The 65,769-nt window shown below is 43.5% G+C and overlaps 1 protein-coding gene across 4 annotated transcripts; it reads right to left on the reverse strand.

The window, feature by feature from the left end:
* Positions 1–1,148: 1,148 nt before the first annotated feature.
* On the reverse strand, positions 1,149–34,420 carry LGI1 (leucine rich glioma inactivated 1). 4 transcript variants are annotated; one of them, XM_040991886.1, is made up of 8 exons: positions 33,939–34,420; positions 33,435–33,506; positions 18,219–18,290; positions 18,055–18,126; positions 8,912–8,983; positions 6,216–6,385; positions 5,086–5,250; positions 1,149–2,341 (listed from the first exon to the last, which is right to left on the reverse strand). In XM_040991886.1, exons 1-8 carry the CDS (start codon positions 34,151–34,153, stop codon positions 1,506–1,508), a joined length of 1,674 nt encoding a protein of 557 aa, XP_040847820.1. In that variant the 5' UTR covers positions 34,154–34,420; the 3' UTR covers positions 1,149–1,505. The 4 variants fall into 4 exon arrangements, with proteins under 4 accessions (XP_040847820.1, XP_040847824.1, XP_040847821.1 ...); XM_040991890.1 differs by having other exon boundaries at positions 1,149–1,560; positions 33,939–34,381; XM_040991887.1 differs by lacking the exon at positions 33,435–33,506 and having other exon boundaries at positions 33,939–34,153.
* Between the last annotated feature and the right edge of the window lie 31,349 nt (positions 34,421–65,769).

A 65,769-nucleotide genomic window follows, 5' to 3' on the forward strand; every position in this document is an offset into this window, starting at 1 on the left:
GTCTGGGGTGTTCCAGTGGTACTTGGGGTCTTCTAAGGACCCAGAGGGAAGGGCCATGCTCTACTTTTTCTTGGTATCACCTTTCCCCCTCAAAACAAGACCCTGATCTTAAGTTGTACTCAATAAATAATTGTTGCTTAGATCAAAGGACCTCATAAAGTTTATTGTATAACAACAGAAGGACATGTGCTTCTTCAAGAACAGATTTTGAGAGCAGACGATCCCACCGCATTGTACTAGGTGCTCATGACCCATGTGGTCCAAGAACAGGGATGTAGAAACACAAATATGAGCCTTCTGGGCACCATGCAACAGGTCAGGAATGTGGAGACTGGTTGTCAGCAGCGAAGCATCGTTGATCCATTTAGGAAGAGGCCTTTGTAGCAGGTCCGCTTGAGGCCAGAGCTATGAGGTTAGAAACCTCCATCAGCTGTTGGATGATTCTAGAGTTGGTTATTTGGAAAGCACTTGACTAAGTTTTTTAAAAATCCTAAATCTTGGTTTTAAAGGCTCCTATAAGTTGCTTGAGTGATGTTTTTAGCTGTGATTTTCAAACAGGAAAGGAAGGATCTTAATACTCTTAATTTCTAATTAGTTTTCTGTGTAAGAAGGCATAGATCTCCCTACCCTTGCTTTACTTTGTTACTGTTTTACCTCAAAGCATTCCTGGAAGCCCTGGCCGGTTGGGAGTTTCAAAATCAGCTGAAACAGCACAGATAAACCTATTCGTAAATTATGGGTAATCGGTGTCAGTGTTTTATCTTCATTCCTTGTTGACACCATAAATGCTTGCCCCAGAAGTGAGCAGTTGGCCTAGCGGTGGAGTGCCTGGTTTGATTCCTGGCTCCAGCTCCTGGCTGCAGTTTTCTGCTAGTGTAGACCCGAGGAGGCAGCAGATGATGGCTCAACTAACTGGGCTCCTGCTACCCAGGTAGGAGATGGGAATTGAGTTTCCAGTTCGTGGCCCTAGTCAGGCTGACCCGACTGTACACATTTGGGAACTGAATCAGTAGATGGGAGCTGCCTGTCTCTCAAACAAGAAATATTAAAAATCCTTCATTCAAATATAAATCCTCTTGCATAAAATGATTTCTTCAACATACCATCATCAAGACTAAAAGAGCTCTTGATAATAATCAGCTTTGGAATATGAAAGAAAAATGTAAACATTTTATTTGGCAGTTGTTTCTGAACACATGAATAAATAAATGGAAAAGTACATATTCATATTTCTTTTTGGAGTAACAGATACCATTAAATGCTTTTTTACACATCTTCACTGCAAAGAACAGTTACACGATTAAGCTTCATCTTGTAAAAGGTAGCTTCCCACACCACTGGACCGGACAGTTAAGGATGGAGATACTGGTAGTGCTTGGTTCTAGCAGTCTCAATGTTTGAAAGGCATTCATTTGCAAGTGTGATAAGAAGAGTCATCATGCATTGAGTTCATCCAGGTCACGGACTGTAGAAAGTTTCTGATGGCAGCCACAAAATTTGGTGTCTCATGCGCTTAAGTCAACTATGACATGTTTGTAAATCTGTGTATTCCCCTTAAAACTGGAAGCGAAAAGAAAGTTACGCTTATTAATGGACACATGTGTGAATGATCTCGGTGCCTGAACATTTAATTCCTGAAACTTCACAAATCTGGCTTTCTCCGCATCCCAGGTATACACTTGAGTGAAGGAGTAATCACTTCCAAGAATTGCATATTGATAATGATTGATCTGAAGGGGCTGGAACACCATGGATCCTCGGGACGGCATTCGCTGAATATCCAGGAACGAGGAGCCTCCCCATTTCATGACTTTGGAATCACCGATAAATCGCGTCAAGCAGATGTACACGTCTCCTTTCACAGAGAAGTGCTTTACTGCATACACATCCTCCATGTTGGGAATGTCTGTCTGGTTAGTGAATAACTGTGTTGCTTTGTTCCACTGATAGATCACAGGACGCTGGGAACTACTGGATAGGATTAAATGAGGCGTCCTCAGTGTCTGAGGTGTTCTGGCTATTTCTAGATATTCCACATCAGTGTCCCTGTACCAGGCATGTAAGGACTGGTGTGAGTAGAATCCGTTTCCATTCCATTTGTAAATGGTAGTAAACCCAGCTTTGGAACTGTCAGCAACCACAAAGTACCAGTTGTTCTCGATCTTGAACGTTTCAATGTCATTGGGTTTTCGGATTTTGAGAATTTCAATATCCTGGATTTTTATGAATTTATTTGCAAAACTGTCTCGTTTATAGATATGAGAGCCACCAAACAGCTGGGCCACGATAACATAGAGCTGTGTGTCAATGACTATAGGCTTGCACACTACAGTGGACGTGCCTGGGAAAAGACAAGGGAGAGTTAGTTGTGTGGCCCTCCTCTTTGGGAACATGCTGGGGTCAGGCAATCCTCACAAAAGTCATCCTGGAAGCAACTTTCCTCGGATAATCAGACAGAGTTGATCTCCAGGGCAATGGAGCAGTGTCCTGCATAGCTGCATCTTTGCCCCTCACTACCAAAAGCTGAACTGTCAGTCCCATTCAGCCTGCTCTAGATGTTCCAGACTCCTGGCTGCAACCTGCCTTTTCTCTCTTTACTTCCTGCAGAAAGCAAGCATTGCTTTCTCTGACACATCCTAAGTCAGTCACAGTGATTCTAACAAAGACTCCCATTTATTGAATATTGACTCTGTGCTTCATCATATCATCTTGCTAATCTTCCAATCATTTTAACAGATAAGCATTATTATTTTCCTTTTTCTTGATGGGTAAACCAAAGCTCAAATGAGCCAAGTTCTGCTAGCAGAAGGCAGAGTTGGGCTTCCAACCCAGGCCTACCATCATGTCTAGGCAAGAGACAGGCTGGGGAGAGCTTCACCATCTCGGCATTTTGTTTTGTTTTTTTGGGAATAAGATCTTGGAAGGTTCTAGAACTATCCGATAAGACCAGAGCTGTGATCTGGACATCCTATAGCTTTACCTGTAATTTGTTTGCCCCAGGTGGAAGCTGCTTTCTGATCTAGACTTTCCTAAGGAAGGAAGGACAACAGGCCATTTGTTTCTTTTCTCAGCTTAGGTGACTAGTGGCAGGAGGGAAGAAGAAGAATTGCTGAGAGATGTGAGAGATGGGTACAACGATGGGTGATGCACCATAAACTTCTTTTGGGAAAGCTCAAAAAATGGTGTGAGGCCTGTCTGTGGCCAGCTTGGCATCCTTCTGATAAGATTTTGGTGTTTATCAGTGAACTCTGATCTCCTAGGGGAAATTGGTTCTAGGAAATACAAAGCAAGCAGGAAAAATTTTGCCTCTGAGCCTATTCCCACAGAAGTTCGAGGGACTCTGAGGCAAAATGTTACATCTTAACTTTTGCTACTGACTCCATCCATGACAAATTCTTTTATGTGTGACGCTTTTTGGAGCTAATTTGATTGTCTGAACTTGAGAGGCTCACTCAACTTCACTAAGGGTCAGTCTTCTCTTCTGAGCAATGAGATCAGGGATGGCTACCAGACTTCAACATATGTAACCAATACATATTGACTGACTGGTGGTGACTATTTGGAGGTCTGTGTTGTGCAGGATTCGTGGCTGAGTCTGTACTCTGTAGGAAACAGCATCGTAAGTGAGTTATGTCTGTCTCAGGAAGGAGGGTGATGAGTGACTACCTCTAGGACATGTTTGTTACCCACCGTGCTGTGAATGCTGTGTCTCTGACACATTCAAGCTGAGACTTGTCCCATGGCAGTAGCGTTAAGATGTGAGATCTGTTACAAGTGACTCATGTCCTTAGAAAACAGTGGCAAAGAGTTTGGCCTTTTTTTGCCTGTCATATAAGGACAGGGAGAAGTCACTGTCTATCTATTTCTTAAGTTTTTAGTCATTTTCAAAAGTGTATTTCCTTGAAAGAGAGAGAATGAATGTTTCCTTCTGCTGGTTCACTCTCTAAATGCTCACAAAAGCCAGGGCTGGGCGAGGCCAAAATTAGGAGCTAAAACTCCATCTGGGTCGCCCGTGTGCACGGCAGGGACTCAGGTACTTGAGCCAATACCTAAAGCCTCGGGTGATTTCTGCACGTTAGCAGAAATCAGTATCAGCAATAAGGGCAGAACTGAGACTAGGCACTCAAGCATGGGACAAGGTTGTCCCAAATGGTGGCTTAACCTAATTGTGCCTCCTTGCCTTCCCAGGGTGCCATCTTGGAAGCGGAGGATGAACCCTCACTAGACACCAATCCTGCCAGTGACTTAATGTTCCCAGTCTCCAGAACTGTAAGGAAAAAAATTTGTATAAATTACCCAGTCTAAGATATTCTTGTTGTAATACAGGAATGGACTAAGGCATGAGCTCTGAAGCGCCCTCTGAAAGTTTGCAAATGGATGGTTCATGTCTCTTTCAGACACTTATCTAAAGACTCAGCTAGAGGCCACTGTTGTGCTCTAACAGGCTAAGCTACTGCTAACGGCATCAGTAACCCATCTGGGCTCCAGTCTGAGTCCAGGCTGCTCCCCTTCCAGGCCAGCTCCCTGCTAATGGACCTGGGAGAGCAGTAAAAGATGGCCCAAGTGTTTGGATCCCTGCACCCACATAGAAAACCCAGATGAATTTTCTGGCTGACTTTGTCTGGCCAATGCATGTATTTGGTGGGTAAATGAGCAAATGAAAGCCCTTATTCTCTGCTGCTCTGCCTCTCAAATAAAATTTAAAAAAAAAAAGAAAAGAAAGAAGGGGAGCCCAGTGGGTGGGTGAGGCTGGTCCGGCTTGATAATGACAGAATCTTATTAGTATTCACAATCATGTTTTTTGATTTTACTTTGAAGAAAAATCATCCAACTTCTATTATTTATTTAGAATGCTAAATTCTCTGGTAAACTCTTGGACCACATGGTCCCAGTATCTTATTAACCAGCCTGTGAGTTAGGTATGATTCTGTTTTATCAGTGAGGAGGTAAGTAGCAGGTGACTTCCTAATTGTGAAGTAGGAATTTGAACATCTCTGAACCTGCTCATAGCAACCCCTCACACCACTCATTGTTTCCTGCTGTCCTTGGCCAAAGCTGTTCAGAATATTATCTGATCTTTCATACCTGTAATATTGTCGTAATTCCGGAAGGTCTTTTCTACGTGGTCCCACTCCAGAAAGATGCATTTCCCCGTAAAAGGCTGAGCAATGACAACATATTCGTCATTCATATAAGAAAAAGTGTCTATGGACAGTGACTGATAAGGCAGGTCCTGGGACTTGGCAAATTCTGCAAAAACAGGAAATGATGATGATCAGCTGGATCTCAAATATCCATAGAAACATAATTATTTTATAGAAATAGCAAAAGTGCTAATTGTACTTTGTCTTTAAACACAGAATGTTTGTTGTTTTGTTTTGTTTTGTTTTGCTTTAAAGATTGTATTTATTTTTATTGGAAAGGCAGATATACAGAGGAGGAGAGAGAGAGAGGAAGATCTTCCGTCCAATGGTTCACTCCCCAAGCGGCCTCAAAGGCCGGAGCTGAGCCGATCCAAAGCCAGGAGCCTCTTCTGGGTCTCCCACATCGGTTCAGGGTCCCAAAGCTTTGGACCATCCTAGACTGCTTTCTCAGGCCACAAGCAGGGAGCTGGATGGGAAGCAGGGCTGCCGGGATTAGAACTGGCGCCCATATGGGATCCTGGTGCACTCAAGGCGAGGACTTTAACTACTATGTTATCATGCTGGGCCCAAACACACAATGTTTTACTGGCTCATAATTTTAGATATGAAAATAATCAGGTGACTTTGAGATACCTAATAAAATCAGTTTCTACAAATGCAAATAAAAAGTATAGCTCTGGGCCTGGCGCGATAGCCTACTGGTTAAAATCCTCACCTTGAACGCATCGGGATCCTATATGGGTGCTGGTTCTAGTCCTGGCAGCTCCACTTCCCATCCAGCTCCCTGCTTGTGGCCTGGGAAAGCAGTCGAGGATGGCCCAAAGCTTTGTGAACCTGCACCTGCGTGGGAGACCTTGAAGAAGCTCCTGGCTCCTGGCTTTGGATAGGCTCAGCTCCTGCCATTGAGGCCACTTGGGGAGTGAACTATTTCTCATGGAAGATCTTCTTCTCTGTCTATCCTCCTCTCTGTATATCGGCCTTTCCAATAAAAATAAATAAATCTTTTTTTTTTTTTAAAAAGGATAGCTCTTATTTTGATTTTATGACATAAAATGATTCTAAGCTGCTTACCTGTAATGATGCAGTCAAAATCCTTGGAGGAGAGACTGTTGATTTTGCGTTTCTTGTATTCTGGGGGCCCTTCGCAGTAGATGTCTTCAACAGTGGCGTTGGTGTGGCTGAGCCATTCCACCAGCCACTTCAGCTTACAGTCACAGTTGAAGGAGTTCCCTCTCAGGTCCCTGAAATACAAATGTCAGCTGCATTTGCACTACAAGGGCATGACTTCTACCTACACAAAAATCAGCATGGACTGGCCTCATGCACATCACGCCTCAGAATTGACCTTGAACCTGGCTAGTTATCCACCTTGGGCTCAGAGAATAACCTCCGCGTACTCTTAGAGATCACGGCAGTGAGCCAAGCCTCCTCACTTACTGCCTCCTGGACTTGAGGGCAGTTCAAGCTAGGGCCGTGCTGTCCATAACAGTGTGTGTTAACCTTTATGTAATTCAGAGGTCTCTACAGCCATTTTAAACAAAGGAAAAGGAAACAGATGTCCTTACCTTGAATAAAATATGCAACTTGTTTATTTGATCTAATACATTCAAATGTCATCATTTTGACATATAATCAATATAGACAGACGTTATTAAGACAATTTAAACTAGTTTTCGTGTTGAGTCTTTGAAGGTCAATATGTATTTTGTAATTACAAAATAATTCAGATTCTAAATTTACATCAGAAATATGTAACCTGTAGTTGGATGTTCTAAAATTTAGAATTAAAAAAAGAGTTTGTGCATCCAAGCTGTTCCAAACACACTTGAAAATTTCTCAATTGAATGGAGAAAGTTTTTAAATTTGAATTTAACTTCTAGAAAATTAAGGAAAATTTAAACTTCAGTTCCTCAGATGCACTAGGAATGCATTTCAAATGTTCAGTGAACTGCAGTGTCTCGTGGCATACAGCTAAGGTGAGAGAGGATGAAAAGTTGTGGTTATAATGTGGCATCTAATTAAGTTGAGTGATCTGTTTGCTTTTCTTCTTCCTCACAGACATAATTAATCCCAATCCTACTCTGTGGTCTACAGATTCAATCTTAATAGGAAATGACTTTTACACAAAGGAGTTAAGGCAGATATACAATAGCTCACGCCTGTAATAGATTACAGAACATAGTTGAAAGTTGCATGGATGACCCTGACTCACCAAACCTGACTCTGTTTATGTGCCTTGCTGAAGTTCAAGGATTCCAGCTCCTTTTCTGGTCACACAGATTTCCTAAGATAGGTGCTGCCTTCTATGTACATAGCACATAAATAACTTTTAAAAGCCCAAGCATTAAAAAAAAAATAAGGGGATATTTGCAACAAAACTAAGGAATACACACACACACAAAGTAGGCATGACCCTGGCACTTCTGTGATAATCCTTGATTTGGGCACACCAGCATAGACCAAAGAGGCTGAAGCTGCTATGAGAGAGTTCTTAGGCCGCTGGACCGACTAAGCCAGTGTCAGGTACTTCCCTCTCACCACCCCTTTTCTTACATATTGTTATGGAGGTGCGGAGTGACCCAGGCATGGGCTGAAGGGCTCCCGAGGAGCTCCCCAAGGGGCCATGAAGCATCATCTAACTTCTAAGACATTTCCAGAACTGACCTCATCTCCCAAGGGTCCTCTGACCCACAGTAATGAGTGCCCACTCTTCTGGGCTATTGTAAACCAGAACACATGACTGTGGTCTCCCCCGGGTCTCTCTTGGAAGTGTCTTGATTCTGGCACTCACAAGGAAATAAACCATCACTCAGGAATTGGGGCGACAGGCATGGAGGAGGGGCTGGGGGAATACTGCAAGGAACAAAGAAAGTGTTTCATTTGCTTCTTGATCTGAAGTTAAATACTGAGCTAAGAAGAAAATGCTGGACAGATTTTTTTTTTCTTATTGTAGAAACGTTGTTTTGAATACGTAGTACCTGAATAATAAATTTTTAAAAACCCTTCTCATTTACTCCTGTGTTCCACCTTGTGACATTTAAATACCCTGCTCATGGTCTGGAAGGCAATTAAACCAAATTGCTTTTGAGAGGGTTCAGCATATAGTGCTTGCTTTGCTTACAGCAAAATATACAAATTCCTTGCAAAGATCTTTCATTCTGAGGCTTAAAAGTCAAAGTTTGAAAGCTCTTTTGTTTGAAAAAGGGTCAAAAATAATTAAGTTCATTCCCTTCCTGGGGTTTAAGCCAAATTCCTAGGGATTAAGCCCAGAAATTGTTGTTCAGTCTTAATGAGAGAAAAGGCAAACTTTCCTCCCTCCCCCACTTCCTGCTCCATTTCTCCCCCGACTGACCAACCCATGGGTATAACCTTTCATTTCACTCGGTCACTTTCCCAGACTACTTTATGTTTTTCCTCCATAGCCCCAATTTCCTGGACTTCATGAGAAGAAAGGGATCTTGAAGTTTCTGTCCAGACCCCAACCCCCTTACAGTCCCTTACCGCCTCTCGTGTGCAAACACACACTTTGTCGAAGAAGTGCCTGAGTACAACGTGTTCAGAATCTCTGATGGTAAACACCATGGAAGACTCAGCTGTCACTCCACAAAAATTTAAAATGTAGGCCAATTTAACATGAGAACTTAAAAATTCTGTTTTCATTTTAAAGCCAATTTGAAAAAAAAAAAAGTCTAACCATCAAAACCAAGTTTGCTTATTAATTATCGTAAGTTAATGAATCAATCAGCACTTTTTTTAGGTCCCCTTACACATTTGTTAAAGAATCCAGGCCTTTGAAAATGTCTTTTGGGAGTGTCTGGAGATTGTTGTTTGCGAGGCTCCTAGAAGAAAAAAAGAATGATATAAACCATCGTGATCAAGTCAGTAAATGCATTTAATGGCAAAGCTTTTATGAGTGCCTTTTGTCACTTCCAGTCTACTAAATTACTTGCACATTTTAAAGATACTACTCATATTCCTGCCATTGTATTTTCAACACTCATTCAGTATTTATGCATCATTTTATGTTGGTTAAAAACAGCAAGGACAAAAACAATAAGACGTTGCCTGGGCACTAATCTTTCTATTTAGGACTGAACATGAGATTCTCATGTAGGGAAGTCTCATAAATGTTGCCCAAGCTGGTGACCATGTCTACCTCCAACGACATCTTCAGGGAGCCTTCCACACCTTCGTTTCGCTGCAGAAGACACTCCTTTGCCAACACCCATACTTCCATCCATTCTCTGTGGTCATCTCCCTCTCCCTTTTTCCTCTGAGTCTTGCCCTACCAGCACAGAAATTGTTGCCCTTTCTGTTTGTTCTTATCATTTGTCAATTTTAGCCAGTAGGAAGTAGTCCTGAAAGACAAGCAAATGTGTACTGGAACGGTGCTGACACCACACATACATGGTTGTGTCATTTCCTTAGAGGAAGCTCTTTTTTTTTTTTTTACTTTTCACTACAAAAATGAAAAGACAAAACTAAGACAAAAGAGCCTTTGCTGTTGGTCTCCTAAGCTCGCAAAAATTCTCAATTTTCCTTTAAAATGTTCTCAGAAGTCTTCTGTGTTTTCCACTTCCTCTAATTAAATGTGAGATTTCTCAAATACAAACATTTAAGACTTTTAGGATTTGTTTTTAAGTTAACTGTGATAGTCTTCTTGGGTGGAGGGGGATTTTGGAAATTACTACTAGATGTGAAAATTGATGGGAAAATTCCTTTCAATAAACCTTGGAATATAGGACTGGAAACTGAACCAGAAAGTTCCAGTCTCAGTGGCAACACATTTGTGTAACGAAAGACATGGCTCTGGAGTCCTTAAGCCACTAGACCATGCCACTGGGCCCCAGGTTTAATCTAACTCTAGCATTTCTGGCTGCATGTGTCTGGTATGTATCTTCTCCAAGACTCTCCTGGATTAAGTGCAGATAACAGTGCCCTATCTCATAAGATTACTGAAAAGAGAAAATCACCCGTGATGATTCCTGATACTGGAACTATTTTCGGTAAGAAGTCGGAGGGGTGGGAGGCCAGATGGATTTCCAGGCTCTTGGCTTCTACCCTAGACCAATCCTTGCTACTGAGTCATTTGAGTAGTGAGTCAAAGGATAGAAGATCTAGCTGTCATTCTTTCAATGCCTCTGCATTTCAAAGTAAATATATTTATATTTATGTATTCATACATATTTTAATAGTAGATAGGAAGAGGTAAAGAGAGGAGAACAAGAGGTTCTGCATATACATTGTCCAAGAGACAGCATTCAGAGAAGGACCATACAATTGAATTTTTTGGCTGTCCATATGTAGTAGCATTGCTAAAACACAACTAAAGAAGACTTTCAGAGAATCTTTCCCCAATTTGTTTTAAAAAATTATTTTATTTGAAAAGCAGATTTTTTTTTTACACTGAGATCTCCCGTCTGTTGATTCACTTCCCAAATGGCTGCAATAGCAGATGCTGTGCCAGTCCAAAGCCAAGAACCTGGAATTTTCTCTGGGTCTCTCACATGGATGCAGGGATCCAAGGACTTGGGCCATCTTTCAAAAGTCCATTAGCACGGAGCTGGATTGGAAGTAGAGCAGTCAGCACTTAAACGGTCACCCATATGGGAAGCCTGCACCGCAGGCAGAGGCTTAACCTCTTCATCAAAAAGCCAGCTCCTCCCTTATTAATCTTATTGGCCAGTGTTGGAATGCAAAGATTTTCGGATGTTTAGAGTTGGCCTAGAGTCATTTCCAAGTTATGTGTCTCAATATATTTTCTGGCATAATGTGTGCTACAATTATTGGGCTAACTTCTCCTAAGTGGAACTGCAGGTGGCTGGAGTCACCGAATAGTGGGTTAAGAAATGGTGAAACATTGAATTATTGATTATAGCTCTCCAAAGGATTACACAGGAAGAAGTTAGGGTGCAAGAGGGATCCTTCTAAAGAATGGGTAAATCTGGAGGTTCCACTCAAAACAGTGGCGCTCCAGGCCTTCCAGGCCCAAGCTGAAGGTTGAGCATGGAAGCAACCAGCAGGATACTCAGAGTTGTGGTGCTTTTTGGATATCTATAGAGAGAGCGATGTTATTTTTGCATGACAAGATGGAGGATTTCTAACTTACCAGAACTGGAAGATGCAGCCAAGGAAAACAGGCTGGCCTGGCTATAGCATGAGGCAGAAGCTTGCTGAGGACTGCCTGTGATGGGTGGGGAGAGTGGGAAGAGGGATTTGCCCCTGGGAACTACAAGGTGAAGAAGCTGTAGATGCATTAAGAAAGTTTTCTATCTCTCTAGAAAGAGCTATTGATTTAAGTTAGAGTTTGGTGTCCGATTACTGAAATCTTTCACTTTTGATATGTAAATATCTCAACTGTGAGGGCTATATATATATATATATATATATATATATATATATGAATAGAGAGAGAGAGAAAGAGAAATAGACACACAGAGAGAAAGAAAGAGCTCTCATCTGCTGGTTCATTCCCAAGTGACCATGATGGCTAATCCTGGGCCGGGCCAAACCTGAGAGTCAGGAACTCTTATCTAGACTCCCATGTGGATGAAAATTCAACTAGTTCGGTTATCACCAGTGTTTCCCAGAGTCCACGTTAGCAGGAAACTGGGATCAGGAGTTAGAGCCCTGTGACATTTCATGCACTATCTTAAACTGGTGTTTTAGCAGGATGGTGAGTGCCTCTAATCATTAAACATGTATTACAATGTCACAATTGGAAGACAAGGACCCTATTGCTTACTACGTATGTGTTTTTGTCCCATGAGGACACCCTCTACCACTTGCATGCATTCATCAGGCCCCAAAGCTCCAGGGTGGGAGTGGGGATAATCTTCAGGGTCCGACTTGGGTACAGAAAGTTCCAGTCATGCCAGTGTCTCTCAGGAGAACTGCAATTGGGACTATCCTGCTTTCTGCATGATTTCCCTACCCTTGAAGGCATATTTGGGACTACAGACAGCCTGGGTGGTGGGTTCTCCATGCCAGCTGAAACACAGCTGTGTGGAGGACACAGGCTGCCAAAATAGTTCTGGGCATCTGTTGGAGGCCACTGGGGTCAGGGTTACCAGGAAGACAAAGGGACTAGTGCTGTGGCTGTCTCTGAAGACCTGCTCAGCGCTTGCTCATTGCACAGGCAGGACAAAGAGAACAAATGCCTATGAGATGGCCTATTTGGTTGTTTGGGCAGCTAAAGGTATGATGCCAGCACTTGATGAGTTAAGATCAGGGTTATGGTAGGGTTAATGTTAGGACCAGGAAGCAAAAGCAAGTAGATTAAATTTTCTTAATTTCTTCCTTCCTGCTACCTCTCTTGCAACTTCAGAGAATAATGACTTAATGCTGTTATTCCCTTCTCCCAGTAGAAGCTCTGGCTGAAATGTGTGCTGTGTCTTTTGTCAAACTGATCATAGCACTTACTTCCTGTGTTACTTCCTGCAGTATTGAAATTTAGGAGCTGGCTTCATCTCAAGACCACTTATTAAATTTGAAATTCATTGCTCTCAGGAGGGTACCCTTAATCAGTTGAATTAATCTTCATCAGCCTCTGTTTTGACATCTGCAAACATAGTAAAGAATTTGAATTTGGGGGGCCAGCACTGGCTAATCTTCCACCTCCAAGTGCTGGTATTCCATATAGGCACTGGTTCATGTGCTGGCTGCTCCACTTTCCATCCAGCTCCCTACTTGTGGTCTGGGAAAGAGTAGAGGATGGCTTAATGCTTTGGGACCCTGTACCCATGTGGGAGACTTAGAAGAAGTTCTGGGCTCCTGGCTTCGGATTGGCTCAGCTCTGGCCATTATGGCCATTTGGAAGTGAACCAGTTGTTTTTGTGTGTCCTCTCTGTAAATCTGCCTTCCCAATAAAAATAAGTAAATCTTTAAAAAAAGAATATGACTTTTGTTTGTTTTGAGAACTGATACCACTGTTTTTGTACATACATCTTTACCATGGATTCTAGAGAAATCTACTTGCAGCTCGGCTAGCTGTGGTACTCTGGCAAGAGTGAGGGGAGATCAGAACTAGATTTTAGTACTATGTATGAGGACTCATCTTTCCTAGGAGTAAGACGAAGTACAAAGAAGGAGGGAAGGAGGCAGAGAGAACCAGCAGAGTTGTCAGGACAAAGGCATTCTGTACCAGGTTCCAACCTTGACCCCTGTTGACCAGTTTTCCCTGCCAGATTTGCTTTAGGGCTCTGATCACAGCTGCCGAGTGTGATGAATGACATGGCCTAGGGAGGGGATGTTGGTTGGAGTCATGGATTATTTCCTTCTCTCTACAGCAAATGATCGCTTGGTTGACATGATCTCAAAGTTCTATCTTGCGGTTAAATCACATCTTCGTAACTTTCACCACGAGAAGCTTTTATCATCAGATGATGAGATGAAGAATTTTAAGGCAATGTTAAGAGTCAGTACATTTGCTTGTATGTTTTTCTCGTGGTTAAAGAACACAGCAGAATAGCTGATGAGGAGGAGTGGAACTGACTGAAAGAGCAAGGACACAAGCATAGTAGAATTTGAGAAAATGTTTCTTCACCAATAGCTGGAAGGATAGATTTATGCAATGCCTGGCACAAAATAAATCCTCAATAGATGCTTTGTATGAATGAATGAGTGAGTGAATGAATGAGGCGATCTGGAATGGATGAAAGAAAGTGCACCAATCTAGACAAAGAGCAGGGAATACTTCTCTCAGATCGCTGTGCAAGGCTGAGTTAGGGAGAAAGCACGGATCTTTGTGAATTCCCATTGCCAACCAAATACTGTTCACTAGGTCATGATTCAGAGCCTGCTTCAGTAACACCGTTTAAACACCCAGGATGTTGCCCAGTGCCACATCTAGCTGCCTTGGAACCAGCTGAGGAGCATCCATCCTACTCAACGGTAGATAGCCACTCCGTCCCAACAGAAACACTGACCACTCCTCCACCTTGGCAATCTCATGGTTTACCTGAGAGCGCCTCTGATTATTGGCTATGGACTCCCCTGGAAAGTCTTCTGTCTAAAGCAGACCAGCTCAGCTTAGCACGCTTGTTTCAGTGCCATGGGACTCTGCTGCTAAGAAAGCAACACCCACAGCCATCTGGGGTGTGCCCAGCCCCCCTACATGCAGCTTCTCAGCTTGGGGTTATAGCTCACTGAAACTGTGGTGCTCCAAGTACAGTTATTTTAATTTCATATGAAATGTTGAAAGGGGATAAAGTACAGTGCAGCATTTGGACTCTTGATCCAGCTTGAGGAAAGGTTAGGCAGTGAGGCTGAGTTTATTCCTGGGTTTATTTCTAGTAAGCATGGGGCTTACTACCTGCCATGCTTGACTTTAAGCCCTTGACAGCTCTTAACACATTCAATCTGAAAACAGGAGACAGATACTCTTTTTATCTATCACACCTGTTTTCAGAGATTCCCAATTTGCATATCAGCCGTATGAGGCTGAGTGAGACTAAATGACCCACCAAAGTTTCATAACATTTAGGGGACAAAGTCAGACCATGAACCCAGGAAGTCACACTACATCACACTAACTCGTTACATACATGTGAGGCTAATATAACATGATGCTGGATTGGTTGGGGGCATATGGGCATCCTGAATTTGGGGGCTATCACATAAGTGTTTTGTGTCCCTAAAATGCTAAGCAAGCAGGAAAGACTCCACAGGACAAATAGATTGATGGCACTCTTCCCCAAATATGTTTATATACACATGCACACAGTGCTGGCTCCCCTGGACTTTAGCCACAGTGATATCAAGGAAATTGTTATTCAAAAGTTCATGGGTGTTAACAGAGATAGAAAGATATTGTCTAGAGATTTTATCATTATTGGTCATAAACTGATACTATTTTAGATGTACTTATCAGAAAATTCAAATCTTGCTGGAATATGCAGACTAGACAAACTTTGAAGCTAAGCAAGCACAACTTTAGGACAGGAATTATCATACAGTAACTGAGAGAGGGACCCAGGACCTGACAGGCTCTGTATGGATCTCTGTTCCTCCCCTCCCCTCCATCCCCATCCCTCCTCTCTCCTCTCTTTACGGCTGTTTTGTCTGATGAATAGGTATAGAAAGTAATTTTCAAACTGTCTGTAGAACATCTTCAGAAGATCAGTCTGCCAGAGTAGACAGATAAGAAGGTGATAAAGTGTCATTGTTGTTTTAGGAACAACGGAATTAGTAGAAATGCTCAAGAGGCTCCTTGCAGCAGTTTCAATGTTAGGCCAGCATGAGAACCAGCCAGATCTAAATGTAGATGCACAGTCCCAACCGTCTGCATTTGAAAGCTAAAAGCAAGGCTGAGCTTCCTTTCTTCAGGAACTTCTCTTTCTTGTTGAGTCATATTTGCTCCTCAAATCACATTTCGTGGGAGTTTTCGACCAGTTCCAGAAAAGCTTTCTGGTCCTGCTCTAAGAGGCAGAGTCAGCACTAGATGTCTCATCAGAGACCTTGGGGCACTTTATGGATCTAACGCTTGCTGACTATGAGCAGCTCAAACTCAGAATGTACCTCTCCGTGCTCCTTCACCAGCAACCTTGGGACTGCTACCCTGGATCCAGGAGCCAATAACAAGGTCAAGGACATGAGAAGGCTTTTAAAATGCTTCCTGCAGTGTAGGTAGATGAGGGAGAGAGGCCAACTCCCCAGAGCTTGAATGTTTGCCTTTGGGAAGAATTGGTCTGGGGTGGGAGCTCTTGGAAGCCTCAAATTTTAAGAACAATCGCCCCATGGGACCCAGCACAATAGTGTAGTGGTTAAGGTCCTCGCCTTGAGCTCACCAGGATCCCATATGGGCGCCGGTTCTAATCCCGGCAGCTCCACTTCCCATCCAGCTCCTTGCTTGTGAATTGGGAAGGCAGTCCCAGAAGGATGGCCCAAAGCCTTGGGACCCTGCACCTGTGTGGGAGACCTGGCTCCTGGCTTTGGATTGGTGCAGCACTGGCCATTGCGGTCACTTGGGGAGTGAATTATTGCGTGGAAGATGCTCCTCTCTGTCTCTCCTCATCTTGGTATATCTGACTTTCCAATAATAATAATAATAATAATAAAATAAATCTTAAAAAAAAGAAGGGGCTTTTTCTAGGATCCAAATTTAACTTTCCATTCATTAGATGAACATATTATGCTCTAACCAAACTAGCATTCTTTGCTGAGTGCTCACATACTTTTCTTTCTTGCCCCAGCCCTTCCCTTGCTTCCTTGTGAGGTAGGGATGACATTTCCCTGTTCTGTAATTCGCCAGCCCTCTAAGCTGGAGAGGAGATGCACCACAAGGCATAATCCCAGGTTCTTAGAGAGGATGCCTCAGTCTTACCTTCTGACTCCAGCACCTCATGACGTACTGGACAGAAACCACACTGAATGGGATCTACATGAGTTGAATGGTGCTCACGTTGAGGTCATTAACTTCTATCTTGACTATCTTTATTTATCATACTTAGTTTTGTCTGAAACATGAATCTCAGCAGTGCTGGGTTCTGTGACAGGTGTGTAACTCTCATTCTGTACACAGTCACTAGTAAGAGCAGCACTGTAAATCAGGGTTTATTATAATAACCGTACAAGAAGCCTTCAAAGTTGTGATTTTATAAATATGGCTCTCAGATTCCCCTTATTGCAAACCACACAGCAGGAGAAGCTGGGACCTGGTGAAGCGGCATGGGGAGACAACAGAAAGCAGGCAAACCACTTGCACAGGACCCTCAGAGCATGCCCCACAGCAGGGACCCTGGGATGGTTGGGAGGCTGGGTTGGTTTCTCCCCTTATCTCTCTGCTCCCCTGATACAGGAAGGAAAAGAGAGAATGCTAAAACAATGGTCTCACCCACCTTCCTCTAACCCTTGACACCTTGCATCCTAATCAAATATGTAAAAATTATTAAAACTAAAGAGAGCTCCCCTGCTAAGCCACTAAAAAAAAAAAAAGGTAGAAAGTGGGCTCAGTGGGCAGGCATTTTTGGTTGGTTGTTCTCTGCCTTATCCTGGGATTGAGGACTGGGAATGAGGTGGTAGGGGTCCCAGTTCAAACTCAAAGAACAACCATTAGATGCAACCCTTAAATCTGTTGCATTTTTACCTGATGTAATGAGACACATAACAGGCCCTTATGAATAGTCACCGAATGGCTCAAGAGCCAGTTCAACTCAGTTCTCATAATCCCACAGATAATCCCCCTCCGGGATTCTGTTTCCTCACTTCTGACATGAGGATTATTGTGTCGCTTTGGCAAGATTATTGAGAGGATTAAATGAAAAATAATGTGAAGCACAGCAATCAACATGACAGCAGGCCCTTAATAAATGTTAGTGCCTTTTCTTCCCATGCTCTGTTATCTTCCCTAAAAATACTTTGTGTGTGTGTGTGTGTGCATGCAACAGTGAGGAAGCTAGAGAAGACAGGTGGCTTTGCTCCTGCTGTTAGGATTTCTTAACCTCACCACAATGAGACAGAAAATTCTTGGCTGCAGGTGGGGCTATCTTATGTGTTACAGAATGTATAGGAACATTTCTGCCTGCTACTTACTGGGAGTCAGTTTTGTGTCCCAGTTGTGACAACCAAACTTTTCTCCAGACAGGTCCTAGTGCTCTCTGGGAGGCAAACTTGTGGCAATTCTGTGGAATCACTGCTGCAGTTCTAATCCCCCACTGAGCACGTAATAAATATTACACTTATATGCAAGTGGCTAGGGGACGTTGGTATAGGTTAAAAGTATTAATAATCCTCAATTTTGAATACCCATCACTGACAGATGACAAGGAAAGATGGCATAATTGCATGGAGAAGATTCATTTGAGTCTCTTCAACTTTCATGGGTACTCATAAGGTGGGTACTTTCACCCCTGGTGATCAAACTACATTGCCCATTAATGGCTTACGAAACAATAGTAGCATCCATACTTACAGGTGAATTAAAGACTTCAGTCCCCGGAAGGTGTGTCTTGAGATGGACTTGATGTTGTTGTTTTCTATGAATCTGCAATAGGTTATGATATTTTTTGTCAGATAGCTGCCGGAACTTAAGCACTCTTTCCCCGAATCAACATGTGACAAAGTCTTTCTACTTACAAATACTCTAGATGGGGAAGACCAATAAAAGCGTCATCACTGATCACATCAAAGGAGTTCGATGTGAACAACCTGCCCAGAAAAATATACAAGGAAAATGGTTAAACTGACAAGCAAAACAGCTGCTTCTTTTACTGCTCAGAGGAACATGCAGGGGTTGTAGAAGCAAACTCTGGCTACCAGACTTCCACAGTACCACTCGCTCAGAAAATCTTTACAGCTTTTTCATTCCTAATTATCTCCTCACAGACATCCACCTATGGAGTGCTTTGAGGCCTCTCTCCTCACCATGATGCCTGTCACATGTCCTGCGTAACTTTTTGAGAGACAATCAGTGCAGGTATAAAAATCAACATTTTTCCCCATTTTCATAACAGAGACATTAGTAGTTCATACTTTTTTTGCTTCCACTAGAAACATTCTGACTGGTACTTTTGGGTTTTCAGCCTGGAAAACCTAGAAAAGTTTAGCTTCTTTCCTGGTTGTGCTGTGATACAGCAGAAAAGTCATCGACACTGGCTCAGGGAATATCAACCAAGCTTCTTTGAAAATGGAACAGGATGAAGATTGTCTCGGATCCATTTCATTAAAAAATAGTTTGGAAAAGCACTTTGACAAATTGATTTGAAAGTTTAGAATCCGTAGAGATTTGGTTTTGTAATTACTGATGAAACAGAACATCAGCTGGCTACCCCCACACCCTGTTGAAGTCCTTGAAGAGTTTCCCAGTTGTCCGCTAAGAGGCCTAAAAGAGACCAAATAATGTAAAAACATATAATACCATTTTAATAACATAATGTGTCGTGATAATAACTCTTCTTAAATAATCTTCCTATTAAACCTGTGGCTTTTGCTTTTGTAGTTGTAGGGATTAAAAATAACTGCTTCTAACTTGCTTAGTGACTTTTAATCCAGGAGCTCTCACTTTCATTATTATGAGTAATTTATCTGGCATCTTGGATTGCTTCAAAAGAATCAGAGGAGGGGTGCAGCAAAGGGATAAGAATGAATTGGGTAGGAGTGGATAGTTTTTATTTTAAAGAAAAATGCATGAGAGTGAATTATACTACTTTCTCTACTACTTTTCCATAACAGTGGAAAAAAAAAAAACACAAAATGAGATGATCTGTTGTATTTCTTCTTCAACCCTCAAGCCTGTTGAATTTTTTTGTACTCTTTCCCTTCTCCAAAATCGTGGCTTTATACATGGAGGCTTAGTGATAAGTATTAGAGTTCCATGGTCATTCTAACACATTTTAAAGCTTGTGATTTCCATCATCTTTGGAAATTGACTCTTGATTTCATCGTTCTGGAAAGCAGCAGCCTTACTCTAAGATAAACCATATCCAAAGGTCTTCTTAGACTTTTCTTGCATCTGTATAGGCAGCATTGGGAACAGAGAGACTGGAATAAGGCAAAAACAAGTACAGAGAAACGATCCTCATGATCACTGCTGTGCAAACTGCCCCATAGTTAGACCGATGGCTCCGTAATCACATAAGCCATTTTGCCAGAAGAAATAGCTTCCATTCCTAGTTCTTTTGATGTTAAGTGAGATGCCAAAGCGCAAAATAGATGGGCCTGCATGTCATGGAAATAGACAAGAGTATTTGCACTAGAACTTTTGTCTGCTTGTTCGTTACATAGCCCTAGCACTTGTGACAACAACAATCTCTCAGTAGAAACTGAGTAAGTATTTGTTGAACAAAGAGGAATTCACTTGACTTAAGTTCTGATCACTACCAGATTAGTAGATTGAATGTTTCTTACAACAAGGATGTAACTTTTTTTGATTTTGTGTCTCCAACTCTGAGTACACACTTCCTGGTTGAAAAATGTTGAACTACATTTTTAAGAACTAAAATATTTGGCTAGGAACATAGATAGCTATGTGCAAAAATAAAGATGACTATTTAAGGGGAAAAAGCCAGAACACGATAAAATAGAACCTATATGATTGCATGTTTATGAAGTATAAAAAGTAGGAACACTAATCTATGCTGGCAGAAATCAACAAAGTGGTTGTACTTGGGGGCCAGCAGTAACTAGAAGGGAACTCAAAAAAGCATGCCTTTAGGGTGAGAATAATGTTTGGTTTCTTTCTCTGGTAATAAGATTTTTGAATTATCATTTATTTTATAAGATAAAGATAGGGAGTTCTGCTGGTTCACTCCTCAAATTTCTGCAATAGTGGGAGGCAGAAGACAGGAAGTTCTCAATCCACGTCTACCATGTGGGTGGCAGTGACCTAATTACTTGAGCCGTCAACCACTGCCCACCAGGGTCTGCATTAGCAAGAAGCTGGATTCCAGAGCTGGGATTTGAACCCAGGCACCCTGGTTCTGATATTGGATGTGAACACCTTAACCACTAAGCAAAACTGCTACTCCTGTGTTTGACTTCTTGACCTGGGTAAGTCTAACAATGCTATTCACTTTGTAAGAAGTTGGGATAAATACTTAAGATATGAATGCCTTTATGTATTTTATACCTCAAAAAATGTTTACAAAAGCTAAAAAATATCTCTGGAACACCATAATCCTTTCATTCTAAATTCATAGTTTCTATAGATGAAGATATGCAAAATTACACTAACATTCCAAATATAGTTGAGTGGGTTATCCATGATATTACCCCATTTGTACTTTTTTTAGCTTACATTTCAAATCTATGCAGATTTTTCATAATATACATTTTCTATGACCTTTCTGAAGACTCCTTGTATACATGGATTTAATATATTTATGCCTAAATAAATTTATGTTTTAAATCAATTTCCACAGACTTTTTGACATTCTGGTATTGGATTTCCATCCTAAAGGATGTTGGTTAAATTCTATACATGGAAATGTGGCCTGGGCTGTTATAAAGCTCCTTAGGGGTACAGTGGGTTAAACAGCCACTTGAGACAGTTGAATCCCACAACACAGTGCTGGTTCTAGTCCCAGCTCAGTAGCAAATGAGGCTCAAGTGCTTGAGTGTCTGCTATCCATGTAGGAGACCTGGTTAAAGGTCTGATCTCATGGCCCAAGCTTGACTGCTACAAGCATTTGGGAGAACGGACCAGGGGATAGAATATATTTATTCTCTCTCTCTCTCTCTCTCTCTCTCTCTCTGCCTCTCTCTCTCTCTCTTTCAGGTCTGTTACTTCTGTGACCAAGGAGGTGTTTATTTCCTTGCAGGAGAGATATTTAGAAAGAGTGCAGATTGGCAGGTAATTCCAGGGAAGCACTAGCTCATTCTTTAGATGAGATTATTACTTTCATAAGAGCCCACATACCACATTCTTTTGCCCAGAGTATCTTACTGGTGTTTGGAACAATGCTATGGATATAGTGGAGCAGGTGTTATGCTTGACAGAAGGGAGAACTGAAGCCAGAGACTTCTTCCAAGGTCCCAAGGACCAGAACCCTTGCACACATGCAGTGATTTCTGAACATAGGACTCAGGTCATATTACGGCATAATGATTAAATAATAAATTCTTTAAAAAATTAATCAATGCAAGCAGCCTCCAAATGACACCAAGATCATTATCAATCTGTACATTTTACATGTAAAAAGTTTCCAATTTTGAATACATCTTGGCGTATTATGTTTACAAGTAATCAATCTGGAAGACACAGAAAAGCTAAAGAATAAAATCAAGATCACCGTAGTCATACTGCTCAATTCTCTGATGTTCATAATATGTATTATATTTATGCATATACTTATATATATAATATATTCATATAAAAATCAAGAAAATAATTTTATGTCATTTGGGGTCCTTTCAGTTACTTATTTTATCATGAAAACTTCATGACAATTTTTCAATAATATAGCTCTAACAAACTCAACAGAAATTTGAAAGAATTTTGAGATTTTCTGTTGATGATTTTTTAAAAAAATTAGTTCATAATTTTATTGTTAATATAACCAGAGGACATGACCTGTGAGACATGTGCCAGTCCCAAGCTCCAGTTCCTCCTTCCAGCTGCCTGTAGGGTGAGTCATACCTCTTCATCAGCAACAACACCTTAGCACCAAGACCATTAAGATGGTAGAGGATACCTGACTGGACTGAAACCAAGGACTGGCAGAACTGAATTCAAAAGGAACAGAAAAAATGGGTGACAGAGTTAGTATGGAGCTCCAAATTGGGAGGGAGATTAGGGTCAGCCTCAGAGAGAGGAGTGAAGGGGCAGGTGATTGAAGGAAGCAGATCTGGTTACAAGGGGCCAAGGCCTACTCTGGGTGCAATTGAGGCAGTTCCATCAGAGATGTCTAGGCTGGAAAATGCTCTGGTGGTAGGCTGCTGCTGCAATCTTTTGCATTGGCTTCAAATTGCTGTCAGGGGCCAGGGGAGAAGCACAGTGAAGGGAGAACCGTGAAGCCTGAGTCTTGATTTGGCCATAAATCTTCTGTGTGGTTTTGAGTATGCACTTCACTTTTCCCAGTGTTGTTGAGTGAGGGGCTGCAATAGAGATCTCTTCTGAGGACTTTTTAAGGTCTAAAGATACAAAAGTTTATGCTAAGCAGCATCGCAGTCTTCATTCATGCAAGAGTAGGTTTGAGGGGTTGGGGATGGAGCAGGGAAGCTGTTGTGCAGATGGCTAATGGTGGCCAGAAGGTGACCCCTACTGAGAAAATCTCCCAATGCCTCAAGCCAGACTGCGTATCTGGCCTTAGGCCAAGTCCCCTGGATCCAATGACACTTCTAATTCCCTCAAGTCACTTGCAACAACTTGACTGCCATTAGAATTGTCACTTTGCCCATGAGTGGCCTCTATTCCATCTTCTAGCCCAGAGCATGTTGCCGTGACTGTAGAGGTAGCATGTAGGGAGCTTTGCCATCTAATAACCTTTCCTGTGAGTACCACATTGGAGAATGAGCAGCCAGTACCAGGCTGTCATTGGAGACTACACCGAGTGGATAGAGACCAGAGAATTGGGTTTCCAGGCTGGTAGCTGCTGCTTGTTATTGCACTCAGTGCATTAAGTACCTGAATCTGTTTCATCAGCTGTTGAAACTCAGAATAACAAAAAGACTTCTTGGATGATTCTAAGAATTATGTGACATAATGTATAGGAGCCATGTCTCCAGTGCTTCAACCAAGAAATATCTAAGCAAAGAGCACAGACAGAGAATGTCAGAGCTTGAAGGACTCTGACCCAGCAAAGGAGCTCAGTTTTACTGTTTAGGGAAACTTAGACCCAGAAAGGGTGTCACCAATCCATGATGACTTGGATGGCCATTGCTCAGGATAACAGGCAGCCATATATAGTGCGCATACTTCCAAATATATAAGGCTTTGTGTGTAAATGGATAAGCATGTGGGAGGCACCTCAAAAAAGTCATAGAACGTGAAATTTAAAGATAAGTTTAGTTTGGTGAAAAACTTCTGAACTTCATGCTTAGTACTTCTCATAGTTCCATGAACTCTTTGAGAATGCGAGACACACAGGCTACATCTGTTGCAAGATAAGGTGGCACAGCTCAAAGGGCTTGCCAGCTTGCATAGAGCTGACTTTGCTTAAGTGATTCAGTTCTTCTAGTTGTTCCTAATATTCAATATCCAAAAGAACAGAGCTGGTTAAGTGATAATTAATAATAGGCTGATGATTCATGGTAGTTAAATGCACACATTCTAAGTGCATGTACCATGTGAATAATTCACATTTGAATATTTTAAAATATGCTCCTAAGACAGGAAGACATTAAAGTGGGAAGTATCACACAAGTACACTTGACAGTTATTTTTGACTCTCATCCTTGAAAAACATTTTCAGTGTAATTCAGCAGATCCTTAAGTAGACTACCACCTCTGCAATCGGCGTTGATTGAGAAGAGCCTCAGTTTGGCTCCACATAAATTCAAGGGTGGGAGGATACTCCCGAGAGGTATGTAGTCAAACTCCCCTCTTTACCATTGAGGAAACTGAGGCTGGCAGAGGGTAAGTGACTTGATCAAGGTCATGTCTTTTGTCGGTGGCGGAGCTAGGATCAGATGTATATTTAACATTTGCTGGGAAGCCCTCGGCACGCGTACTGGTGAAGATCTGAGCTGAGACCCCAGTCCATCATTTTGAGATGCATTACTCTTGCTCCAGGACAAAGTTTTCCATTTTAAAAATTGGCACAAATAGTGAACACTCCACCCTCTTGTTGGTTCTATAAAATCATCACTTATCTCCTGGTCCTGCAAACCAAAGAGAAGGGATTTAAATGCTGTCTGATTTCCTATTCCTGCCAGATTTCATCCATAGCAGCCAGCTCAGTATCTCACTTTCATTTTCATATGAGCACAATAACATAAGTCTTGTATTCTTCATGTAAAGCATACAGACAGAGAAGTTATTTTGAGCTGGAGTTCCAAGCATAGACCTGGTTTTCAGTGGGACTCACTTATGGCCTTAAGCAAAACCAGCCTCCTCTTTGTAGTTCTATCGACTCTGCCCAGGATCTGCTGCAAACCTAGAACAGCCTTGCCCAGGATATCACAGAGTGTATTCTCTAGAACACAAGAACTTCAGGGAAGCTCACACACACACCCAAAAAAGAAACCACAATGTGGAGATAAATTTAGAAAAACTGGGTCAGTCTTTTCCACATGAATCTCTTCTAAGTTAAGTAAATGGAGATCCTTTACAAGCAATTCCACATGTAGTTTCCAAAGCTTATTGATTACGGAATACTTTAATCATTGCCCATGGAGCATACTCAGGGAAATGCTGATTTAGCCATGTAAAAAACAGCTGTGAAGAAACTTGCTCCCAATAAAAGCAGAGTGTATGCACTCTGAGGATTCTCTCTCAGGCTGACTGGGCTGCAAGTGGTCATCTTACTTCCTCCAAAAAGAAGGAGCCAATACTGGGACATCCCTAAAAAGAGGTATGTGCCAAGCTGCCAGACCACATGGACAGTCTGGTGGAGAGCCTGACCCCCAACATTACACTAACGAATACACGAATACACGCTGGCAAAATCTTCCCAAGTTGTTCCTTACATGGAGACAGTTGGCTTAATGTATCCATTAGTGTGGTGTTCTCTCCACCTGCTCTGCTCTGCATCTAGCCTCTCTAGAGCAAAGTGAGATATAAATAACAAAAAGATACAATGAATGGCACATGCACACATACTCAGGGTGGGTTCTATAGAACCAGGCTTCTATGGGATGATGAAAAAGAAAAGGTGAAACAACTTGAAGTAATTCTGAAAATGTTTCTGTGTCAAGGTGCATTGTGACTAGTCAACCAAGGACAAAGCATACCTGCATTTTCCTGAATTTGAGCACAGAACTCTTTTTCTTTCAAGACAACTGCTGCACGGGACACAATTTGTCAAAATTTCAGAGTAAGGTGTAACTTTAAAATAAATAAGATAGTTTTCTTCTCTTTCTGTTCTCCGGCTTTGTCTGTATTTCTCCTTATTTAAGCAAGGAGACCAGCACTTACACATACAAATGAGAGTTGAAACCTAGGGGAATTTAATGTTCTTGCCAGCAATGCTGCCACTCTTTCAAAGCACTTTTGAAATTCACTTTCAGTTATTGTCTCCAGGAACCAGGACACATTCCTCCTGACTATCCTCTTTAATGGCAAAGGTTGACCCTTTGAGAGGTTTGATTTTGGATTTGATTTTGGGAACAAAATGATGCAAAGTCAAGCCCAGTGATTCACATTCAGAGAGGAATAAGCAGAAGTGGTTAAAAGTGAGGATGAGGGTTTAGCTCCATCTCTGCTACTTAACAGGGTTGTGCCATTAAGGAGGGTGCCTAACTTCTAGAACTGTTTTTCATGTATAACATGGAAAGAACCATGACTTTCTCAAAAGATTATTGTGATGATGAACTAAAAAAAATGGGAGCTACAAAATCCTTAGCCACAGACAGTACGGAACTGATGGATGACTTGAACAAAACCTGGCCTGGTTTTATTGCAAGGTTGTAAACTGGTAGTAAGAATCATTCTTGAAGGAAGGCCCCAAAATCTTCAGCCATAGAAGCACAGTTGGGAAGAATCCTTGGCTTTCCACAAGGCATTTTTGGTAGGTCCAGAGTTATTTGCACTTACGCATTTTATCCTGTTTATATTTTTTTAAAGATTCACTTCCCTTTTTTTTATTATTACATTTTATACAAACACCTGCCATTTTATACAAACACCAAGTGAGTCCAACATTTAATTTACAATCCTTGCTCTAAGGGAAGCATACTGAAACGTTAGCTACTATGTGAAGGGCCTGGTAAGGTCTCTTTAGACCTCTTTGGGAGATTGAAAATTATTTCATTATTTTAATAATTTTAATAATTGTTAATAATAAATAGCCAATTGCATGTAATGAGGCTTTTCAATTGATTTCATTTTTAAAATTTCATTTCAATTTATTTCAATTAGCAATTTAACTTACTTGCTTGTTAGAATTGATAAAATAACTTGTCCATTTCTTTAACAAGGCCATTTTCTGTATTATATCAGATTACATTAACTCTATTTGTAGAATAGAACACAATAGAGTTCTGGGATGAGATCTTCGATGTAATTGAATATGAAGATTTCGGAATGTCAACTAGTATTGGTCTACTTAAAGTCTGCCATCTTCTCAAAATTAGGAAGATGCTGGCTCCTTGGCCATGTGTCACCTTGTCATCAACAAAAGTCAACTGAGCTGAGGACGTCGCCACATTTCTTTTCCGGGTTACCCTAGTCACCACCACTCCCTATTGATGTGTCTAAGTTACTCAATTATTTCCTTCATTTATGTCCTCACCCTAATCCCTATTAGCATTTGAGTTTGAAAACTATAATTTAGTCTATCTCTAGTATTTTATGCATACAATATCTGAGGTCTAATGATATTTCATGAACTACCCAAGGTTACATGGCCCCTGGGTAGTCAAACTAGATTTTTAACTTCTGTGTCCTGAACTCCAGTTCAGTTCTATTTTCATTCTACCATAGACCCACTCATCTGAATACTAACCAGTACTAATGATTTTAAACAAAATCTGACATGTTTACAAAATGTGGTACCAGTTGTTTTATTCATTAGGAGTGTCTGAGAAGATTACTTTTTTTTTTGAAAGGTAAATAGTTCATGCTTCCCAGAAGAAGTCTTTGAAGGAAAGTTTTCTCAGCAGGTTCAGATGCAGACCTGTTGCAGAACCACAAAATTTTAAGACCAGGGTTGTAAGTAAACCAAGACTATACAATCAGATGCTAATCTGATGTTGTAGTAGTTGAAATTCAAGTGAATTTTTCAGCTTCTATAATAAAAGCTAATGTTTATCCAGTGACAGGACCTGTGCCAAGAATTTTTCATACATTGTTTCCTTTAATCCATCCTGTAATCCCATGTAATGGTTACTACGGGTTTTTCTCCTTTCTGCACATAGAGATAGGAAAGCTTGATTGAACTTGCCCTAAAACATTAGGAAGCAACAGAGTAGAGATTTGAACCCACATTGGTCTCACCACAAACCTTGTGTTTTTTGCTCTTTGCTACAATGCTAGCCCCCCTGGGGTCAGCTCTACTATAGCCTGGCTGATGTGGGAAAGCTCCACAAATCACCGTGAGGCTCATGTTAGCCATGGGATCAACACTGGCAGGCATCACCATCATCCCTGACCAACTCGGTCCTATTTTGAACATGAAGAGAAAGCTTCTCAAAATACATTCAAAGACAGACACAGCATAATTTACCTTCTTATAAGCCATCACCAGTGCAGAGATGTCACATTGGGGTGGAGAGGTACAACAGGTCGCTTGTGTTCATGTGCCTCATAAAGCCCAGCACTGTGTCTACCACCAGCAGAACCCCAACATGTGTTTGCTGAAATGATGTGTTTTATTACTGCTTGCAACTAGATAACACAGAGACATCTGTTTTAGCTAAGCAGATACAAATATGTCAAGATGGATATTATCTTTCTGTTTATGAACATTTTCTGCCTGGCTAATGCTTCACTAACATTTTTCTTTAGATGTCCTATCAAACTGGGCAAAACAGAATTTTATACTTCATAGAAGAGAGACTGGGCAGTGTCTGCCTTCAATCTAAGAACCTAGGAGGCCAACCAGAAAGCCAGGATGTCAGGGGAGTTTAGAGCAGTCAGGGTCAGGAGGGGCTTAGAGGTTTTCTCACTATCATGCTAGAAATCTCTGTTGGAGAAGCTTGAAGCTGTAACTTCAACAGCAAATCTCTCTTCACATTTCTTTGGCTCAGGTCACTTCCCAGACGTCTATACCACTGTTGTATTTGAAATTACATAGAGTGCCAAACCCAAGAGTGTGAACATGACCATGACAGCTAGGAACAAAAGAGTTTGAAATCAGTGGAAGCATGGAGGGAAGTGCCAAAATGCTTGTCTATGGGGAAGACCATCTGGGCTTAATTCGCAGGTTCTGCCCCAGAACCATGGCTTCTTTCTGATTCCCCATGATGGACAATGTTGTCCACCACAAACAGTGCAAACAACCATTATAAAAAGCACACAATCCTGGAGAGACCAGTAAAGTCTACAGAATCTGGGAGGGCACATTGGATGGAGGGGGTGTGTGTGTAGAGAGAGAGAGGAGAGAGAGACAGAGAGGGACAGAGAGAGAATGAGATATGGACACAAAAGAGAGAAAAGTTGATGTCATCCTTGATATTCTTATTTGCTTGTTACAGCTCTAAGCAAGCAGGAAAGAACCAAATGCTATTATTAATATCCATCCAGGTGTTGAAACTTCCCGTTTGTGAGATACCATTAAAAGGTTCCAAGCCCAGGTGTGCCACAGGGAGTGCAGTGTTTCAGGAATAGAGAGACAGGCAGAATGGGAACTGGAAATGGGGCGAGTGGGGCTGCAGCATCTGCAGTAGCAGCATACTGAAGCCTCAGGAAGAAGGGAGCCTCAGGGACGAGCACAGAGCTGGGTGTAGAGGAGGGGCAGACAAGGATGCTGGCAGATTTGTCCAGTTGAAAGCAAACAGTAAGGGAGAGGGGGCAATGACCCTAAAAATGGAATAACTGAAAGGATGAAATATATACTTTCAGAGAAAACATTTGTTGCATAGATACAAGAATGAATTCACTAAAAAGTTAAAAAGCAGACCTATGCATCACTGGAAAAATTGTAAAGAGCAAGGGAAATGCACTTTTTAGAGTTTTTTACCCATTGTGGGGACATCAACTGAACACAAATCAGAACTTACTTATCTATGACCAGTTAATAAACCCTCTAAGTGCCCTCCTAGCTAATATACCTGGCTTGAATAGTCTGTGAAGATTGTTATTTTTTTTTTCTCGTAATGCAAGGAAGAATAGGAAAAAGTGAAAAGGACAGTGACATAGTGTAGACTCTGGATATTTTTTCCTGAAAAGTAGTATTTTTTAAATGACTAAATGTTAAAGCTTTAGTAAAGATGATATACTATTTCTCTCATTCATGCTATTCATTTTTAGTTTTCTTTCTTTAAAAGTTATTTGTTTACTTGAAAGGCAGATTTACAGAGAGAGAGAGGGAGATTTTTCATCTGTTGGGGTATTCCTCCAAAGGGCCACAACACCTGGGACTGGGCCAGGCCAAAGCCAGGAGCCTGGAACTCTATCCAGGTCTCCCACATGCATGGCAGGGACCCAGGTTCCTCAGCCATCCTCTGTTGCCTTTCCAGGCACATTAGCAGGAAGCTGGTTTGGAAGCAAAACAACTGGGGCTTGAACTGGTGCTCCTGTGGGATGCTGGTGTCACAGGTAGTAACGTGATTGGCTGCGCCATGCCAGCTCCCACAGTTTTTCATTTCTTATGGACTATGTATGGACTATGTATTTCTGTGTTGATGGTGGATTTTTTTTTAATATACTGCTTTCTCCTGGAAAATTCAATTCTGTGTTTCAAACAAGACCAACCCTCGTTGGAGTAAATATAAATTGATTTCTTGTCATATTGAGTTCTTACATGTAATTGTGGGTTTAGATTTTGCTTTTCCAGCATGATACCAAAAAAAAAAAAAAGCTCTGGAATTCACTCCCAGCAAAAGGAATTCTAGGAATCATAGTGGTTGAGTTCATTAAAATACGTTGTAAGTCAATAGTGATGAGGTCACAAATTCTCCTCTGAAATTTCAATCTCATTCATGCCATGAGCCTGTGTCGCAGGGGTCTCCATCTTTAGCAGAGAAGGAATTAGGGCTGTCATGTGTGAAAATGCCTCTCTCTAGATTGCATTCACTAAAAGTACCGCTCCCTACCACTAAAGCAAACTTGAACACATAACTGTTCTCCTTGGTCGTGTTTCACAAAACTGGTCCTTCAGAAAACACAAATAACTTGCTTAAGAAAGGTTTTCTTCTTGTTGTTTAAAACCCTTAATGAGATTTAAAACCCATTGTGTACCACTAATCCAGTGAGCTCTCACCAGATCATTTTATTTTCTCTCTTTGGTTTTTCTTATTTGCCAACACAGCCTGCCAACCATGGCCTGCTGGGACCTTTTCCCAAACACAGCAGGTAACTCCTAGGTCTTGGGCAGCATCTGTTTTCTTCAGTATCCCAGGCTGAGATTTCTCAAAGTATCGCTCATCCTGCCTCTATAGAAGGCCTGAAAAAGCAGGCAGGACCGCAGATGAATCATTAGAGTCAGGCAATCTGCTGTCAGTAACAGAGGAAGAAACTACTATCTTCATGTACCAATCAAGCACAACTGACTCTGGAAGGTCTCTTCTTGGGATAGGATGGGTCAGTTTAAAAATCCATGGTTACAAATGCTGCTGGAATTTTTTTTTTTTTGCAAACACCAAGTCATGGCTGGTGTCCTCCAGGCCTCAGGTGGTGGCCGAAGGCAGGCCCATTCATGTTGGAGTCCCAGTAGGAGTTTGGCAGCCCATGCAGTGTTCCCAGGCCACTGACGACCCCCTCCCACAGCAAAACTCTTTCTGAACTAATCCATGCCTCCACACACCTGCTCTGATGACAACACAGTTCACATTCAGAGCCTTCTCATCTACTTCCTCCTCAGTGAAAAGGAGCTTATTAGGTTAGAGCACGGAAAGAAGCAGAGAGCATTGGGCAGGAAGGACAGAGAGCAAAGGCCTCAGGAACAGTGTCCTAGAGTCTCCAAACTTGGAGCCCTGACCATTTTGCAGATGAGTCTGGCATATATGTGTATGCACAGAGGTTAGCCAATGTGAGTACTATAACTCAGGTCATACAGGGCAAGAATTCCTTGCCCTTTGGTTATTTCTGAAACTTGAGCTGCTTTTAGACGGGTTGGAATGTTCCATAGGAACTCAGAGCATGGGACATGGGCATAGCACATACTCAGTGTGGGCTATTTAAAAACCAATCCCTTGGCTTCCCTCAGGATTCTAAATGTGTGTAATCACATTATCCTGCGGCAGCCGGGAACTATTTCTATAACACTGATCTGCATCTGTGCTTGCTGTGGCTGGGCCCACCCAAAACACAAACAAAGTGGGGATGTGGTAACCCCTGTGGTTGATCCATCCAGACTTTCTGTGTCCCAGTCAATGTCCATCTAGTGTCTGAGTTGTTGTGTGACTGTGGCTTCTCAAATCTGAAGGACTGTTCTGTTTCACTGTCCTAGGGGAGTAGGGTGTCTCAGCACATCAAAGTAATGCCTTTTAAACGAGCCATTTATTATTTAACAAATGAAGAGCATAAGCACTTTTTGCCACATTCTCAGAATCAGCAGATCCTTACCCTGTGGAAAGATCCCAGCCTAAAACTTTGCCCTTTTCCGTGTGGATGAGTTTTCTTTTGGGGATTTGTTTGATGTGCTAACACATCTCCTAATCACCCCAGTGGCCAATCAGTCAAACAGATATCCTCCATAGGAACGATGCAGGACCTGGTCATCACTTGAAGGTGTTAGCTAGTGGAAGGACATGAGCCAACATGGTTATATAATGTCAAAACACCTGATCAAGTTTGTGAATTCAGGGAAACAGTCAAACCTATTCTGGGATTTCATGTAGGCAAAGCAACAGATTGAGTAATTGAGCTTTATAACTATTGGTAAACATTTAAAATCCTGCCACTTATAAAATGTTACAGCATTTGCCATACTGGACACCATGTTGCATCTACCTACACCGGATTTATCTCCAAGAAATTTGGAGAAAAGGCATGTTTGGTCAGTCCCACTTTACAGATAAGTAGACTGAGGCTCAGTCAGATTAGTAATTTGCACAAGACTATGTAGGTTTTCGTGTGTGGTCAGTGGGATAAGATTTAAACAACAACCTCTCCAGTTTCTGTCCCATGCTGTTCGACTATGCATCCGTAACCCCAAACAGTCAAAATGGTCAGAAGGCAAGAAACAAACAGAAAACCAAACAAGCATAATCAAGGGTCCTACATTACAGTTAGGTGGAGCCCAGTTGCCTGGCGGTCCCTGGCACCCTCCAAGCACAGCAGCCCTGCAGTCTGTCAGAGACCTGGACCCGTAGAGCTCTGTCAGCCCCACGTGATACCGCTCTGAGAACTGGAGCCCCAGCTGCCAAACCCTACACATCCGAGAACAAGAGCCCTGTTCCATTACACCTGTGACGAGATCTCATTTCTTCATCAAATATTATCTTTCAGAACATTTTCAGGCGAATGTGGAATATGTGACTCTTCTGTGGTCAGCTTTAAACAGAGAGCAAAGAGTAATGCCTGGTGCCTTTCTATGTTAATATTTTCTTTACATCCTGATCATAGAGACTAGTTATAAATTAGTTGAGATCAGAAAAGCATCCCTTGAGAATGAGTGTTTTAAAGAATTACCTAGAAAGAATCACATTGCTCCCCCACCTCATGGTAAATCATACAGAGTAACGACCTGCCTCCAGTCCCCGGAGACAACATCTTGAGTGCATCTGTTATGCCGAGCTCTGTATTGACTAGTTCTGAAACTCCAGGGTGAAATAACCAAAGTTCCCAAGTTAAAAATGAAAGTAAAAGAGTTGAGTGGCGTTGGGATCCTGGTTGCAATATTTCAACAACTTCACAAATAGCCCTTCACGCAGACAGCATAACAGGTTAGACAATTTACCATTGCAAGAATCAACCTGCACCGTTGGTGTGGAGTCGCAAAGAAACCCATCTCCCTCTCACTTCCCTGCCACCCTCCTTCCTTTTAGCAACAGAATCACATTTGACAGAAAGGAATATTGAGATCGCTTTCCTAGAGGGCTTATCCGAATACATGCCATATTAAAAATAGTCATGATATAAATGTTTCTCACAAGAGCTGCAGCGATGGTGTGAATAAAAAACTCCCTTCTGAGATTTCAGTAAAACCAGATCTCACAAAGGATCTGAAAGAAAACAAAAAAGAAACAAAACAGACAGACACACACAAAGAGACACACACACAGAGAGAACAAACCTTATGTTAATCCGGTTTAGCATAACAGTCACTATGTTGGCACTATTTTCTGAAGTAAGATACTGCTCCCTCCCCGAGGAAGGGGAGAGACGAATCTGCCACAGGTTTCCTGTGATAATGTTCAGGGGTTTGGGGGGAGGGGCAGTCTCTGAAGCGTGTTCAGCAGCAGGTAATAAATTAAAAAAAAAAAATTCTAAATGCAGCAGAATGTTAGCTCTGCCAAATGGCCAAGCGTGCAGGAGGAATCTCTCTCTCCCTCTCTCTCTCTCCATGCCCTTCCACCAAGCCATACAAAGCCCCAAATACACCAGCTGGAATCTTTCAATCGTAAATTAGATATCAAAATGCTTACGGGCCTTACAATGAGATAACATCAGGAGGAACGGTGCGTGGAATGGATCTGGCATTCTCACATAAGGCATTATCTTTGGTACAAGTGCACACGGCAGGGCATTTTGGCTTCGCTGGCTTCTTCCCCTCAGTCAGCAAAAGCGCAGATAAGAGACAGAGGAAATAAGCAATTCTTTTCAGGGGGATGCAGGCATTTCCCATCCTCTGGCTTCTTTCTGATTCCATGCAGCCGAAAAAAGCTCCCAAAACATGAACAGGGCTTCTGGAATTCGGAGGGTGATTGTCTTGCTCTACGACCAGGTCACATAGGAGTCCACCCTTTTGCGCTGCCTCTGGGTCTCTCTGCTTTTTTCAAAACGGGGACCTGGAGCTGATTCGTGAGCTGCTCCTCGCTCCAGCAATGCACTGCTCGGGGGGAAGAGACCTGTGAGGTGCTGTGGGATGGGAGGGATCCAACGGCTGAAGTGAGAGTGAGCCGGCTTGCATCACCACGAAAACACTGAGCCCAGACCAGCCTTCGAAGGCAAAGTGATGTAACAGAAGATAAACAGCTCGCTGCTTGCACCGGGAGGCCCTTTCATTGTTACCAAAAATAGGACGGCATTATGTCTTATTAGTGAGTGGGTGGGTGGGTGGGTGGGAGCAGTCTTCTTGCATTGGATGTCGGCAATCGCAGAAACCTCTGGGAATTTGCTTTCCGAGTAGCAAACAACCTAGGAAGGAAAACTAGCATCAGAGCCAGCCCCGACTGCAAAAAATGAAGTTCAACGAAACTCTCCGAAGCATTTGGCTGAAACCTCGGGATTGCTTGTTGAGTCCACCTGGCTGATGCCATTGTTGAAAAAATAAAATAGAAACACATGGAGAATGTGACTGTCGGGGGCTGCCTGTGAGTGAATACACTCCTGACACTTATCAGCTGACACGAATTATTGATTGTCATAATCCTCTCCCTCCCCTACATGTAATCCATCCCTTCCTTGCATGGGGAGGGAGGAAAGTAGAGATGCAGAGCCCCTCCGGGTGCTGGCCCCCTCCTCATGCTCTCCTCTTTGACAGCCACACCCAAGGCTGGAAGGAGTGCCCTGCCAGCAGGAGACAGCCAACCTCAGCTTCCAGGGACTCTGGAGAGGGCCTGCCTTAGCCTCCAGGGGCTGGGAGCACAGTGTGGAGAGGATGGACTGAGAGCTGGAGGTCTGGCTCTGAGGTCCTAGGTATGCTGTGAACTAGCGGAGCCTGCTCCCCTGTCTGTGAGAGGTGAGCTGGTGGTGGTCTGTGATTGTTCTGGATGTTAATAGAATGACAGAGACTGGGATGGAGGTGTGGGGACATGACCGAGATGGTGTTTGGAAGGAGGCTGCATCCTTGGAAAAGAAGATGCATTCAGAGAAGTAAAAACCAAGAGGCCCTGACCTTGCAGTGGGACTCTTCTAGTCCAGGAGGATAAAAAGACCTTTAGAGTAGCAGACACTAGACAGCTGGTCCTTGCTGAAGGTGGCCAGCCTTGAATGGGCGCAGCCAGGCAGGGATGAGAGCCCTTTATCCTCCTCCTCCTTTTTATTTATTTTTTTGGAAAGGTACTGTTACAGAGAGAGATCTACTAGTTCACTCCCCCAAATGGCTACAACGGCCAAGCTGGTCTGAAGCCAGGAACCAGGAGCTTCTTCTGGGTCTGCTATGTGCGTGCAGGAACACAAAGTTTTAAGCCATCCTCCACTGCTTTTCCAGGTTATTAACAGAGATCTAGATCAGAAGTGGAGCAATCAGGACTGAAACCGGTGCCCAAATGAGATGCTGCTGCTACAGGCAGAGGCTTAGCTGGCTGTCCCCCTGAGCCAGCCTCATTTCCTCCTGCTTCTTTGGATGAACATATTAGGGTTGTTTGGGCAAATGTGTGTGTAGAACACAAACTCAACCAGTTCTGGAGCTTGGTACATTGCCATCTACCCTGTGCTTCTGACACCAGGCCTCATACTTACCCTTCTGCCTGGGTCTGATTCTCTGTTCAGCTCTGTGAGGACAAATCAGTGGGAGTCATGTTCCTTCTTTATTTCATTATAGTCTGCATACCCAAGAAGACTGGAATTTCCAGGAAGGTGGAGACCCTGCAAGGATCCCAGCACCTGAATGGAGTCTAGCATGCAAGGGACCACCGAGGTGCACAGAGTGCTGTGCGGAGTAGCCATATGTTTGTCCAAGTGAATTGCAATTGTCACCTTGGTGATGTAACACAGAGCCGTGGCTTGGTCAAGAAAAGTCAGGGGACAATGTCCTGAAGCAGCAGGGACCGAGCTGAGTCCCCCTATAGGGAGGGATGACACGGAAAACTGGCGAGCATGTGCCAGGTAGGGGAAGAGCAGGTGCCAAGGTGCCAGGGGCTGGCCCTCAATGTGGGGAGCAAGGGATGCCTTTGCCAAGGTTCAGGCCAAGCAGTCTTCTCACTGTTTTGTGTTTCCAAATGACTTGTAAGTTGCTAACACCAGGCCAGTTTTCAAAGGGTTGTGAATGTATTTTGCAGGTTTGTTTTGTTTTTTTGTTTTTATAGAAAGTGGAGGGGGAGATCATTTCAGTCCAAGAGAGGTAATGATTTTAAAACAGGTTCCATGACTCCCTTGCTGGCAAGGACTCCAAGGAGCAGGGAGACTGTGCTGGTGATGATGGACTGTGACCCGTGGGCAAGCCTCACTTCAAACAGTGAAAATGTCACTGAAATGCTGGCTGCAAGGCAGACATTTGTAAATGGGATTCTGTTTCAAATGCACAGTGCAGACTTGCTCCATAAGAGAATTAGGGGGTAAGAATTTTACTGGGGATCCTCTTCACTCAAGTAGCCACCGCCTGAATTGTCTGAATTGTAAACAAAGCATCTTATGTTTTCAGAATAAAAACTCAGAAATTTTGGGGACCTCAGAGATCTTGGATCTAATCCTTGCACATTACAAATGGGGAAACTGAGGTACAGAGAGGTGGCACAATCAGTAACAGAGCTGTCACTCTGGTGGGAGATGCCGTGGCAGATACCTGATTATGGTGATCAGTATAGTCAAATAGAATAGTGCATACCCTCCACTGTACTTTCAGATATATCAAATGATGAAGATTACTTTCAAATTAAAAAAAAATTTAAAAGAGAAAAAGTAGGAGACAGAGTCCTCTAATTTTCTGGTTAACTCCCCTAAAAGCCTGCAATGGCTGAAGGAGGCCAGGCAAAAGCTAGGAGTCAAAAGCTACTTGAGGCATCTCCTTCTGCCTTCTTGGGCACACATTAGCAAGAAGTTAGGACTGGGAGTGGAATGGGTCTTGAACCCGGGCACGCCGATATGGGATGTCTGCCCCAGATTCAAATTGTTTGATCAGCCCTTAGCTGTGTGCTGTGTAGAAACAAGTCAAAGAAGGGTGAGCAATCTATGACTCTTATTTTTTTAGTAAACATACTTTAAAAAAGATTTATTGGGGTGTCATGGTGGCAGGTTCATCGTCTTCCAGGTCTCCCGCACAGGAGTCCCAAGTCTTTGGGCCGTCCTCTGCTGCTTTCCCAGGCCACAAGCAGCAAGCTGGAAGGTAGGCAGAGCACTGGGTGCTCCACCTCTGATGCAGCTTTCTGTTTAAGGCCTGGGAAAGCAGCGGGCAATGGCACGTATAGGAAAACCAGAAGAGGCTCCTGGCTCCTAGCTTCAGATCATCTCAGCTCTGACCATTGCAGCCATTTGGGGAGTGAACTAGTAGATGGAAAACCTCTCTGTCTTTCCTTTCTTTGTAAAAGTCTGTCTTTCAGATAAAAATGAACAAATCTTTTTTTTTTTTAGTTTTGTTTTATTTCCCTGAAAGGTAGAATAGAGAGAGAGAGAAATCTGCCATCTGCTGGTTCACTTCCCAAATGGCTACAACAGCCGCCTACACTAGGCAGAAACTGAGGACTCTAGCAGGGTTTCCCCTGTGAGTGCAGGGTCCCAAGCAGTCAGGCCACGTTCTGCTGTTTGCCCAGACACATTTGCAAGGGAATGGATCAGAAGTGGAGTGTCCGAATGGAAAGTTGGCATTGCAGATGGTAGCTTAACCTGCACGTAACGCTGGCCCCTCTCAGTCTTGACTTTGTAAAGCTGAGAGGGCAAATGGATAAGGGTAAGAAATCTGGCCGCAGTTGAACCACAATTGAGTTTGTCAGTGGAAAATTTTTCAGGGGGGAATTTCTCGGGGGGAGGGGGCAGAGGGCAGGATGGATGGACTGGATGTTCAGGTCAGATTACAATGGCCATTCTGGAAAGACAGTAACTTTTTATTGCTCTATGGCATTCAAAGCCCAGACTTGAATTCTTTATTCAGTCAAAACACCCACCAAGGTCAGGCCAAAGTTTAACCATGTCATGTGGGGTGCTGGCCTCTTTTTGGGGACCAGAAACTTGCTTGTGGCTCTGGGAATGGTTCTGAGGAGAGGGCTTAGGAGGCAAGGGCAGGTTGTTGTGTGGTGCTCTTGAGAGGCCTGAAAAGGAGGCAGAGGCTGGCAAGTCCAGGGAGCACGCAGAGACTGAGATGTGGGAGGGTGGGGACTGAGAGCATTGCGTCAACATGGAAGCCTTTAGATAAGGTTTGGCAGTGCACCTGTGGATAATGGTCAGGGCCTCGGGAGAGCAGCCCAGAAAGGATGGGAGCTGAGCTGGAAGGAGGCCCAGGGGTGCTGGGAGGCTTGGCTGAACTTGTAGCAGCAGCTGTGCAACAGCTAGGACTGGCTCTGCACCCTGCCAGCCAAGTTACCACAAGCCTGGCTTGCCTTCTAACACCCCATTTTCTCCTCTGTAAAGTGAGAATAGTAACGGTACCTAGCACATAGACTTGTTGAGAGGAGGAAGTGAAAGGAAGGGTATAAAGTGCTTGGCATGGGGTCCGACACATGTGAAAGATGTCTCCTCTTCCTTCTCCCCCTTTTCTCCTCCTGCTCCTCCTCACTGTCATGGTGGTTCCAATAGGACTTGAATTCCGAATGTGTGACTCCCGGTGCCTGGGAAGCAGAGTTCTCAAATAGAAATGAGATTAGCCAGAGTCTGTGTCCACTTTAGCAAGCAGGCTGGTGGCTTGGTGTTGCCAAGAGCCTAGCCATCAGAAGGAGCAGGTGGCCTCTTGACAAAGAGGGAGCTCGCCAGTCAGGGTAAAAGTGAGAGCACCAGTGCTCAGCCCAAGAATCAAAATAAGAAAAGGAAGGTTGCAAATGCAGGATGGAGATTTCTCTCAGACACTGCCCTTGGCCATCAATAAATTAAGGGGGGGGGGCGGTGTCTCAGAAAGTCTAGATTGACAGCTCTATAGCAAAGGTAGTTCTCTGATCATTGGGTACCATCACACTGTGTGTGTCTCTTTCAGGACTCACTGTGCACCTTGGTTGCTTCAGGATTTGCTGTAAAGATGTGCCCAACAGTGTCCCCATGCTGGCCCCAGGCTCGGACATCAGCAAAGTCTCCGGAATTCTTTTTCACAGGAGCAGCTCAGCCTTGGTGGCCATGTGGCAGTGACAGCCCAGCAGAGCTCAGAGGGACCATCCTGTGCTCCCAGCTGGGAATCAGAGCAGTAGAAAAGGAATATGAGGAGTGCAGGGCAATGTTTGAAGGCACTGTCAGGACACTGGGAAGCAAGGCTTGGCAGAGAAGGTACCGATGGTTCTGCAGAAGCCATTGAAAGCAGAATGAGAGGAACAGCCTGTGCTGTGGTTCTGACTCCGGTTTTTCTCCTGCAGGCTGGTGTGGCCTAGGAAACACACACTGTGTAAGTAAACAAATCATTATTACAAGGCTTAAAAGATCAAGCTTGGCCTTGCCTCCTTTTACAAACACACAGGCATGCAAATTAGTGTCATTTTAGGCAGCTTTCTCAATAAATCAGGGTTTAAAAATATATGTTTTTTATTTGTTTGACAAGCAAAGAGACAGAAATACAGCTCCCACCTACTGGCTCACTTCTAGATGCCTGCAATGGCTGGAGCTAGACCAGGCCAAAGCCAGGAGCCAGGAACACTAACAGGTGGCAGGAACCCAAAGCTGTGAGCCGTCACTGCTGCCTCCTGAGGTCTGCATCAGGTACAAGCTGGAGTCAGAAGCCAGAACTAAGAATAGAAACCAGGAACTGTAGGTCTGGCATTGTAGCCAGCATCCTAACTTTGCTTGCTAGGAACAGGGTGTGTGAAGCTGATGGTCAAATGCAAACATGTGACAGGAAGTCAGTGTAGTGGGTACAAGCACAACTTTAAAATTGAAAAACTGTTCAGGAATTGTGGCTTAGTGGGTAACGCTACCACCTGCAATGCCAGTGTGCCATATGGACCCTGGTTCAAGTGCTGGCTGCTCCACTTCACATTCAGCTCCCTGCTGACCTGCCTGGGAGAGTAATGGAGCATGGCAAGTGCCTAGACCTGTGCCCATGTGAGAGACTGGAAGTTCTAGTCTCATGGCCCAGTCCTCATTGCAGCATTTGAGGAGTGGACCAGTGGATGGAAGATCTCCCTCTCTATCTCTTTTTCCTTCTCTGTCTGTAACTGCCTTTCAAATAAATACAATGAATCTTTTTTATACAAAAAAAAAAATGAAGCCACTTTAAATAAAATGGAGTGCCTTATGGGGATGCTGTTGCTCTGTGTAACCTTTATCATTCTTCTAGTATGTGCGTGCATACCTACTTGTAATATAACTGTGTTTCTTATTACTAATTTATAAGCCTCAACCTTGGAAAAATACACAAAGAAGGGCAAATATGTTAGAAGGTGCTGAAGATCTTTACCATCCCAAGAAGCCTGAAATAACAGGGACATGACCTTGACTCCAGTAACTGTGGATTGGCAGCAGCAAATCTGTTTTAACATTGTTTCTGTTATTCCTTATCAGAATATTATTGTGCTTGGGCAAGCTGTTTGGCTTCTCTGTGTCTTTTTGCCTCACTGATTAAGCAGACATGCAAATGTCATCTTTGCATTGATGTTAGGATTAGTAATCATGCATGTGGAAGATATGTCACAAAGAAAGCACTCGACTATTGACAGTTCCATAGAGTATAGTGGGAAGGACAATGAGTAAAGGACCAGATATTTAAGATTACTTGGGGGGAGGTGCTGGTGTCATGATGTAGTGGGTAAAGCTACTACCTGCAGTGCCAGCAACCCACATGGGCACCAGTTCAAGTCCTAGCTGTCCTACTTCAGATCCGACTTCCTGCTAATGCATTTGGGAAAGCAGTAGAGGATGGCCCAAATGCTTGGGTGCCCGTATCCACATGGGAGACCTGGAAGAAGCTCCTGGTTCTTGGTTTCCATGTGGTCCAGTGCTGGGAGTTGTGGCCATTTAGGTGTGAACCAGTAGATGGAAAACTGTCCCGTTCTCTCTCTCCCTGCTCCCCACTGCCCCTTCTTGTAACTCTGTTTTCAAGTAAATATTACTTAGACGTGGCTGTCCCTTAGGAGCCTTAATGTGACAAATTGACTGCGCCAACATAAGTTTACAAGGACCCGTTGTCATGGTGATGGAATGACTCCAGAATCCAAGGAAGGATAAGCCAAGACTTAGGAATGGAGGAACTCAGGGGAACAAGATCACCAGGTGGTTGCAGCAAATGGACAGTGTACAAAGATGAATCCTGTCCAAATGGTGCCTTCTTCCAATGTCCTTTTTCATCTTAATATCAGTTTTTAGCAGATTCAATGTGATGTGTAGACAATTCTAGGAACATAGTGATATTCCCCCCTCATCCCTTTCCTCCCTCCCGTTCTCTCCCAGCCCCCATCCTCCTTCCATTTCTCTCCTTTTCATTAGTTTGTGAGATTTTGTAAATTTATGTCAGAGTAAAAAGGCTTACTACACCAGAATAGAAATTTAACAAGTACAAGGCAAAAAGACCCTAGTCTAGTGGACATGCACATAATGCCTATAAACAGTAGTTGAGTTGAAAAAATGGCCATTTTACCGCATACAGCACATTTCACATTAATCACAGATCCTTGACGCTATGGTAGTGTGACATTCTTAATCTCTGAACAAAGACACAAAATCATGTTTTACAAAGCCGTATTTGCAGCAATGCTGGCACATACACACAGGCATTTCTTTTCTTTTCGATTTGGTTTTAAAAGTTAATTTCCCACATGTAAAAGAGAGTATGCAGTGGTTGTCTTTCTGGATTCAGTTGCATCCGTTTTGCTGCAAATGCTAGAATTTCTTTTTTTTTTTTTCTTATAAATTTCAATCCAACCTATTCTCGTCCCTTATTTCTTCCCCCAAGAATGCAGTTTGGTGGGCTGAGCTTGGGCCAGATGCCTACCCATTCTCCATGAGAAAGCAGGGCACTTTAACTGGTGATGCCATTAAAAGGGATGTGATAGGAGAGGGAGGGTCCCTCCGAGGAAAGTTTAGCGCAGCTGCCAAAAGCAGACTGGATGCCGGAACCTTATCCAGGTATCCTGACTCTGACGTCAGCAGCATTAAATGTTGCCGTACGTTACCTTTCTCATAGATCTGTGCAATGTGGTCTACTCTGTGTTGCTTTGGCAGCCAATAGCGCCTCCCTGGCTAGGCATCAGGGTTGTACTACAACTCCCAACATGCAGTAGACTGGTTATTATCTTAACCCCTTCTTTGCCAAACATTCTTTATGGTCTAGGATGAATAAATTTAATAGCAAAATCTGACCTTCCTAAAAAATGATTATACAGTGGAGGCATGAATGCAGTTGCAAATGCAGCAGATAGTGAAAATGACATGATTCTAGTTAAAAGTTTCTTCCATATTTTCAGTAATGAAAGGAAAATATTGGAGATTACAATGGAAAATATGTTTTTGTAAATATTTGTTAGAAAGGCTGAGAGGAACAGGGAGAAGCAGGTTCACTCTGCGAATCACTACACAGCCAGGTCTGGTCCAGTCGTGAGCCAGGAGTCAGGAATTCCATCCCGGTGGCCACATACACGGGTGGCCAGGTGCAAGCTCCTAGGCCACCACCTGTCACCTTCCCGAGTGTATCAGTGGGAATGTGCAGGGAGAGCTGAGCAGCCAAAATCTACTGCTCTGATACGGAATGCTGGCATCACAAGTGGTGGCTTAGCTTGTTTTGCCACGATGCCCACCTTGAAAAGATTTTTTTTTCTATGTATGTACACTGAAACGTCAACCAGAGTGTATTATAGTATAATTCTCAAATTTAGATCCACTTTGGAATCACTTGGGGAATGTAAAAGAACACCTGATGCCTGAGTCATCTTCCTAGACATTTTGGTTTAATTGATCTGGGGTGGGATTAAAAAAACATTATTTTACTTGGAAGGTAGAGCTATAGAGGCAGAAAACCCGGAAACCTCATTGCCTCCTGCTTTATTGTGCTCCACAACCCTGCAGCTGGTGAATAGACAAATGTCACTTATGACTATTCCTAGATGCTTATGGAACCTTCCAAAGAAGGAAGGAATAATTACTGGAGCAAGTGTCATCGGAGGGGAACCCAGAGACAGCAGGAGGGTGAGGGCTTGTCATTGCTTTGAGCCCAGAATCCCAATTAGATGCTGTGGATGGCAGCTCCTGACAGAATAGCCTTTTTGGGACTTGTTCAGAAACACAGTGGACCATTTCATCATCCTTGCTAGGAAGTGCTACTTGAAATTGTCAGGCTGGAAACCATTAACGTCCTGCCACTCCCTTGGGGACCTCTGCACTCACTGAAAACTTAACTGTCCCAAACACTCGGGGATTCCACTTAGAGAAGTGTTCACAGTGGAAAACAGAGCAAGCCCCATGTGCATTGTTCTGCAAAGTAATCAGTGAGCTCCAGGAGGCTGAATTCTCCTAAAGCAGACACAACACAGGCGGAGTGATCGCCTTGACTGAGGATTGTGGAGGGCTATGTGGCCTTGGGCCAGGCATTTTATTTCCTTAGGCCTCAACTTCTCCATGTTTATAGCACCAACATTCTATTACTTCCTCTTCCAAGAAAAGCGAAATACCTTGTCAAGGTAGAGGCTGGGAAGGAATTTGTTTTTCTCATTGTGTACATGGCAGATATGAATACAAGTAAGGCTAATCAAAAGGTAGAGGATGAGGTTTAAATCAAAATGTACAGAATCAAAGGAGCCCAGGATTTTTAAAATAAATTTTAATTTCTATTCTTTTGTTTGTTTGTTTCATTGGAAATCTTCATCTGCTGATTCATTCCCCCAATGTCCCCAAAAGCCAGGATAGCCCAGCACAATGGCTCATGGCTGCATTTTCACCTTGCAAGTACCAGGATCACCTATGGATGCCAGTTCATATCCTGGCTGCTCCACTTCCTATCCAGCTCCCTGCTTGTGGCCTGGGAAAGCAGTCGAGGATGGCCCCAAAGCTTTGGGACCCTGTGCCTGTGTAGGATACCAAGATGAAGCTCCTGGCTTCCAGCCTTGGATTGTGGGCTGCAGCCATTGATTGTGAGCTGCAGCCATTGTGGCCATTTGGGGAGCAAACCATTGGATGGAAGATCTTTCTCTCTGGCTCTCCTCTCTATAAATCTAATCTGCCTTTCCAATAAAAGTAAATAAATAAATCTTAAAAAGGAAAAAACCCAGGGTTAGGACAGGCTGAAGCCAGGATCCCAGACACAAATCATGCCTGCCACATGTGTGGTAAGGACTCAAGAATCTGAGCTGTCATCTGCTGCGTCAAAGGGTGCTCAAGCAGGAAGCTGGAATTCAAACCAGGCTTTGCCAAATAGGATGCAGGTTTTTCAAGTGGTGTCTTAACTGCTGTGGCAAATGCTTGACCTGATTCTTTTTTTTGAAGATTTACTTATTTATTTATTTGAAAAACAGCCTCTCTCTCTCCCTCACACACAGACACACACACACACACACACACACACACACACACACACGGTGGGGTACTGACAGAACTTCTGTCTACTGGTTTGCTCCCACCCAGATGACTGCAATCCCACTGCAGGGATTGGGCCAGATGGAAGGCAGGGGTCAGAACCCAGGAGGAACTCCATCTTGTTTTCCCACATGGGCAGTGCTCTAAGAGGTATTACCTTCAAGTTGGGCTTAGTTTCAAGATATAAAATTGGAAATTTTTTTGCTCTTTTTTCTTCTACTTTGTGACCGAATCATTCCCAGAATAGTTTTGGATACTTTTTTTTTTTTTTAAAGAATGTGCCTTAATTCTTTTAGGACCATTACATTCTTCTTTTGTTTTATGGTGTAAGATTCTGAAAGTAAAATGAAAAATCATGCCATCAGATTGCTCATGCTTCAGAAACTTGAACTCCATGATGTTGAATTTCAGGCTTTTGGCTTTTGTCCTATGCCTTTAGAAGGATTCTATTTTGTTTGGCTTAGCTTTCTACTCTCATTCCGAAAGAACTAAGAGCTTTCCTTTGCTGCCCATGACTTGTGACCTGTATTGCGCCTATTAATTTTGGGAGGAATGAGGCTAGGAATTTGACCCCAGAAAATAGCCAAGAGATGACAGAAGTGATAATGAGCATGGGATTAGTGCTTCTGAGTCTGGGGCCGGGCTGGGTGTGAGTGCTTGGGGAGGCATCCAGTCTCTGCCCCAGCCCCACAGCTGGCCCCACTGCCCTTTTCATTCCCAGACACAGAGTGATGAAGAGAGCTGAATGAGACCTGCAGGACCTCCCGGACACTGTCTCAGTTGATCATTTCATGTCATCCCAACTGTACAGAGACTTACAGAGCCTGGATGATTTGCCCAAGACCATATATTCTGTTTTCAAACCCACTTCTCTCTGTTTCCCAAATGCTCATCTCATGATTCCCTATTTCTGAAGTGGATACATCTACAGACAGTTATGGCGGCCTTCTCCATGTAAAGCAAGTGTCCTTTGAAATGTCTGTCTAGTATGCTTTGTTTATGTGATGCTTGGGGCAAGGAAATTACGGGCCAGTCCTGTCCCGGCTCCAGAGGCTCTCTGTGGGGATGCGGGGGAACTCCTTGGCTTACCACAACCTGGAAGAAAGTAGCTGAGTGTGGGGGTTTCAGCACAAGCCCCGGATTTGCTGTGTAGCTGCTGAGTGACCTTGGGCGAGTTTTTATCCCTTTTTCATCCTCAATTTCTCCTGGATAGCAAAGAGGTTGGTCACCTGGGTGTTTGCTTCAAGGGATTGCCTTGAAGAGGACGAGAGATAATGTAAGAAAGCACAACACGTAGTGATGGTTATCCCAACCTATCGCACCCTGTGACATCAGCGCCCTCTCCAGAAGATGCTTGAACAACCAAGGGAGGAAAGTAGGAGGAAAAACTAGGCCAGGGGTGGGATCAAGTTGTTGATGCCTAAGTTTCTGCAGTAGGCACTCTTCTTGTGCTGTAAGGCAAACCTGGAGAAACACAATGTGGGACAGCATTTTCCTCCATCCCTTTTCTGGGGCGCAGCCTGGCCTCCTAGGGGCTCCTGAATGAGAGCCTCCACACTCAGCTGATGCCCACAGGGGAAGACAGCATCCCCCCATGGTCCTTAACTTTTGAGCCAAGGTCAAAGTGCAAAATTATGGACACGGGTTTATCGTCCCACATGTGCCTATAATTATGGCATTCAAAACCCAGCTAAGTAATCTCTGAATCTGTTTCTAAACTGTGAACAAATTGAGTCTTACTTTGCACTTTGTGCAATTGCCTCAGTTCATTTGTTCAACAGATGTTGATGCATCCTCTATGTGTAGCATGGCGCAACACCGGGCATGAGAACCAGGGAGTTCCTGCCTTCAATCTTTCTATGGTCTGATGGTGAAGAGCAATTAACCAAATGGAAGTCACGTGTGGTGAAGGTATTAGGCAGGGGAGCGGTGGCGACTGCTCCAGAAGCACAGTGTCACGATGCAGGTGTTGGGAAACTGCCTGGGAAAGCCCAAGATCTCCGATCTTTCCTGGACCCATCCAGACAGCCTCCCTGTACAGGTCAGGTGACAGCAGTGAGGACCCGTGTCCCACCTCAACTTCCTCCTCCACAAGGAAGCTGGGAAAACTCGTGTCTGCTTTCTAGGAATTCCCACAAAAAGACCAAGTATTTTGAGAATGACATCTAAAGAAAATAGGAAAATAATGACAAACAAGAAAAAGCTGCCATGCCTGCCTGGGGTGTGTGTGCACGTAAAGCACTGTGCTAGGAATCTTTGTATTCCACTGTGTCCTTCACTTCTCCTGAAGGTTTTGTGGGGCAGGCATTATGGATACGTCCATTTTCTGTATGAGGAGACTGAGGTTACAGAAGTGAAATAAGTAGGTCATTAACCCAGCCAATGGCAAAAGCAATCGTGTTTGGACACAAGATAGTGCTCCTAGTCATTTCCTACTAAGTGCACTTGTTGTAGAGGCAAGAGTGGGAGATGTGGTTACTTCCAGTAAGAGATCTTTCAGCAGAATAACCTAAGAGATCCTTGCTAGGAGTCAGAAATCTGCCAGCAGCTGACAGCACACGCAACAGAAGGAGCTCAATAAATGTTAAAGGAGTGAGAGAGAGTGTGAGGAATGCAGAGAATGAAGAAAGTGCTTTGCACTCTCTCCCGCTTATCAGAACCCTGATAGGCCTTCCCCCATCAACCTCAATCGCAGGCCTGCAGCCTGTGCCCTTCTCCCGTATTGCAGCATGGTAACTGATTTCCACCACTCTCACTGGACCCTGAAACCCTCATTCGTACAACACTGCCTGCACCTGTGTCTCTGTTGCTATGGCTTCTCCAGTTGATGCTGTCCTGGAAGGCAGTGTCCTAAGCCCTTTTATGTCTTAAGGGTCAGAGGATTACAACCAATAGCCTGTATGAGTGTATAAGGAATGTGAGTGTTGAGGGTGTGAAACCTTCCCAAGCATTTCCATGAGCATCCCAGTTTATTTTTTGACTGCTGGTGATGTGGTCTTCCAGGAGTCAGATACCAGCCTTGCCACCTGCTACATGGGTGATGACCTTGGCCAGCTAAAAAACCCCCGAGTCGCACCTGTGAGATGCATTCATCTCTCCAGATTGGAAGATGCAAGTTTTCAAGACACTTGTATGTCTTAGCACTAAGAAACTCTTAGCAGTAAGAAGGTGCCAAATAAACAATATGGACTGAATTGCATTCCTTTTCTAATTTATTTGTTGAGGAACATGTTTTGTGGAGCATGGGTTAAGTCACCACTTGGAACCCCATATCAAAATTTCTAGGATTAAGACCCAACTTTGCTTCCCATTCAGCTTCCTGTTAGGATACACCTGGGAGGCAGAAGACAATGATTTAAGTTCCTTATCCCTGAAACACACATGGGAGATATAGTCCCTGGATCGTGGCTTCAGCCTGGCCCAGCCATGACTGTTGAAGTCATTTAGACTATGAACCAATGGATGAAAAAAAAAATCTTTCTCTCTCTCTCTCTGTGTCACTCTGCCTTCAAGATAAATAAAAATTAAAACTGTAGAAATAAATTTCAAGAATTGCTCTTACCTCCAATGAGACTATATTTGGAGATGGGACCTTTGAAAAAGTGATTAAGGTTAAATGAGGTTGCAGGGCATGATTTAATGCTATAGGGTTGCTGTCCTTAGGGGGAGAAAAAGAGAGAGATGTCAGAGGCACATATATGCACAAGCAAGATCATTGTTAAACACTGGGAGAAAATGTTGATGAGCCAACTCATAAGGCCTTAGGAGAAACCAACAGTGTCAACATCTTGATCTTGGACTACCAGAATACTTGATCTTTCCACAACACTGGGAAAATGAATTTCTGTTGTGTAAGCAAGCCAGCCAGTCTGTAGTACAGACCATCTTTGATCTTTGTAATGGCTCAACTTGTGGTTTTTCAACTTTGCAGTAGTGTGAAGGCAGTGACCATTCACCGTGATCTTGCTTTAATTCTTGCCCTTTCTCTGGGGTGGTGTGGTTGTCTCCCATGAGGCTGGGCAGCAGCAGCAGTGAGGATGTAGAGGGGAAACACTAAGCTGGATGTTTGGGAATTTGGGGCACTAAATTAAATATCAACTTATAATATGGTCCATTTACTAGGTTTTTTAGGGAATGTAATCTCAAAATAAGTCAGAGAATGGTAGTCCTAAAAAATGTATGCAAATGTCCTTGCTACTTTCCTTTTCCTTCCCCTTTTCCTTCTCATTTCCTTATTGTAAAAACACATTCACATATTTAAAGGTAACCCAGAATTTTGCCTGGAAAATTTTGACCTGGACCTAACTTGAACTGCTGTGATTCAACACTTGGCAATAAAGCAGGGGGAGAGCAGCATGGCTCCTTAGTATCACCGTGAGCTGCCACTTACCAATCTGCCCAAAGATTATGTAATTTGGGGGGGGGTCAAGAAGTAGATGTTTGAGTTTGTGTTTACTGATGAACAAAAGACTCCGAACTTGTAGACTTGTGCCCAGTAGAGATATAAATAACTTCTGAAAGATACAAAGCACAGTCTTCAGGGTCATGGCTCTGTTACCTGGGCAACATTCATGCTTTTATCTGGTCCAGCAGCTTTACTCCAACGTTGGTTCTCCAACTGCTTGCATCCTAATTATCTTTGGGAAGTTTTAGCATTCCTCATTAATTAGCTTAATAAATCGCCAGCACATGTTCCTTCTCTATTTATATAAGACTCATGTTTCTTCTTAAAAAATTGGCAAGTGCAAGGAACTCTTAATATTTCTAGAATATAAAGATCACACTTTAAGGAGAAATAAGACTACCTTGGGTTGGGATTTTCTTTTATTTGGGACTTTCTCAGTTTCAGTATTACTAGTTTTAAAGCACTAATGTTCAAGAAATGCACAATCCATCAGCTATAGAATACTTTTTAAGAAAATTATTTTTCATCTTTTAAAAAGACTTATTATTTATTTATTTACTTCTTTGTTATTGGAAAGGCATATCAAATTTGCAGAAAGAAGGAAAGACAGAGAGAAAGAGCTTCCAACCACTGGTTTGCTCCCCAAATAGCCACAATGGCTGGAACTGAGCAGATCTGAAGCCAGGAGCTCCTTCCAGGTCTTCCATGCAGGTGCAGGGTCCCAAGGCTTTGGGGCCATCCTCTCCTGCTTTCCCAGGCCACAAGCAGGGAGCTGGATGGGAAGTGGAGCATCCTGGACACAAACCAGTTCCTATATGGGATCCTGGTGCTTGTAAGGTGAGGATGTGGCCATGGAGCCATTGCACGAGCCCCTTTCTCTTCGTTTTATTTGTAAAGCAGAGAGCCATAGAAAGACACACACACACACATACACGCACACATGGAGAGATCTTCCACTCACCAGCTCACTCCTCTAATGCCTGCAACCATGGATCAGCAGGCTAGCACTAATAGCCCCAAATTCCATAAGGGTCTCCCATGTGGGTGGCAAGAACCAGCTACTTGAACCATCACTTGCTGCCTCTCGTAGTGCACATTACCATCAGGCTGAATCAGAGGTGGAGGAGCTGGGACTCAAACCCAAGCACTCAGGTATGGGATGCAGGTGTCCCAGGTGGGTTGCTTAACTACTGTGCCAAACACCCACCCCAAACAGAAGAATTTAGGTTCCTTCTTTGAGCAGAAACATTGACAGAGCCATTTCTTCTGGGTTTGCTATTCTGTACTCTGAGAGTGGGACATTTTCTGATGGGATACAAGCTCTGAGTAGCTGCAGGGGTCTTCCAAGGCAATCCACATTTAAGTGAAGAACAACTGCTTTCGCCTAAAGTATCTTAGACTGATCTTGGATGTTGCTTCTGCTTCTCCATCCTTCATTTCTCCCCACATCATCTTCCATAAACATACTTCAGCCAGAACAATTCCACTTGCATGCTGAGATTCAAGAAGGATTTTGCTTGCATAGTCAGTTACTTAGGAAGCATTTCATCCAAGGAGATGAAGTTTTAATAAAGGAAAAAAAAAAAACCTCAAAGCCTGGATGTGGGGGTGAGTTCTAGCCCTGGCCTCTACAAGCTGCGCAGATCGCTTGTTTCCGTGGAGCTTCATCTGTACATGCAAGCCTGCCTGGCAGGCGATCACACGCAGGGACGTGTAATGCTGAAACCTTGCGGTTAACAACCTCAGGCATTGCTGACATGCAGACAGGCTGTAGGGGAGCCCACTGACACTTCTCAAATCATGCGGCGTAAGTGGCCACCTGATCATACAATTACTGATTTTAGCCTTAGTGTATGAGTACTTGCTCCCTTGTTACCTTAAATTCCTTTTGCCATCCATCTGGTCCCCCAGTGTCTAATTAAAATGTGGACGTTTCGGGCGAATTCAGCAGGAACAGTTTTTATGAAATGTTTTCTCCGATGCAGCAGATTGTGCTGCTCATCCAAGTCAGCTCTCAAACTAATTTAACTCTCAGCCCTGTAGCCTTCAGCCTGAACGGCAGGGAAAGCAAAAACGGAGCTGTGATGAACAGTGCCAGTTGGACTGCCTCATACTTCTGACTCATTTCAGAACTGTTACCATGTCAGTAGAAACATCTGCCCTAGCCCCATGTCTGAAAGGAGATTCTCTTAGAAAAGGAAGGTCCAGAGAGGAGTGGTGAGTGCATTAATTGTGATCAGGCTTAAAGACAAAGCAGCATTAGACATCTAGACTTTCCCTAGTTGCTAGACAAAAGTGAAGACGCAGGATTGGGGAAATGGAAAGGGAAACGTCTGTATACCTAACGCAGGTCATCTATGCAAGAATAAAGAACTATTTCTTGTTAAACATTTGACTGACTCGTACCCCACACTGCATTTAGGAAAAAAAATTATTTGATCATCACCATTTCTGTGTTAGTGTAGATCGATTGTCACAACAAATAACCCCAGATTTCAGTGATTTATACTCTAAAAGCTAATTTCCTATTTGTGTCAGTATGAACAGGGTGAATAGGAGGAGGGAGGGGACTCAGGTTCCTTTTTGAGTAATACTGCTGTCACTGGGATCTTGGGGTCCTCCACTGGATCTTCTGCATCGCTGGCAAATGAGGGGAGAAGGACGGATGTTTGCAGGGTAAGGATCCCGTGGCTTTTAAAAAGGCCTGGGTGTGCTGCATATCATTTCTGCTCACCTTCTTAGCTAGAATTCAGTCCTGTGGCCTACCTAGCTACAAGAGAGGCTGGGAAATATTCGCTAGGGGTCCAACCAGGAGGAAAAAGAAGACAGAATTTGAGAAACACATCGTTTCTACAATAACTGCTCATCCTTACCCTCATTTTACAGACAAAAGTGATTTTTGTTTTGGGCACAGGCGAGAGCTGCGCAATGGCACACAGCGAGAAAGCACTAAGACTGATAAGTTCATGGTGGAGCCCATAACCTAATCACAGGTCTTAAGAAACAGTTGCTCATTTTGAAACTATTCTCCAAACTTGAGCATTTCATTTTTCAAGATTGTACTGGAAAGACAAGAGTGAAAATTGGGTAAGGACAAGGTAATGGAAGTTTAGGCACTTGATTTTCCCTTTGTTGAAGTTTCTGGTTTTTTTCTTTAGGATTGGCATCGACCACAGTGTAGACCGGAAGGCACAAAGTAGTGGTGATTTTAGGGCATCTCCTGAGGCCAAAGTTGATCAATTCACTTTCTATTCTATGTTGCAGCCATGCAGAACTCTAATTATCTCCCTAAGCTCACCAGGTTCCGTGGGTTCCATACCTCTATACTCATTCTTTGCTCATCCAAGATGGGATCAGAATCACAGTGGATCTTGACATAGGGATTTCATTTCTGGCTCCCCGAGTGATTCTATATTTGACCAGGTTTGAGGATAGCAAGTAGGATTGCTCCAAGGAAATCATGGCCAAGCATGCCTCCTTGATTAGATCAACAAGTGAATGTACTTGTCAAGATAGATGCAAACTTGGATAGTCACTCGCAGGCTGTAATTTCCCTGATTTTTCAAGATTGACATGAATATATGTTTAGGGGCTCTTAGAACAACTTCACCCTGGTTCTGTATCAAGATTAGTGCATGGCATGCAATAGACTGGCCTCGGAGATGATGCCTTAATGATATAGAAAACCGTCTACCCTGCTATATTGCAGAAGTTCACTTGGCCCATCTGGGGCCAACATTGCTCTGTAGGACACCAAAGTGTTGCTTCTAGTTCTCTGCCTCGGGCCTAAAACGTGGTAGAAATGGCATGTTTCTGGGACTACTTGATTATATCTTAAGGAAATCATGATGGCTTCCTTAAATCTTGACCCCAATATCAGACCCCTTGAATTGCCTGTCTGTTTACCTCACCCACCTTCCAGCTCCTGTGTGAATTTTGTGTGCAGTCAAATAGAGAATGCTTGTAACACTGGGTCCCCCCACTGCCCTGTCTTTGGTCTGCTTGCTTTCCTAGGGCACTCATCCCCTCTCCTTTCCATTCTTGAGGTTCTGCTCATGTGTTACCTGCTGGAACTCAAGGCTTGAGTTCTCAGGCTGCCCAGTGCAGAGACGAGTAAAAAAAAGTTTCTGCGGACCAATATTGTGGCACCGTAGGTTAAGTTGTTGTTTTCAAACTGGCATCTCATATCTGATATCCCTTAACTGGTTCAAGTCCTGGCTGCACTACATCCACTTCAGCTCCTTGTTAGTGTGCCTGGAAGGCGGAGCTGGATGGCCCAAGTGCTTAGGTTCCTGCCACCCATGTGGCAGACCCAGGTGGAATTCCACACCCCTGATTTTGGTCCATTTGATATGGTCATTTGGAGAGTGAATCAGTATTTGGAAGATACTTTCAAAATTCTTTCTCTACCTGAGTATAGTATCTTTCTCTTTCTGTCACTCTTCTTTCAAACATTTAAGTAAATCTTAAAAAAAAAAAAAGAAAAGAAAAAAGAAAGAAAAGAAGAGGGCTCTGAGAACAAAATAGGGTGAATGCTGCACTTGCCGACTCAGCCACCCAACACCGTGGACATGACTTAGGCACAAAGTGGCTCTGTGAGTCCATGTGTGTCTTATGGGTGCTGTAATGTAGCGGATGGCTGCCTGTTTGGCACACGGGTCACCAGGGAGGGCATGGTCCCAAAGAGGGAGAGAGACAAAGACAACATCTCCCTCATTCCCTAAGAATCTCTTAGAACTGTCAATGATTGTCTTTTTTTAAAAAAAAATTATTCAATTTTTTATTGTAAAGTCAGATATAGAGAGGAGGAAAGACAGAGAGGAAGCTCCTCCATCCGCTCATTCACTCCTCAAGTGGCTGTAATAGTCAGAGTTGTGCTGATTTGAAGCCAGAAGACAGCAGCCTCCTCAGGGTCTCCTGCCCCGGTACAGGATCCCAAGGCTTTGAGCCATCCTCGACTGCTTTCCCAGGCCAGAAGCAGGGAGCTGGATGGGAAGTGTGGCTGCCAGGATTAGAACTGGCACCCATATGGGATCCCAGCGCATACAAGGCAAGGACTTCAGTCACTAGTCTACTGAGCCAGGTCTCAATGATTGTCTTAATGTCATAGCAATGGCAGACACAATTAGGGTTTCATTCTAGATACCTGAACTCTGTGTCTTCAGGGCTGTAAATCAGAACAAACAGCACGGAGTCAAATACTATGGTGAACTTCCCGGGCTACCTAATTTCTTCTAGCAGGCAATATTAGAGGAATTAACAACAAACAACCACTTTGTACTACATGTTCCTAAAACTCTTGGTCTTAATCACGGGGCAGGCACTTTATAAGACTAAGATGGACTGGGCCCGGCAGCATGGCCTAGTGACTAAGTCCTCGCCTTGAACATGCCGGGATCCCATATGGGTGCCGGTTCTAACCCTGGCAGCTCCACTTCCCTTCCAACTCCCTGCTTGTGGCCTGGAAAGCAGTCAAGGACCGCCCAAAGCTTTGGGATCCTGCACCCACATGGGATACCCGGAAGAAGTTCCTGGCTCCTGGCTTCGGATCGGCATAGCATCGGCTGTTGTGGTCACTTGGGGAGTGATTCATCGGATGGAAGATCTTCCTCTCTGTCTCTCCTCTCTGTATATCTGACTTTCCAATAAAATAAACAAATCTTTTAAAAAAAAAAGATTAAGATGAACTGACTTGGTCAGAGTTTACTTTGGTTTGAGCATGAAAACAAATGTGATTTTGACACACATGAAGCAGGGTATGTCAATTAAATTGTTGAGAGAAAAGACCTTGAATTTTTTTAAAAATTTTTTTATAAAGGTTTTTTTTTTAAAGATTCATTTTACCTTTTTTTTTTTTATTGGAAAGGCAGATATACAGAGAGGAGAGACAGAGAGAAACATCTTCCGTGCGATGGCCCACTCCCCAAGTGAGTGCAACGCCCGATGCTTTTTCCAGGCCACAGGCAGGGAGCTGGATGAGAAGCTGGGCCGCCGGGCGTGCAAGGTGAGGACCCCAACCACTGCGCCATTGCGCCGGGCCCGAGACCTTGAATTTGATACCTCTTCTTCTCTCACAAGTGGCTGACGGACTGAAATCATTTGATAAGTATATACTTAGTGCTTATTTATGCCAGACAAAACAGTCTCTGTGCTCATGGAATTTCTCGTCTGTAGCTGGAAGCACTGCCTCATTCTCAGAAGCCCTCTTTTGGTGGTGCTTGCTTGTGTTAGAAGGAATTCAAAAGCAGCTTTAAAACATTCCCCTAGGAGGGCCTGACATAGTAACCTAGTGGTTAAAGTCCTCGCCTTGGATGTGCCAGGATCCCATATGGGTGCCAGGTCTAATCTCGGAAGCCCCACTTCCCATCTAGCTTCCTGCTTGTATTCTGGGAGACTTGAAAGAAGCTCCTAGCTCCTGGCTTTCAATCAGTGCAGTTCCAACAATTGTGGCCACTTAGGGAATGAATCATTGGACGGAAGATCTTCTTCTCTGTCTCTCTTCCTCTCTGTATAAAAAATAAGGGAAAAAAAATTTCCCCCAGGAGAAAAGAGTGGGAGTGATCCGCCTGGGAAAGGGGAATTACTGCAGAGACACTTGACATTGAAGGATGAACGCTTGTCTCGCCTCTGATTTCTCCAGAGCAGAAGCAGCCAGCTGCACTGACAGCGTACTGTTGAGTATGACTCTTCTGTTTTCCAATCTTTTCAATGTATGAATTCAGTGTGCAACACCTACTGGTAAATGGCAAGGAGGAAGATGTCTCAGGATAATGTGTTGTAAGTGCAATCCACCTTTATGAAGTGTCTTTTACATGTGAGGTGTGGAACAAGATGCCTGAAACACACTATCTCATTTAAGCCTCCCAGTCACCTCTGATGTTGGTATCAATAGCCAGCTTTTATACACAGAATAAAACGGAGAAAAAAGCAACCTTACCTCAGGGCCCTGAAACATGCTAACTCATTGCCAGCAGATGAATACTTTCACTATCTTATCTCTCTTACACATGGATTTTGTTAAACATCCTTTATTTATTTATTTTTATTACAAAGTCAGATATACAGAGAGGAGGAGAGACAGAGAGGAAGATTTTCCATCTGATGATTCACTCCCCAAGTGAGCGCAACGGCCAGTGCTATGCCGATCCGGAGCCAGGATCCAGGAACTTCCTCCAGGTCTCCCACGTGGGTGCAGGATCCCAAAGCATTGGGCTGTCCTTGACTGCTTTCCCAGGCCACAAGCAGGGAGCTGGATGGGAAGTGAAGCTGCTGGGATTAGAACTGGCGCCCATATGGGATCCCAGCACGTTCACGGTGAGGACTTAGTCGCTAGGCCTTGCTGCCGGGCCCAACATCCTTAATATTAATACCTACCTTACATGTGCATAGTTCTCTCTACTTCTTTCATCTTTCACCGGATGCTCATGCTAGCCCTGTGCTGATAGCACTCTGGAACTATTTGATGGAATCCCTTGGTGAGGTTGAATCTCTGTAGAGGAAATGCTGTGTTGCACAGCTGAGGTTCAGGATTCAGCCAATGGCAATTGTACCTGCAGAAATCAACTCTCCATCTTCATCAGCAGAGTCTCCCTTGGACAGTGTATTCTGTTGCTTAGTAAGAACAGGCTACCCCCCAAAAAACAACCAACCAACAAGCAAACCAACCAACCAACCAACCAAACAAACAAACAGAAAGAACAGGTTCCATTGATATTCTCACAACAGTCTAACCCAAAGCCTAGATTTGAGAGATGTAAGAAGTACCTTGACTATTTGTTCTTTGGTTCTTCGTGGCCCCTGGTTTCCCGAGTTAGTGAGAGCCAAGAGCAAAGGAAAGAAAGAAAAAGGAAGGAAAAGGACCATTCTGTGTGCTTGTAATATGAGGTCCATTTATTCTCAAAAATACCACGAAGCAAGCCCAAATGAAGCAGGGAGGGGTAACAGCAGGTGACGTGCCAAGCAGGTCCCTGCCTAATTGCTGCAGCTGGTGCCGAGTGTTGGGCATAATTTCCTCCTCATTTCCAATGATTGGCACTGGTGTGCCTTTCACTTTGTAGCTGAGGCATCTGAGCAGAGTCCAACAGCCTTTTCTGCACTCTGCACTTTACAGGAAAGCAAATAGGCAGCTTTCTTCTCAATATTGTAAACAAATGCAATCCTTAGGGTTTTGTGGGTATCTCTCTCTCTCTCTCTCTCCCTCTTTGCCTCCTCCAGCCTCAAAACAGTTCATTGAGTACAGAAAGGGAAATGGATTAAATGCAACCTGATGTTGTGTTTGATGGTGCTGAAATTGGTATGGGTTGCATTTTTAATTGGTTTCAAAAGATTTAACTCAACTGCTCAGACTCATCTGTGTGATGTGGATTTCCAAATTGTACATCTGAGCCCACAGCTCCCTAGGCTGTTTTCTGTTAAAAAGTGGTTTGTTAAGTTCTCCAGTTGCTGCAGCATATTCATTTTGCTGCCTGACTTTTGGCCTTTAAGTAGTGAGTTGCAGATATGTGGGAGGCAAGCTATTTTATGCTCTGTCATTTCATAAATGTTTATAAAGAGTAAACATTGTGCTGAAACCTTAGGAGGAACCAACACCTTGCCAAAAATGACACAAAGAACCATGACAAATGTGGAGATAAATAAGATGTGGATTTTTTTTTTTCCTCCAGCAGGTTTGGTCCTGAAAGAAAAGGAAACCAACTACAAAGAAAAATGTAATACAATTCCCAGGGCAGTAACACTGAAGAAACACGTGGACACAGACTCATTTTTGATGGCCAATTTAGTGTAAAGGTAATAAAAATTCTTCATCTTCCTTCCTGTTAAAATGATTCTGCTTAAATAGTGTTGCTTAATAACTATATTTAATGTGGTGTTTGAATTCTGCTTCATTTCCCATACCTATATCTTTATTAACTCTGAGACACAGAGAGAGAGAGGAGTCTGTCTGCAGTATTGAACTGAAAAGCATTTTTATTTTTGCAGTCTTGACAACCTTTCCATAAGCCCAGAGAAAGAACGACTATGTCATAGAGGGCAATAGGAGGCTTGGGTTTTGGCCTTTTTTCTCCTCAGCCATTTGCGGTCCTGGGTCCCAGGGGACACAGCCCAGGTGGCCTCCAAGGTTCCTTTCAGTCTTAATGGTCTCAGGGTGACACCTCCCATCGTATGTCCTGCGGCTGCCCTCAGGGAGTATTAGAGGTGCCGGAAGCAGGAAAATAGTGACATTTGCATAAGCCCTTGTGGCTTCTCGGCTTCCTATTTCAATATCACGTCAGATGTTGAAAGCCACAGTTTAGAACTGTTCCAAGTCTATAGCGGCTTTGATTCCTTCTCAGTCCCAAGCGGTGTTGCCTGGGCTCTTAGGAATGCAAAAGTGTGGCCTCATCACAGCACAATAAAACAACCCCCCCCCAGCACGGACAAGTTGGTTCAAGCCTGTGCTAGGTTGTGTTCACAGATTAAGTTTTGAAGGTAAATGCAGTGAGTTCTAAGGACTTCTGGAAGGAAGTGAGGGAGAGTGTGGAGGGGAGGAAAGCCATTTCTCTGTCTCTGATACAAGTAAGAATGTTCATCTTAACTCCAACTCTTGTTCTACACAAAGGTAAAATTACTGAGTGCAGACACTTAGAACATGAGCAAAGTGATAAAATTGTATTCAAAAAGGTGAGAAAGTGAACACACACACACACACACACATTGAGTGTGGGTTGCCCCACATGGAGAAATAACCTGTTAAGAGGGGTCAGAGGAGAGGTGGGGGAGTGGAGAGAGGAACAGCCCCTGTGTAGCACCTCCAGCCACGTCCCGGCACGGAAAGGGTAGGTGGGTGGTGCCTCTGCAAGTGTGAAAGCACCTGGGAATTCTATGATACCTGCATAAAATCCATGCAACCTCCATATTGCTGCTGGCCACCCGACTACCCCGTCCTTTGGACCTTTACCATGTGGTCCACGCATAGTTGCTTTGCCCCGAGCACTGAACGTACGGTGTTGCTTCTCTGGGCAGCAGTTTATCATGTGACCATGTTATGATCCAGATCTCATCTCACTTGTTTTACTTATTTGCGTATTTTATTGCGTGTCTATTTCTTTATATAGTATATATTTGAGGTAACATGTCATTTTACTATGCCTCTGCATAGAAAAGATTGCTGTTGTCTAGCAAATTAGCACACACACCCACCACCTTACACACACCTTTGTGTGCGTTTGTGGCAAGAGCACTGAAGATCTATCCTCTGAATGTTTCCAGTGGTATGAACTGTCATCCTTATGCTGGACATTGGCTTTTAGATTTTCTCATCCTGTGTAGCTCAGAGGTCTCTATTTCTGCATCTTTCCCCAAATCTGGTGTTTCTACACCTTCAGGAACATTGGGACCACGTGGAAGGGTTGTTTAAGTGCACGTTGCCTGGACTTAGGGTTTCTGGTGTCCCAGCTCTAGGGTGAAACCTGAAAATTTGCATTTCTAAGAAGTTTCAGGATATTGTTATAGAAATCATGAAAATTTAGCTTGTCTCCCAAAATATTGTATTGTAGATCTTAGCAACCTCAGCGTATGATTTTTGTGTTTCCTTCTCAGTTTGAGAATTTCTCCTTTTCCACTCAAGGGAGGGCCTTTGCCTTCTCTTGCTCATGCTCACGTTGCCAGGATCGCTACCTTGCACTCTGAGGCCACATGAACACAGGCACTGTATTTCTATGATAGCCCATCTGGCTACTGGAGGGGCGGTAGGAGAGCAGGATGGCCAGAAATTTCTTCTTACCACTCAAAATAGTGTGAAATGTAAAATGTTTGAATTATTGATTTCTTGGATTTTCCTTTCATATTTTCAGAATGTGGTGGATCCCATGTAATTAGAACCATGTGGAATCAATCCTTGGCTGAAGGCAGAGTGCCGTGTTCTAGAGTATCACCAGAACCCCTGGGCACCCAATAAACTCTCCGTGTGTGGCTCCAGCACCAGATTTCTGAATTAGTGGTCTAGACTATCTGAATACTATATATATATTATAGTATACTATATATGTATAGCATTCTATACACTATATATTCTACATATCTACTATATTCTATATATTAGAATACTATATGTATATAACAATATATATATTTATTATTTTTTAATGTGTTTGAAAGACAGCATCTACTAACTCTTGCTTCATTCCCCCAAAATGCCCACCACAGCCATGGCTGGGCCAGGCTGAAGTCGGGAACACAGAGCTCAACCTGGGTCTCCCGTGCCATGGTAGGAGTCCAAGAATTTGAGCCATCACCTGCTGCCTCCCAGGATGGACGTGAACAAGAAGCTGGGTCAGGAGTGAAGCAAGGCCTTGAACTTGGGCCATCTCTCATGGATATAAGTGGGCTCTTAACTCTTGAGCCAAATGCCTACCTGGGATCAGAATTTTTAATGATCTTTTTGTCATTTTGGTGTAGGTGTTCCCAGAACCAAACACATTTTGAAAAACAGTCTTTCCCTATTGTCAAAATTTGCCACTTCCTTCTCTTGAAACATTCTGTCAGTTGCTATGATACAACTTTTTTTTGGCTCTGTGGATCCATCTGATTCTGTTGTTAGCTGGCATGTTTCTGCCCCCAGGCTCCACCCTCCGCTGCTTGCTCCGCTCTGCTTTGGCTCTGCTGTCTGTCCCTAGGAGCCCATCAGTTTGCTGGGCTCTAACCCAGGCAGATGGTTCCCAACTTTGCCTTTCTAGTGCCAGCCTCCAGGCGAGCACCATGATGATTCTGGATCGTCCCTGAGCTGCCAAGGGGTGCCGGTGACAGTGGTCCTGTGGCCCCATCGCGTCACACTGCCCTTGGTTTTTCCTCTCACTCAAAAGACCTTCTGTGGTCTGCAGTTTTCTAATCAACTCAGCCAAAGAGCTGAGCGGTTTACAACTACTGCTCTAATGTGTTAACACTCTCACTTATTTGCATTTTTAAAGCCTTTTATCTCTTTGTTGTTCCTGTGCTGAAGACATTTCTGGCTTCATTTAGCAGAGACTGGGACTTCTGGGGAGAGAGTTGGGGTGGAAAGGGGCCTTTGCTTTCCCTTTGTGTTTTTCACAGCTAGCCTCCAAAGCAGCCAGGAACTGCTGGGAGGACAGCACTGGGTGCCCCCCCCCCCCCCCCCGCTCCTCCCCACCCCGGGCAGGAAGGAGCGCTGTGTCCGCTCCAGGCCTGTCCCTGGGAGTGCAGAGGGTTAGTGTAGTGAGGTAGGCAGCTAGTTCAGGGTCACAAGCTTGGAAGCCACGCCCCTCCCCCTTTCCACCTAGGTGTTCTCTCCTTCCTACCTGTCATCACCTGGAACCTGAGAGGGGGCTGCATTGCGTTGTTGTGTAACCACTCCCCTCACAAGCCCCTATAAAGGCTCATGATAGGGAGGGGCTCACTCTCTTGGTCTTGTGCCTCCATCACTCTGAAACTCTTGATTCTTGGCCCCCCCAGAACTTGCTTGCTCTCTAGCTTCCCGCGGACAGACTCTGAGGACAGGTATCCCCTGAGCATGATGGCCCCTGTGTATCTGTATCCCTCACTCTCTGTTCACTGCTTGGACGGGACAGTGACGATAGCAATGCTAAAATGCTTTGTATTTCTAATTTGTGTACTATCTGGAGTTCCTGGAGCGATGGGGGCTTAGCTGTAGTGGGATGTGGGCAGAGAAGCCAGGGGAAGGTGAATGTCTGCAGCTTTGGAAGTGTGTCCAGGTTATTCGTTGCATTTCTCTTAGGATAATTTATATTATTGGAGAAGCTGGGACATAGGTCTTCAGCTTAACGGATGGACTTCAGGGTAATGACCACGTGCCCCTCTTGGGGTTTCGATTGACTGGATTGCTATATGGATTTGTGATTTGCTATTTCTAGTGGACCCTGTTATCACCAAGCTTGGTTAATAAAGCCTCCTTAATAAATCCCAGACTTGTCTGGTGTGACCTCTCTCGCATCCATAACAGTAAGGATGGGCTGTAGAGCTCCTCTTCATGTTCAGGCCTTGGCTTGAATGCTGTCTTTTCCGAGCAGCTGATCTTGCTATCTTGCCTATGGAAGATCCGTTTGGTGATTCCTTGTCCTTGCATGTACTCCAGTTGGTAACTTCTTTGTTTATCGACTTCTTCTGGTCCCCCTTCGGGACGTGAGCCTCAAGTGGCTAGAGCCCAAATCTGCCTGGATCCCCGCTGTGCTCATAGCATAAAGCCAGTTGTTGGAGACATGAAGTGTAGCGGGGATGGCTGCATGGTCTACGCCTATTCCTTGGCTCACTGTCCCCAGTAGTGATCCTGGTACTGAAAGATTGGAGGCAATCAAGGAGCATGCTTACCCAATTCAAGAGTGGGCAAAAGATGTTAAGCTAGATCTCCAAGGAAGGTATGCAATGATCATCACATCACAAGATGCTCAGTATCAGGACACATTAGGGAAATACCAAGCAAGACTACAAGGAAATATCACTTCACATCTATGAAGATAACCTTAATTAAAAAAAAAAAAAGATTTATTTTTGGACCTGGAGTGGTAGCCTAATGGTTAAAGTCCTCACCTTGCACACACCGGGATCCCATATGGGCTCCGGTTACAATTCCTGCAGTCCCATTTCCTCTCCAGCTCCCTGCCTGTGGCCTGGAAATGCAGTTGAGGATGGGCCAGGGCCTTGGGATCCTGCACCCACATGGGAGACCTGGAGGAAGTTCCTGGTTCCTGGCTCCGGATTGGCACAGCACCAGCCATTGCGGTCACTTGGGGAGTGAATCATTGGGTAGAAGATCTCTGTCTCTCCTCTCTGTAAATCTGCCTTTCCAATAAAAATAAAACAAACCTTTAAATTTTTTAAAAAAATATTTATTTTATTTTTATTGGAAAGGCAGATACATAGAAAGGAAAAGAGACAGAAAGATCTTCCATTCACTGGTTCACTCCCTAAATGGCCACAACAAAGCAGAGCTGACCAATTTGGAGGCAGAAGGCAGGAGTGTCCTCTGGGTCTCCCATGTGGGTGCAGGGTCCCAAGGACTTGAGCTATCCTCTGCTGCTTTTCAGGTCATAGACAGAGACTGGAGCAGAAGTGGAGCAGCAAGGACATGAACTGGTGCCCATATGGGATGCTGGCACATGCATAAATATATATGAAAGACTTGACAATATTGTCTTGTATCTCGGTGTGTACAGTGTATACAGTACCATCATTATTCACAGTGGCCAAAAGCAACAGTTTAAGTGACAATAAGCAGAGAATAGAATGTGGTATATATGAGGATATTTCAAAAAGTTCATGAAGGTATGTAAAATAAAAGTTAATATTTAAGATTTTATGCCTTCAAAAAGTTCATGGAAATGGAATTAAAAGATTTGGTGAAAAAAAGTGAAATATATGCATAGTTCTTTTCATAATATACATATGTACAATGAAATAGTCACCAAAAGGAATGTAATTTTAGTGTATTCTGCAACACAGTGGGACACACTAATGAAATAAGCCAAGCACAGAAGGACAAACGGTGTCTTACTTCTCCTATGTGAATGTAGAATAGACAAGCTCATTGAGACAAAAAGTAGAATAGAGGTTAGTAGGGATGGTGCAGTGAAAGGAGAGTTACTATTTAATAAAAACCAGGTTTTTGGTTGAGGATGATTAAAAAAATTTGGATATAGACAGTAGTAATGGCCACACAACACTGTGGATGTGTGTGTGTGTGTGTGTGTGTGTGTGTGTGTGTGTGTGTGTGTGATTCTTAAAGAGATTATGTATTTATTTGAAAGAGTTACAGATCAACGATGGAGGAAGAGAGATATTGATCTCCTAGCCACTGACTCACTTTCCAAACAGCCACACCAGTTAGCTCTGGACCAGGCTGAACCTAGAAGTCGGGAACTTCATCCAGCTCTCTTGTGTGTGGCAGAGATGCAAATACTTAGGGCATGTTCCACTGCTCTTTCCAGATCATTTTCAGGGAGCTGGATCAGAAACGGGGCAGCTAGGCCACAAAGCAGCACCGGTGTGGGATGCTGGCATCACAGGGAGTTGCACCACATACTGGCCCTGTGAGCAGGTTTAATGGTTCTGAAGTGTGAATGGTTCAAGAAGTGACTATGCTACTTCTATTTTATCATGATTTAAGAAGTTTCTTTCAATATGGGGAGGGATCATGGCCCGAATGTGCTTTATGGCTTTATGTACACACACACAAACACACACAAATGATGTTGATGATTTAGGTTTCCCACTTATTTTTTTAAAAATACATTTTATTTAATTTATTCAGAAGGCAAAGATATAGACAGGAATTTCCTTTCCACTGACTCATTGTCTAAATTCCTACAATACTCAGGACTGAGCCAGGCTGACGCTGGGAGCTGGGGACGCAATCAGGTCTACCAAGTACATAGACATTGCTGCCCAGGACTTACCCACTGCTGCTAACTGCAGCCCAAGCCATGACCCTAGCCCCTAGCCTCCCACACCTCCTTTCCCAGAGGAAGGTGGTTGCCTCTGCTCTTGAAGGAACACCTGTGCTTGCAGCCTGTCCTATCCTCAAAGATGCCTCCAAGACAGCTCAGAACTGCTACTTTGAAACCATCACTCTTTAGCAGTGTGTTTTCTATGGCTTAATTCATCTTCCAGGAGTGCTGTGCATTCTCATGTTTTGCTTTGATTTTTAAACCCGACTTATATACCAGTATTAAAAACCAAGATATTGAATTAAAGCCTCAGAATCCCAATTCCCTTTGAGAAATAGGTAACTTGGTGATTCTAGCCTGAGTTCTGTTGTATGAGAGCACTTCAAAAGGTTAATGGGACATGGAATTTAAAAACAAGCTTATTTTGGTGCAAAATAAAAAAAAAAATCCATGTGCATATGAGAAGTCTTCAATTAATGAAAAACCCATATGATGTAGAAACTATGGAAGGATTTTAAATGTATTTCTTGCACCAGAATAAGTAAATCTCCTATGAACTTTCTAAGGTGCTTTTGTAAGCCTCCCAACACTACTTAGCAAGAAATTTTTAGATTTATTTATTTGAAAGGCAATGTGACAGAGAAAGGGGAGGGGAGAGAGAGGAAGTAACTTCCATCCCCCCTCCTCACACCAGGGCTGGGCCAGGAATTCCAGCTGAATCTCCTGTGTGTGCTCTCACTGCCACCTGTCAGGAGCATCAGTAGGAAGCTGCACCATAAGCAGAGCAGTCAGGACTTCAATCAGATGCTTTGACATGGGATGCGGGGGTCCCAAGTAGTGGCTTAACCATCTGTGGCACAACACCATCCCAAAAACATTTTTGAGAATAAATTGTATCATTGAAAACGGTCTGTCATTGAATACAAATATCACCTTGGCCTACTGTTGCTGTTACACGATCACACATACTTGATTGGCATTTTACCCATGGCCACCTAAATCTATTCAGTCATTTTCATTTCCTTTGTGTGTTTAAATGTGTCTGCTTCCTACCATGAATAATCACTTTCAGTAATGGGATGCCTGGTCCAGCAGATCTTACTTTTGAAGAATTCATTAATAAGGCATAATGTGAGAAAGTTGCTTGCTATTTTTGTTAGATTGCCTGATCACACA

Source organism: Ochotona curzoniae, unplaced genomic scaffold (assembly GCF_017591425.1).
Source record: "Ochotona curzoniae isolate NIBS_2020 unplaced genomic scaffold, NIBS_Ocur_1.0 contig_66, whole genome shotgun sequence".
NCBI lineage: Eukaryota > Metazoa > Chordata > Mammalia > Lagomorpha > Ochotonidae > Ochotona > Ochotona curzoniae.

What these genes read in the sequence shown, in the direction of transcription:
- LGI1 (XM_040991886.1), bottom strand. Translation starts at nt 34,153, where the DNA reads ATGGAATCAGAAAGAAGCCAGAGGATGGGAAATGCCTGCATCCCCCTG. An exon ending in CCTCCTGATGTTATCTCATT is followed by an intron (nt 33,507 to 33,938) that starts GTAAGGCCCGTA and finishes GTTTTCTTTCAG; the next exon opens with ATCCTTTGTGAGATCTGGTT. An exon ending in TTTTGACTGCATCATTACAG is followed by an intron (nt 5,251 to 6,215) that starts GTAAGCAGCTTA and finishes CTGTTTTTGCAG; the next exon opens with AATTTGCCAAGTCCCAGGAC.